At 55.0% G+C, this 69,708-nt stretch overlaps 2 protein-coding genes across 3 annotated transcripts; one reads left to right on the forward strand and one right to left on the reverse strand.

The window, feature by feature from the left end:
• The first annotated feature begins 3,582 nt into the window (after window positions 1-3,582).
• On the forward strand, window positions 3,583-8,513 carry LOC141974165 (olfactory receptor 14J1-like). Of its 2 annotated transcripts, none has more exons than XM_074933505.1 (2): window positions 3,583-3,599; window positions 5,414-6,380. In XM_074933505.1, exon 2 carries the CDS (start codon window positions 5,421-5,423, stop codon window positions 6,378-6,380), a length of 960 nt encoding a protein of 319 aa, XP_074789606.1. In that variant the 5' UTR covers window positions 3,583-3,599; window positions 5,414-5,420. The 2 variants fall into 2 exon arrangements, with proteins under 2 accessions (XP_074789606.1, XP_074789605.1); XM_074933504.1 differs by lacking the exon at window positions 3,583-3,599 and adding an exon at window positions 8,495-8,513 and having other exon boundaries at window positions 5,421-6,325.
• Window positions 8,514-15,127: 6,614 nt separating this feature from the next.
• Window positions 15,128-16,081, reverse strand: LOC141974179 (olfactory receptor 14J1-like). The gene has a single exon (XM_074933517.1). It carries the CDS (start codon window positions 16,079-16,081, stop codon window positions 15,128-15,130), a length of 954 nt encoding a protein of 317 aa, XP_074789618.1.
• Window positions 16,082-69,708: the final 53,627 nt, after the last annotated feature.

The raw sequence follows: 69,708 nt of genomic DNA on the forward strand, positions 1-69,708 counted from the left end.
GGTTTATATCTACCTTTTCCTATCTGCCAACCTCAACTCTTTCTCCTGAGATTACCCTTGTAGAAAGGCAGCCTCACTGGAGACAGCTTGTCCTTCTGGGAGAGGGATGTGGTTTGTTAGATATGAAACTTGATTATTTTTGACGTTTCCTTGCTTGAGAAAAGCAGAAATCCTTCTGCGCCCGTGTGCAGCCGGTTCTCTAAGGAGAGCAGGGGGGAGATTGTGCAAAGGAGCTGTAACCTCCCGCTGCAGAGATCCGAGGAGAAATCTGATGTAAGGAGAGATGATGCGAGTGCCAGGCGGCTGAGGAGAGCAATGCTGAGCCGGGAGGTGAGGACACAGGTTGTCCGTACGGTGTTGGACCCCAAGGGACTGTCCAGGAGACCTCCTGAGGAGATGCTCTGCACCAATACCAATCAGAGAGTGCTGCTATCGCCTCTTCTCTCAACTGTAAAGTAAAACAATGTGCTCTTTAAAGTACAGATTGATTTTTATTAGGTGCACTTTGAAATCGTCATTCTCAGCTACACTCTGGAATTAATTCAATTAGCTGTACAAGTCTTGAAGGCTTGAAGAAAATGACAGCAAGAGAAGTGACTCATGAGGGCGTTCTGTATTTTAATGAGCCCCGTGGTGCGTTTGGCCCCATGTCCATGATCCTCAGGGAGTGAGAGGAGACTGAGCAAACTACTCAGCAAGTCCCAGTCAGAAGCAATCCCAGAGTACCCTGAAGCCCTGACTGGCCCCACTGAGGGCCAGCACTGACAAAGCCTCTGCAGGGACTCGTTAGAGCAGATAATTGGAGGCTGTGATTGCAGGCAGGCAAAGGCCCCGTGCAGGGGGCTGTAGTGCTGCCAAACCCTTGGTTTGTTTGCTGCAGCAGAAAGTCCAAGCCCTGACCCTCAGCCCTGGGAATCCACACCAGTCTAGAGGTGGCCTCCCCAGCGCTGAGTCAAGGGCGATGATAACGCCCGGGTTTGCTTTGCCACGCTCCCTCTAACGCAGCCCTGTAGGCAGTTGTCCTTGCTCACGGTGACCGTGCACCACTGACTCCTATGGAATCCCTCTTCATGCCCAGGCCCTTCCTCTCCTGAGGGTCAGTCCCGGGCTGTTCAGGTCCCAACTGCCCTCATACCTGGGGTTCAAAATCTTTCATCTCTGTTGGTCAAACCCCTCTTCCCTCCCCAAATCTGACATCTCTCTTGTCCGAGTCCTGCAGGAGGCCTTTCCCCAGCACCTTCCCCGGGGCTGAGGTGAAGGTGGCCCGCCTGCAACTCTCCCAAACTCCTTTCTTGCCCTTCTCAGGTGAGGCTTGGTCCTTGCCTTTGCTGAGTACCATGGAACTTCCCTGCTTGCTCTGGCTTTTCTGAGATGATTGAGAGAGGAGGTCTCACAATAATGCCAGCCAGCTCCACCACCACCGCTCTGCCCTTTCCCACACCCAAAGCCTTCTAACTATCACATACTTCCAGAGGCATGCCCACAAAACAGCACACACTTGCCCTGGTCCTCTGGGCCTGTTCACAAGGGAACCAGAGAGGATTTCTTTGGCAGGCCCACAGCTCTGATGGGGTCTCTGTGCAGCTCAGAGCTTTCCGGAGAACTTTTCTCAGTGCCCTCCTTGTCCCCCACAACATCTCTGGCCCACAGGCTGTAGATGAGGGTATGGAGCAGTGGGCTGAGGATGGTGTAGGAAAAGGGGTTTGTCAGACTGCGTCAGGAGGGCTGTTCTGGGCATCGCACAGACAAGGATGAGGGTGTCACGGGGACAGTGACACTGGTGAGGGGAGAGGAGCAGCCGGACAAGACCTCCTGTCTGCCCACGCTGATGGCAGAGCTGCCCCAGGCCGGCAGCTCTGACGCACAGACAGGGTGCCCGTGTGAACAGGAAGGGCAGGCTGGCCCGAAGAAGAAGGTTATGGAAGCAAACACCATGAATGTCACGGTGCCACTGCAGGAGAGCTCCACTGAAATCACAGAAGAGGTGGCCCACCCCACTGGGGCCACAGAGCTCTGTCTGTGACAAGAATGAAATGAGTGCTGCCGATGACAGAAATACCCCCAGCTAAGGTACAGCTGCCTCCCCAGGACAGACCTTCCAGTCTGGGCATCTTGCAGAGAGAAGCGGGCGGCACACAGCCCGGTGCTGATCTTTGCGTGCGGCCGCCAGTGGGAAACACTCAGCACATGCAGAAGGTGCCCAAACTAGCACGCACACTGCTGTGAGCAGAGGGGATTCCAGCGAGGAAGAACATTTGTTTCTCTGTTGGTTGATGAAGCAAATCGGCAAGGAAGTTCAGAGAGGGGAAGGGTGAAGGTACGTGTGTCCCTGAGTGCATTCATTGCCCCTAGATGTGCTCTGCCCCTTCTGAAACCTGAGAGATGACTTCTTCTACAGGGCACTGTCCATCAGGCCCAGAAGGTCTGCCAGGGTGGGGCTGGGGATGTTCTACATGTGCCCTGTGTGGGGTGGCTGAGGGAGCTGGACACCGTTTGCCCAGCGGTGTGGAGGCTTCAGACACTCTAGAAGTAGCCTGAGAGGGAGCGAGGGGTGAGTTCAGAGATGGGGGAGTTCTCTTTGTAGGGAGATACAGCAGGAGCAAGAACTAATGCCACAGAGTGCAGGTGGGGAGGCCCAGAGCGGGCACAGAGCAATGTCCCTGGAAGGGCAGTGCTGTGGTGGAACAGGTCACCCCGAGGGAGACTGGAGCAGCCCCAGGCTTTGTGTTTCACGGAGCAGGCAGGGAGGACGGGGAGATCTCAGGAAAGGAAGGGAGATGCTGAGGTGAGAGCAAGGTGTGGCAGCCGGGTGGACATCTCCAGCCTGCAGAGAAAGAGGTGCAGGTGTGGGACACGGTGGGACACCTTGGGGTGGGGACAAGAGAGGGATGAGGAAACTCTGACAGTGCCCCAGCAGAGCTGAGCTCTCTCTGCCCTTGGCTCTGGCTGGTGTCTCTGCCACTGGTGGCCATGAGGAAGCCCCTTCCCCTCCCAGCACTGGGTCTCGTGGCCTCCCCTTCCCCAGCCGAGAGCCTGGGAGGTGCTGGACCATGGTCCTGCCCTTGGCATTGCCCGTCCCCACATGACACTGCCCCAGGAAGGGCCCTGAGCAATGGGGCAGGGACGGGATTCCCCCTCCCAGGGGCTGGGGTCAGGTCTTGGCCCTTGTGTTTAATGTAAGACATGGAGGGTCACTCAGAATCTGTTCCACCTTGCCATGGCCTTTGTTTACCTGTCAGCTCTGCCTGGCGCTCTCAGCTCTAAGCAGCCCTGGGGAGGCTTTGTCAGTAATGGTCCTCACGGGGACACATTAACACTGCCATGGCCTGGGGAGTTGGCATCAGAGTTTCACTTTCTGACAGGCACCCGCCTTGTTCTGCCACTGCCTGAGGTCCCTGGGCTCGGCACCAAACCCACCCGCGGGGTCCTTAAAATGCCTGGGGCTGGTCCTGTGCTGCGGAGCTGGGCCGGGCTCCTGGGCCGGAGGGAGCTGAGGGCAAGTGGTCAGCGCTGCAGAGAGCCAGCTCTGCCCAGGAGCAGCTCCTCTGCAAAGGGCAGCAGGGCCGAGGGCACTGCCTGCAGGCACCGAGGGCACAGGAGCCGGGCACAGCGAGGGCAGAGGCAGACGGCCCTGGGAGGGTGCTGAGAGCTCAGAGGAGGAGAAACCTTGCCAGCCCGTGACACCGTCGGTCTGTGGGTGCGGGGCAGGGCAGCTGCAGGTGGCGGAGGGATGTGGTGCAGCCGGCACAGCCCCAGGAATGTCCCTCCTGTCCAGAGGAGGAGGCCGTGCTCCCGAGCAGGGCTTCCCTGCTGCGCTGCCAGAGGGACAGGCCACGGCTCTGCCTTCTCCCGGGGACGGCTGCGGGGGGGTGCAGCCGCGGGTGCAGCCGCGGGTGCCCAGGGCTGTCCTTCCGAGCAGGGTCCCTGCACCCCCGGGGCTGCGTGCTGGGGCAGGGACTCTGCCGCCGGCCAGGGTCAGCACTCAGCCTGCCCGGGGAGCTGCCCGCGGCGCCGGGGGGAGCAGCTGTGGGGGGCAGGAGAGACCCCCGGCAGGGCAGGGTCCTGCCGCTGTGGAGAGAGAGGCTGCTGCGTGGGGCAGGGCTGCTCCCAGCCCCACATCACCCCCAGGACACGGGCAGAGGCAGCATTTCAAGAGGAAGCCCAAGGCAGGGATTACTACCAAGAGAAGGAGCTTGCTTATGGCTGGGTTTACAATCTCCTGCTTTTGCAGAATTTGGGGAGAGAAATGGAAAAGGAGTTCTCGCGCTTGCAGAAGGCACTGAGACACCGGAGCTGAAGCCCCGAGTGAGCAGCATCTCTGACAGCAGCTTCCTAAAGTGCCTTCAGCCACTCCCCCGCCTCTGGACAGCACCAGCATCACCCATCAGGGTTGCTCTGACCTGCCCTTTTCGACCTGGGAACAGGAATATGCGCCCAGGCAGTGCCCTGCCAACAGGCAGGTTTCTCTAGCGCCAAGGTGAGTGCACAGAGCTTGGGACGGGGTCTGTCCGTGCTGACAGGGAAAGACCTGGCACAGGGAAGCACCTTCCAGGGGGAAAAACTGCAGAGAGCGGGGCTACGGCCCGGCAATGAGAGGAAATGCAGACAGAAACGTGGGAGGGAGAGTTCAGAAATCTCCATCTCATCCCCTCCAGTGCAGAGCCCTTCCTCTGAGCAAGCCCCCCTGCCTCCTCCTCTCCCACCAGCGAAGCCTCTGCTCTCAGGGCAGTGGGGTCCAAGGCAGGACCCTCCTTCTCTCAGCCCGAGCTGCAGCAGAGCCGGGGTGCAGCTCTGCAGCCCCGTGCCCAGTGCCCTCTGCAGAGCTCCGGGGCTGGGAGCAGCCGCCCGGCAATGTTGGTGTCTGGGAGGAGGCAGCACAGCGGCGGAAGGGTAACGCTGTCCTGTTGCTCCTCCGGTCTCACAGCCATTGGCTCGGAGTGCCGCAGAAATTCTCAGGGTCTCTGGTTTCAGAGAACGCTCAGAGGGCATAATGGGGGAGGTAGGAATACAAGATTGCCTAAAATGACTTTCTGCCACCCATGTTCCTTTGCACTAGGAGTGTGGAATCTGATAAACCCTTCTAAATGCGGAGTGATTTCATCGGACTAATTCTGATATCAAACCTATCCCCTCCTCTCCTGGCACGTTCCCACGTCCCCACTGCCGTGGGGCAGGGCTGCCTTCTCAGGGACCCATGGGCAGAGGCCCTGCCCGTCACAGCATGAAATCACAGCGTTAGCTGCAGAAAATGAAGCTCAGGTCAGGAGGGTGAATGAAGGGTCTCCCAGAGGCAAAAAAAGAGTTGTGGGGGGGAAGGGGGAGGGTCTACAAAGAAATGGCACAGATTTTCCTCAGAGAATTGTCTTCACCCTTCCACTGCCTTTTCTTCCTGTAACACCCTCCAGATCCAGAGTGAACAGATGTCCAACGGCAGCTCCGTCACCGAGTTCCTCCTCCTGGCATTCGCAGACAGACGGGAGCTGCAGCTCCTGCACTTCTGGCTCTTCCTGGGCATCTCCCTGGCTGCCCTCCTGGGCAACGGCCTCATCATCACCGCCATCGCCTGTGACCACCGCCTGCACACCCCCATGTACTTCTTCCTCCTCAACCTCTCCCTCCTCGACCTGGGCTCCCTCTCCACCACTCTCCCCAAAGCCATGGACAACTCCCTCTGGCACAACAGGCACATCTCCTACCTCGGATGTGCTGCCCAGGTCTTTTTCTTGGTCTTCTTTTTTGGAGCAGAGTTTTCTCTCCTCACCATCATGGCCTACGACCGCTACGTTGCCATCTGCAACCCCCTGCACTACGGGACCCTCCTGGGCAGCAGAGCTTGTGCCCACATGGCAGCAGCTGCCTGGGGCTCTGGGTTTCTCTATGCTCTGCTGCACACAGCCAGCACATTTTCACTGCCACTCTGCAAAGGCAACACCCTGGGCCAGTTCTTCTGTGAAATCCCCCAGATCCTCAAGCTCTCCTGCTCACACTCCTACCTCAGGGAAGTTGGGCTTATCGTGGTTAGTGTCTGTTTAGTTTTTGGGTGTTTTGTTTTCATTGTGGTGTCCTATGTGCAGATCTTCAGGGCCGTGCTGAGGATCCCCTCTGAGCAGGGACGGCACAAAGCCTTTTCCACGTGCCTCCCTCACCTGGCCGTGGTCTCCCTGTTTCTCAGCACTTCATTTTTTGCCTACCTGAAGCCCCCCTCCATCTCCTCCCCATCTCTGGACCTGGTGGTGTCATTTCTGTACTCAGTTCTGCCTCCAGCTGTGAACCCCTTAATTTACAGCATGAGGAACCAGGAGCTCAGGGATGCCTTGAGGAAGGTGTTTTCATGGACATTTTGCAGCAGTGACAAGCAGCCCATCTCTCTCCACAAATGAATTCCAGTGGATCCCAAAGCAGGGCTGAGGGGTTTATTCTTTCCTGTGTTATTAGCAGTACTATAACTGCTTATGTTTTTACCATTATCACATCAACCACACCATTTTCATTAACCTTGACAAGGATAATGTTCCTACACAAACATTTTCATTCATCCCCATTCTGCTGAGGCATTAATCACTTCTATTTCACTTTGAATCCATGTAAATTTGTTTCTAACTCTCTCACAGCATCTCTGTAATAAAATGAGATCTCCCCAGTAGGGCACTTGAAGGCTGAGCTCTTCTTCCAGTGTGGATGTCAAGAACAGATCTGAGGAATTACATTCTGAAAAGAGATTTTTTATTGTGATTCTCCACGGCTCCTGGCGCAGAGAGCTCCCAGTCACCTTGTGACACATTGAGGCTGTCAGCCGGACTTGAGGCTCCTGTGCCAGCGCCTTGTGACAGTGAAGATGGTGAGTGGGCACTGAGGAACGTACTCAGGCCGGTCCCACGTGGGAGGTGGCAGGTGATGTCCTTCAGGAGGGGCACCTGGGGCTGGCTGGAGCGTGGGGGGGATCTCCAGGGTCAGTGTGTCTGGGGTGGGCAGGGAATGGAGCCCCACAGAGCGTGAGATTCTCTGAGGTCGAGTCACCCAACAGTAAAGTGTTCAGTCCCGGTTTCTGCAGGTGAACCAGGACTCTGCAACCCTGCGAGAGGACAAAGAGACCCAGCAGGCATAGGGAAGGGAGGCTGGAGAGTGATTCATGTCACCATTAGTAAGGTACAGCTGATGGAGCTGGAGCTGCCCCTGGTGCCTTTGGAAATGCTCCCCAGTGCCCCCAAGCACCGCTGCCAGGCCCTCAGGATTCCACCCACCCGCAGCCAGACAGGGCCCTTCCCTGCTCCCTGTGAGAGCTCCAGGAGCCAAGAGGCTCCAGGGGCGGCGGGGAGGGCAGGGCAGGGCCCAGCAGTCCCTCTGGTGCCAGAGCAGCTCCCAGTGGTCGGGATGGGACCCACTGAAATGTCCAGTGAGCTTGTGGGGAAATAAAATCTCCGTGCTAGTGATCTCCAGCTCAGCTGGAGAAAACACAGGCCAGCTGCATCTGGCTGTGAAACTGAACCTGCCCAGAGCAGACGGTGGTACTAGGCACGTCCACAAGTCCCTTCTGACCCAAATGAAAGGCTGTAAAGTAGAGCTGGGCACAGGGGACGCTGCTGTCAGTGGCTTTTGCTGACGTTGGTCAACCCTGTCCTCAGGATTTCACCTCCCAAGAGGGGACACTGTCCTGTGGGTGACAGAAGTCAAGCAGGTGTGGGGAAACTGCAGAAAAGTCCTCAGAAATGCTGCCGGGCGTGGCAGAATCCCAGACGAGGGTGAGGCTGGATGGGATTGCTGGAGACAGTCTAGTCCAACCGCCTGCCCAAGCAGGGCCAGCTGGAGCAGATTTCCAGCACCACGTCCTGTTGGGGTGTGAGTATCTCATGGGATGGTGCCTCCCCATCCTCTCTGGGAAACCTGGTCCAGTGGGCAGCAACCATGCTAGGAGACAAGTTTTTTTCTTCTGTTCAGCTACAATTTCCCATCTTTCAGTTTGTGACCGTTGCCTCCTGACGTGTCAAGAGCCGGGCTCCCTCTTCTTAACAGCTTTCTCGCAGAGATTTAGAAACAGTGACAAGCTCCCCCGGAACCTTCTCTTCTCCAGGTGGAACAGGCTCAGCACTCGCAGCCTTTCTCCCCATGAAAGGCACTTGTACCCCTTAGCTGCCTTTGTGACCCTTGGCTAGACTTGCTCCAGTATCTCTTCTGTAGGGAGGAGCCCAGCACTGGACACAATACTCCAGGTGTGGCCTCATCAGTACTGAGTACAGAGGAGGGATCCTCTTCCTCGGCCTTATAATAACTCTCTATTGCAACTCAGGAGCCCTCGGCCTTCTTTAACACAACGGTACGTTGCTGTCTGGTGGTCACCTTGGTGTTCACCAGGACCCCTGGGTCCTTCTCTGCAGAGCATCTTCCCAGCAAGGTGCCCCCAGCAGGTGCTGGTGCCCGGGGCTGTTTCTCCCCAGAGGCAGGGCTTCACAGATCTCTCCGTCAGACTTCACCAGGTTCCCTCAGCGCAGTTCTCCAGCCTCTCCCGGTGCCTCTGAATGACAGCACACCCGCCCTGTGTCTTACTCACTCCTCCCAGTTTGGCGTCATCTGCAGGCACACGGACTTGTGACCTTGGGGACTTGCTGCGAGGGCGCACTCTGCCGTGTTGTGCAGGTCAGTAGCGAGGAGGTTAAACAGGCCTGGACTCAGGATTGGGCCCTGGGGTTCACCACTGGTGCCGTGCTCCCAAGGGGACTTTGTGCCCTTGGCCGTGACCTTCTGGATCCGGCCATTCACCCTGTTTCCATCCCACCTCTCTCGTGTCTATCAGGGTGTGATGGGATGCAGCGTGAAAAGAATTGTTAATACTTGGTTAAACACCTTCCCCGCTCCCCCCTCACCCACCAGCCGAGGCAGCTTATTGCCGTGGTGGGTTAACCGTGGGTAATCACCAAACTGCCACCCAGCTGCTCGCTCACTGCCTCTCCCACCCCAGAGAATAGGAGGAACGGGGATGAGAAAGCTGCTGGGGGGGACAAGGACAGGGAGATCACTTCCCAGTTCCCACTGCGGGCAAGACTTGACCTGGGGAACGCAACTCAGTTTATTGTCAGTTAGAAAAGAAGAGTTAATTATGAATTCAGGTAGTAATGGAAACAAGACAAGCATGAAAACAAAACCTTTCCTCCTCCCTGCCCCAGGCTGAGCCTCACTCCTTCACTCCAGGCTCCTCTCCCCCGTCCCGAGCAGTGCAGGGGCGTTTGGGACTGGGGGTCACAACCAGCACACAACAGTTGGTCTGGCTCTGGGCAGCGGAATGGGATATTTACCCTCTGACACAGAGGTACCTCTCGGGCAGAGCAAAATACTAAGTGATTTTTTTTGGTGAATGTTCATTCTCGTTCTGATTTCATTCTGCCTGAACTCTTTCGTTGAATCCTGACTGTTCCCCGCAGCTGTCCATCACCCACTCTCATGTTTTGATGGCTCTTGTCACAGACAGCCTGGCAAAAAGTTGTTGGTTACTTTCCCTTTCCTCTTTTTCCCCTTTGAGAAGTCCCATGCCCTTTTTGCAGCTGTCCTGACTCTCCCCCCCTGTGCTCCCTGGGCAGCAGTGTGGCAGTGAGAGCTGCCCCCCGGGAGGAGGTGTGCTCTTCTGCCCAGGGGCTGGTGGGCAGCTCTCTGGTGACCAAACCCCGGAGAAAACAAGGGCCGTGGCTGTAGGGCCTCTTGTCCCTGAAGGAACCATCCTTTAGCCCGGGTGTCTTGGGACGCGTCTTCTGGGAGGGGGACACCAGGCCTCCAAACCCAGCAGTTTCTGCCAGCTCATTCTTTGGTCTGTTTCTGTTCTGCTTCTGGCCCTTAACCTGCAGCAGCAGTTTGGGGCTGCACAGGGGTTCAGGGCAGGGTCACCTCTTCCTCCAGGACAGGATCTGCGGATTCAGCTCGGTATTTTAAGCAAGATGGAAGCAAATGTATCGTCCTTGTCGCAGGAGCTGGTAGCCAGGGTGGACGAGCAGTTCATTCACAGTTACTTAAACACTGAAGGAAACTCGATTTGTGCATTTAAAATTTCTGTCTTAACCAGTGTTTGGCCTCTTGGGTTCTCAAGGGTTAAAATTCCTCCGGCACCTTGGATCGGTGTATGGGGATTTAAAAGTGCTCCAGATGAAGCAGCAAATGAGCCGAACTGCGTTTAGTTAATTCCCTGGCTGTCACTCATGCAGCCAACCCTGTGCTGAGGACATCTGGGGCTCGCCTGCTGTTCGTAGGGGAGGTGTCGGGCCCGTTCTCAGAGATGTCCCCGCTCTGTCAGGGACGGCTTTACTGACCAGAGGGCAGGAGGCACTTTGGGAGTGGCCCCTTCGGATGGAGGCTGGAGAGCTCTGCTCTTCTGGCCTGGCCGTCAGGCCGTGGCTTTCCCAGTGCTCCCGTCTCTCAGCTCAGCTCTGCTTTCTGTCCTTAGGACACAGCTTTGATTTGCCAGGGCTGAGGGAATTGGGACGTCCCCCACTGCCCATCTGCACGAGACACCCCCCTCTAGCAAGGGACAGGACAACCTCACACATACAGAAAGCGAAACCTCCCGCTAATTACTCCCTGGGAATGAGCCGGCAGAGCTTTTTGTCCAGACTGCGCCCGTGCTGCTGTCAGCTTCAGGAGCCCGGTGCTCCCAGCACGGCATCTTCCTCCCCGTTCCCCCTGCCCGGGGCAGATCTCTGCCTCAGGCCTGGCCCTGCTGTTTCATGAGCTGTGCCCTCTGGGCGCGGTTATCGAGTGTTAGGACCGACTGTGGGTGCTGCGCCGTGTTACACGGCGGTGGTTGTGTCAGTCAGAGGAGGATGAGTCCCAAGTGCAGATGTGCGGTGACAAGTGCCCGTTATCTGGCCCTGACTCCAGGAGAACTGAACCCCTTCAGCCTTCTCAGTCTGGGTGGAGATGAGGGATGGAGAGCAGCTGCAGACTGTCAAGGGGGCAGCGACAGGAGGATCCTTTGCTCTGCTCCCTCAGCTAAACTGCTCTGCTGGCAAGCAGCAGCTCTGGTTTCCCCTGATTTTTGCAGTGACCGCTTGTGGTGTCTGATCTGCTGCGCTGTTCTAAGCATCTCCCTGCGAGCAAGAAGCTTGGGAGTGGCTGAGCTGAGATTTCCAGGTTCCTGATCCGAGGAAAGGCTGTCCCAGCCAAATCGGAGTTGGGTCCCTGACTGCATCCAGACAGAAAAGATTGTTCATACAGTGGGGAAAAAAAAAAAAAAAAAAAAAAAGCCAAACCAGCGCTGCTGTTTTACTGAGTGTTTGACATCTCTTAGCTGAGCAAATCCTGGCGCTCAGTACGAGTTACAGCTCTGCTTTTCTGAGCCCATGAGCTGGGCTCACTCACAGCTGCCCTGACTCTCAGCAATGCTACCTGCTTCCTGACTTTCCCTGCCCCGTGGGGTTTGGGGGCTTTGGGAACCCTTTTCCTCTTTCCATCAGCCCCTTTCCCACATGCTCTACTCTCAGGTGGTTTGGGACTCTGGCCTCTCCTCAGTAGTTTCTGGCTGAAGCCCTTTGGTTTGCACCAGCCCCTGTCTGTCTGGATGTCCATCTCGGACTCGCTCTGTCTGTCCTCAGCTGACAGACCAGGACGTGGGACAGGCATCGGTGCTTCCCAGGTAACCCCCTGCTCCCCCTGCCGGGAGCTGCGGGGGGCGTTGGGGGACCAGACCTTCCCATCCCTACAGCGTAGGGACCCTGACCGAGCCTGGGACGTGCCCCTTCTGTGTTACTGCTCCAGCGACCACCTTGAGTTTCTCCAGGAAAGGGAAGCACAGAGAGATGTAGCACCAAAAAGATGAAACTCTTCCTCCTGTCTCTGTGACGAGAGGCAGTTCAGCCGGGATCACTGACATGCTGACCTCTCTCTCCCCTTCTGGCTGGCACAAGCCTGGCAGCCTGTGTCTCCAAGGGCTTCTTACTGAAAAGGCCCCGGGCAGGCGTTAGCCCTTCAGAGTACCTCATCTGCTCGGAGCAGACCGAGTCTGCACCCCTTGGCTGCAGTCACCCCTGTGTGAAGCAAGGGGTACCCGTTCACCTTGCAGCAGCAGCAGGGCTGAAGGAAGTGCCCTTTCAAAGATCACGGGAGCTGTGGGGCTTTGGGCGGGTGGTCCCCCAGCTTCCTCGTGTCAGTGAGAGAGCTGCCACCTTAGTGGGGACTCTGTGCGAGGGGTGAGGAGCGGCAAGGGTGCTGCTGGCCGGGGAGGGGTTTAGTGTGCCGGGACCTCTGCAAGACACCGAAATATCTGTCTTTTATGCTGCAGGCCTGACTATGACAGAAATGTTTGGAAAATGTCAGTAAAAATGGAACAAAGAAGAAATGAGGAAAGAAGACGATCAAAGAATAGTTTTTATTATCAGCTTTTTTTCCATTTTTCTGTGTTTGCTGTCCTTGTTTAGCTTTGCTTTGTTTTGCTATACCAATCTTTGAAGTACTTCATGAACATTTTTTTAATTATGATTTTAAGTACAAAAATATTTCCAGAAGCAGGGAGGGGTGTAGCTGCAGGACACCGCTGCCCTAAGTCGCAGGGAAGGAGATGCCCGGGGGCAGGGCAGGTGTCCTGGGCCCCTCTGCCCGGCCTCTCCCAGCAGCTCCCCAGGGGCTCTGCTCTCCTGCAGGAGACCTCCTGGCCTGGGTGACAGCAGCCAGTCCCAGGGAAATCCGCCAGATCCCCCGGGGCGTCTGCAAGGGGCACTCGATGTCCATGGTCAGGCAGCTGAGCTCTGCCTGCAAAGGGAAGAACTGCCTGACAGTTCTAAAAAAATTGTTAGCAACTTTTCCTCAGCTGAGGTGACTGAAAACTTGGAATACGGTGATGATGGTTTTCCACCGTGACCCAGTGGGAATGTCTAGGAAGTGCGTTAACAGAAACTGAAGCTCTGAGCTTCAGGGAGCTAAAGCCTGCCCTTGTCTCTCAGCAGTCTCATTCTCTCCTCAGCACCTCCTCCATGGGGTTCATGTCTCTCATGTCCCATGGATCTGTCTGAAACATTGCTAGTGAGGTTCTCCCCCGGGGATGGTGACCCGCAGTGGAGGCAGCTTCCCCTCAGCACACAGCTGAGCAGTGGCGGTTGGTGTTTAGTAAATAAACTTCCCCATGTTTTCCTTCTGTTTGTCTGCAAGGGAGAGAAATTCTGCTGTGCCCGTGTGCAGGCGGGTCTCTGAGGGAAGCCAGTGGGAGCTGGTGCAGAGGAGCTGTAACCTCCCGCTGCAGCTGGGCTGGAGAGGTCTGATGTCAGGAGAAGGGCTGCAAGTGCCAGGGGCCGGTGGGAGAAATGGCCGGGCTGGGGGGTGAGGAATCAGGTTGTCCATGGAGTGTCTGACCTGCAGGAGCAGCGGGTCCTACCCCTCCCGACAGCAGGAGGAGACCCCCTGCAGCAACATCAGTTAGAGAATGCTGCCATCGCTCCTGCTGTAAACTGAAAATACAAGAAACTAAACATAAAATCAAACATACTCCCGTATTAAATGCTCAGTGAGAAATTCAAGGTGTTCAAGGAAACCCCTCCCAGTGCCGCATTCAGGTGGTTTCCCAGGGGATGTTACCGTCAGTGTGAAGTGACCTCATGACACTGTTTGTCCCACACACCCCCACGGCAGCCCCGGGAACAGCTGCTGGTATTTGTGCTCCCTCACCTCACACACATGGTGTGCATGCTTACATCTCCTTGTACACCGCAAATGGGAACGTCTGACCTGTCATTTGTGTCCCTCTGCGGAGGGAGAAGGAACCTCCCCCGGCTGGGGTGAGCGGCCAGTGCTGCACATGGCAGCGGGAGGTGCTAGTCTGTGATGATCGCCCTGGGGCAGCGTCACGGTTTAACCCAGCCAGCACCCGAGCCCACACAGCCGCTCACTCACTGCCTGGGTGCGATGAGGGGGACAATCCAAGGCGTCAGGGTGAGGACACTCGTGGTATAGAGAAAGACAATTGGTTAGTAGGCAAAGAAAAAGCCACACATGTAAGCGAGGGAAAACACGGAATTTATGCCCTTCTTTCCGTTGGCAGGCAGGGCTTCAGCCATCTCCAGAACACCAGGGCTCCATCACACGTAACGGTGACTTGGGAAGACAAAAGCCACAGCTCTGAATGTGCCCACGTTCATCCTTCTTCCCCAGGTTTAGATAACTGAGCAGGATGCCGTAAGGTACAGAACATCCCTTTGGTCAGTCGGGGTCAGCTCTCGCAGCTCTGTCCCCTCCCAGATCCCTGTGCACCCCCGGCCTGCTCACTGGTGGGGAGGGTGAGGAGCAGGAATGGCCTTGACTCTGTGTAAGCCCTGCTCAGCAATAACGGAAACAGCCCTGCCTTACCAACACTGCTTAGAGCAGGAAAACAAACCACAGCCCCAGACCAGCTCCCAGGAAGGAAATTAACTCTGTCCCAGCCAGACCAGCACAGGCAGCTGCCCCAGTGTGTCCAGTGAAGACGGGCACCGGCCAGACCCTGGACCTTCAAGTCTGTCCCCGGAGGCCTGGCTGTGCGAGGACACTGCTGCGTGCCCCCACCCTGCAAATCACACCGGTCACCTGGTCACTGGGGTTGTCCTCTGCGGGCCAATTGCTTGGGCGTGATCTTGACACCAGGTTTGGAGGAAGAGCTCAGCCTTCAGGCACTGCCCTGAGCAGATCCTCTTTCATGACGGAACTGCTCTCGAGCAGCCTGGCTCTGTCACACAAGTGCCCAGTGCCTGTCCCTGCCTGCGTCACAGGACTGCCGTGCAGCAGGAGCGTGACCGAGGTGCCAGAGCCCTCAGGCCTGACACCGAACCCAAGGGGTCAGAAAGAGAGTATGGGAGTGAGAAGAGAACATCTCTGGAAGACCAAGCGCTCCCTGGCAGGGCAGCCACGCGGGAACTCTCTTCCCCTCCACCTCTCACACAGGAATTGTCCCTGCAGCTCCAAAAAATTCTCAGAGGAAGGAACTCAGAAGAAAAAACATCACTGCAAGCACTTTACTTTGTTAAAACACACACAGATCATGGCTCCTCATTTACGCAGCCACTCATTCAGAACAGAAAAGCAGACAGTGAATTAGGAAGGGGATGACAACATCATTACAAATAAAATACCACCAAAACCAACAGAAAAAGCAGACAGGCTGAGTTTATACAGAGTGATATTATAACGGCTATGAAGAAGATGAGCAGTTTATTGCTTCAGAATACCATCTGGCTACCAGTTTCCTCAGAGCATCCCTGATCTCCTGGTTCCTCATGCTGTAGATGAGGGGGTTCAGTGTTGGGGGCACCACCGAGTACAGAAATGACACCACCAGGTCCAGGGCTGGGGAAGAGATGGAGGGGGGCTTCAGGTGGGCAAATGTGCCTGTGCTGGCAAAGAGGGAGACCACGGCCAGGTGAGGGAGGCACGTGGAAAAGGCTTTGTGCCGTCCCTGCTCAGAGGGGATCCTCAGCACGGCCCTGAAGATCTGCACATAGGACACCACAATGAAAACAAAACACCCAAAAGCCAAACAGACACCAACCACGATAAGCCCAACTTCCCTGAGGTAGGAGTGTGAGCAGGAGAGCTTGAGGATCTGGGGGATTTCACAGAAGAACTGGCCCAGGGTGTTGCCTTTGCAGAGTGGCAGTGAAAATGTGCTGGCTGTGTGCAGGAGAGCATAGAGAAACCCAGAGCCCCAGGCAGCTGCTGCCATGTGGGCACAAGCTCTGCTGCCCAGGAGGGTCCCGTAGTGCAGGGGGTTGCAGATGGCAACGTAGCGGTCGTAGGCCATGATGGTGAGGAGAGAAAACTCTGCTCCAAAAAAGAAGACAAAGAAAAAGACCTGGGCAGCACATCCGAGGTAGGAGATGTGCCTGTTGTGCCAGAGGGAGTTGGCCATGGCTTTGGGGAGAGTGGTGGAGAGGGAGCCCAGGTCGAGGAGGGAGAGGTTGAGGAGGAAGAAGTACATGGGGGTGTGCAGGCGGTGGTCACAGGCGATGGCGGTGATGATGAGGCCGTTGCCCAGGAGGGCAGCCAGGGAGATGCCCAGGAAGAGCCAGAAGTGCAGGAGCTGCAGCTCCCGTCTGTCTGCGAATGCCAGGAGGAGGAACCCGGTGACGGAGCTGCCGTTGGACATCTGCTACCTCTGGACATGGGGACTGACCAAGGGGGAAACAACAGTGTTATTTACAGTGTGGTTAACAAGTTAGAGCAGACTTTTCTGAGCAAAACCAAAGCCCTTTCCCAACACCCCTGTCCCCACTGCACACCCACACATCTCATTTTTCCTTTTGTCGGGGAACTTCTGTCAGCTCCGTGCCTGGATCTCTAGCTGGTACTCTGTGCCGTGGGGAGCGGGGCCTCTGCCTGCTGGCTGCCCAGGAGCCAGCCCTGCTATGCAGCAGTGGAGTTGTGGGGATGGGGGGTAGGAGCCAGAGCTGGGGTCTGACTTTCTCAGATGCAATCCTTTGTAATGCAGAAGGGATGTCAGCACCTGCACTCCCAGGGCTAAGGAACGAGGAGGGTAGAAGGCAGTTTGAGAGGTCTGGGTGTTTTAGATCTCCCCCATCTGACCTGGGGAGTGTTCTTGGAGGTGAGAAACGCCCAGCATTTCTGCTGCACCCAGGGAGATCAGAGCAAGTCCTGCGAGGGAAGGAGCACAGCCTGCGGCTTAGCGCAGAGTGCGGGCAGCTGCTCTGTCCCACCAGCTTGTTCGGAGCTGCCCTGGGCTTGTCTTTGATGACAGGGAGGGCAATGACATTCTTACGTGACCCTGGAACACAACCAGACACTGCTGAGAGCAGAGGGATCCCGTGCAGAGCACTACATGTGTCACCCCCTCTCCAAGTCTCAGCACCCCAACTCTAGGCAAGGACACACACGGCTCGTAACACAGACAAGTGGGAGACAAGTGAAATGCAGTGAGGGTGCTGCTGAGAGCGGCCAGGGCAGGGCAGCCCCAGGACAGCGTTACCCTTCCGCCGCTGTGCTGCCTCCTCCCAGACACCAACATTGCCGGGCGGCTGCTCCCAGCCCCGGAGCTCTGCAGAGGGCACTGGGCACGGGGCTGCAGAGCTGCACCCCGGCTCTGCTGCAGCTCGGGCTGAGAGGAGGAGGGTCCTGCCTTGGACCCCACTGCCCTGAGAGCAGAGGCTTCGCTGGTGGGAGAGGAGGAGGCAGGGGGGCTTGCTCAGAGGAAGGGCTCTGCGCTGGAGGGGATGAGATGGAGATTTCTGAACTCTCCCTCCCACGTTTCTGTCTGCATTTCCTCTCATTGCCGGGCCGTAGCCCCGCTCTCTGCAGTTTTTCCCCCTGGAAGGTGCTTCCCTGTGCCAGGTCTTTCCCTGTCAGCACGGACAGACCCCGTCCCAAGCTCTGTGCACTCACCTTGGCGCTAGAGAAACCTGCCTGTTGGCAGGGCACTGCCTGGGCGCATATTCCTGTTCCCAGGTCGAAAAGGGCAGGTCAGAGCAACCCTGATGGGTGATGCTGGTGCTGTCCAGAGGCGGGGGAGTGGCTGAAGGCACTTTAGGAAGCTGCTGTCAGAGATGCTGCTCACTCGGGGCTTCAGCTCCGGTGTCTCAGTGCCTTCTGCAAGCGCGAGAACTCCTTTTCCATTTCTCTCCCCAAATTCTGCAAAAGCAGGAGATTGTAAACCCAGCCATAAGCAAGCTCCTTCTCTTGGTAGTAATCCCTGCCTTGGGCTTCCTCTTGAAATGCTGCCTCTGCCCGTGTCCTGGGGGTGATGTGGGGCTGGGAGCAGCCCTGCCCCACGCAGCAGCCTCTCTCTCCACAGCAGCAGGACCCTGCCCTGCCGGGGGTCTCTCCTGCCCCCCACAGCTGCTCCCCCCGGCGCCGCGGGCAGCTCCCCGGGCAGGCTGAGTGCTGACCCTGGCCGGCGGCAGAGTCCCTGCCCCAGCACGCAGCCCCGGGGGTGCAGGGACCCTGCTCGGAAGGACAGCCCTGGGCACCCGCGGCTGCACCCGCGGCTGCACCCCCCCGCAGCCGTCCCCGGGAGAAGGCAGAGCCGTGGCCTGTCCCTCTGGCAGCGCAGCAGGGAAGCCCTGCTCGGGAGCACGGCCTCCTCCTCTGGACAGGAGGGACATTCCTGGGGCTGTGCCGGCTGCACCACATCCCTCCGCCACCTGCAGCTGCCCTGCCCCGCACCCACAGACCGACGGTGTCACGGGCTGGCAAGGTTTCTCCTCCTCTGAGCTCTCAGCACCCTCCCAGGGCCGTCTGCCTCTGCCCTCGCTGTGCCCGGCTCCTGTGCCCTCGGTGCCTGCAGGCAGTGCCCTCGGCCCTGCTGCCCTTTGCAGAGGAGCTGCTCCTGGGCAGAGCTGGCTCTCTGCAGCGCTGACCACTTGCCCTCAGCTCCCTCCGGCCCAGGAGCCCGGCCCAGCTCCGCAGCACAGGACCAGCCCCAGGCATTTTAAGGACCCCGCGGGTGGGTTTGGTGCCGAGCCCAGGGACCTCAGGCAGTGGCAGAACAAGGCGGGTGCCTGTCAGAAAGTGAAACTCTGATGCCAACTCCCCAGGCCATGGCAGTGTTAATGTGTCCCCGTGAGGACCATTACTGACAAAGCCTCCCCAGGGCTGCTTAGAGCTGAGAGCGCCAGGCAGAGCTGACAGGTAAACAAAGGCCATGGCAAGGTGGAACAGATTCTGAGTGACCCTCCATGTCTTACATTAAACACAAGGGCCAAGACCTGACCCCAGCCCCTGGGAGGGGGAATCCCGTCCCTGCCCCATTGCTCAGGGCCCTTCCTGGGGCAGTGTCATGTGGGGACGGGCAATGCCAAGGGCAGGACCATGGTCCAGCACCTCCCAGGCTCTCGGCTGGGGAAGGGGAGGCCACGAGACCCAGTGCTGGGAGGGGAAGGGGCTTCCTCATGGCCACCAGTGGCAGAGACACCAGCCAGAGCCAAGGGCAGAGAGAGCTCAGCTCTGCTGGGGCACTGTCAGAGTTTCCTCATCCCTCTCTTGTCCCCACCCCAAGGTGTCCCACCGTGTCCCACACCTGCACCTCTTTCTCTGCAGGCTGGAGATGTCCACCCGGCTGCCACACCTTGCTCTCACCTCAGCATCTCCCTTCCTTTCCTGAGATCTCCCCGTCCTCCCTGCCTGCTCCGTGAAACACAAAGCCTGGGGCTGCTCCAGTCTCCCTCGGGGTGACCTGTTCCACCACAGCACTGCCCTTCCAGGGACATTGCTCTGTGCCCGCTCTGGGCCTCCCCACCTGCACTCTGTGGCATGAGTTCTTGCTCCTGCTGTATCTCCCTACAAAGAGAACTCCCCCATCTCTGAACTCACCCCTCGCTCCCTCTCAGGCTACTTCTAGAGTGTCTGAAGCCTCCACACCGCTGGGCAAACGGTGTCCAGCTCCCTCAGCCACCCCACACAGGGCACATGTAGAACATCCCCAGCCCCACCCTGGCAGACCTTCTGGGCCTGATGGACAGTGCCCTGTAGAAGAAGTCATCTCTCAGGTTTCAGAAGGGGCAGAGCACATCTAGGGGCAATGAATGCACTCAGGGACACACGTACCTTCACCCTTCCCCTCTCTGAACTTCCTTGCCGATTTGCTTCATCAACCAACAGAGAAACAAATGTTCTTCCTCGCTGGAATCCCCTCTGCTCACAGCAGTGTGCGTGCTAGTTTGGGCACCTTCTGCATGTGCTGAGTGTTTCCCACTGGCGGCCGCACGCAAAGATCAGCACCGGGCTGTGCGCCGCCCGCTTCTCTCTGCAAGATGCCCAGACTGGAAGGTCTGTCCTGGGGAGGCAGCTGTACCTTAGCTGGGGGTATTTCTGTCATCGGCAGCACTCATTTCATTCTTGTCACAGACAGAGCTCTGTGGCCCCAGTGGGGTGGGCCACCTCTTCCGTGATTTCAGTGGAGCTCTCCTGCAGTGGCACCGTGACATTCATGGTGTTTGCTTCCATAACCTTCTTCTTCGGGCCAGCCTGCCCTTCCTGTTCACACGGGCACCCTGTCTGTGCGTCAGAGCTGCCGGCCTGGGGCAGCTCTGCCATCAGCGTGGGCAGACAGGAGGTCTTGTCCGGCTGCTCCTCTCCCCTCACCAGTGTCACTGTCCCCGTGACACCCTCATCCTTGTCTGTGCGATGCCCAGAACAGCCCTCCTGACGCAGTCTGACAAACCCCTTTTCCTACACCATCCTCAGCCCACTGCTCGATACCCTCATCTACAGCCTGTGGGCCAGAGATGTTGTGGGGGACAAGGAGGGCACTGAGAAAAGTTCTCCGGAAAGCTCTGAGCTGCACAGAGACCCCATCAGAGCTGTGGGCCTGCCAAAGAAATCCTCTCTGGTTCCCTTGTGAACAGGCCCAGAGGACCAGGGCAAGTGTGTGCTGTTTTGTGGGCATGCCTCTGGAAGTATGTGATAGTTAGAAGGCTTTGGGTGTGGGAAAGGGCAGAGCGGTGGTGGTGGAGCTGGCTGGCATTATTGTGAGACCTCCTCTCTCAATCATCTCAGAAAAGCCAGAGCAAGCAGGGAAGTTCCATGGTACTCAGCAAAGGCAAGGACCAAGCCTCACCTGAGAAGGGCAAGAAAGGAGTTTGGGAGAGTTGCAGGCGGGCCACCTTCACCTCAGCCCCGGGGAAGGTGCTGGGGAAAGGCCTCCTGCAGGACTCGGACAAGAGAGATGTCAGATTTGGGGAGGGAAGAGGGGTTTGACCAACAGAGATGAAAGATTTTGAACCCCAGGTATGAGGGCAGTTGGGACCTGAACAGCCCAGGACTGACCCTCAGGGGAGGAAGGGCCTGGGCATGAAGAGGGATTCCATAGGAGTCAGTGGTGCACGGTCACCGTGAGCAAGGACAACTGCCTACAGGGCTGCGTTAGAGGGAGCGTGGCAAAGCAAACCCGGGCGTTATCATCGCCCTTGACTCAGCGCTGGGGAGGCCACCTCTAGACTGGTGTGGATTCCCAGGGCTGAGGGTCAGGGCTTGGACTTTCTGCTGCAGCAAACAAACCAAGGGTTTGGCAGCACTACAGCCCCCTGCACGGGGCCTTTGCCTGCCTGCAATCACAGCCTCCAATTATCTGCTCTAACGAGTCCCTGCAGAGGCTTTGTCAGTGCTGGCCCTCAGTGGGGCCAGTCAGGGCTTCAGGGTACTCTGGGATTGCTTCTGACTGGGACTTGCTGAGTAGTTTGCTCAGTCTCCTCTCACTCCCTGAGGATCATGGACATGGGGCCAAACGCACCACGGGGCTCATTAAAATACAGAACGCCCTCATGAGTCACTTCTCTTGCTGTCATTTTCTTCAAGCCTTCAAGACTTGTACAGCTAATTGAATTAATTCCAGAGTGTAGCTGAGAATGACGATTTCAAAGTGCACCTAATAAAAATCAATCTGTACTTTAAAGAGCACATTGTTTTACTTTACATTGAGAGAAGAGGCGATAGCAGCACTCTCTGATTGGTATTGGTGCAGAGCATCTCCTCAGGAGGTCTCCTGGACAGTCCCTTGGGGTCCAACACCGTACGGACAACCTGTGTCCTCACCTCCCGGCTCAGCATTGCTCTCCTCAGCCGCCTGGCACTCGCATCATCTCTCCTTACATCAGATTTCTCCTCTGATCTCTGCAGCGGGAGGTTACAGCTCCTTTGCACAATCTCCCACCTGCTCTCCTTAGAGAACCGGCTGCACACGGGCGCAGAAGGATTTCTGCTTTTCTCAAGCAAGGAAACGTCAAAAATAATCAAGTTTCATATCTAACAAACCACATCCCTCTCCCAGAAGGACAAGCTGTCTCCAGTGAGGCTGCCTTTCTACAAGGGTAATCTCAGGAGAAAGAGTTGAGGTTGGCAGATAGGAAAAGGTAGATATAAACCTAATGAAAGAGTTAGCGAAGGAGACAATCAGTCTCCTGAAAGACAGGCAAGCTTTTAACCACCTGAAGTTCAAAGCAGCAGCTCGCAAGCTGAGAGGAATCTGAATGAACCAAAAGGAAGGGCATGAGAACACTAAAGGGGAATGGAAAGGGCCTTTTTCTAGAGAGTTTGCATCTGAAAAGGTGACTTCAGAAAGGGTCATTCTATCGGAACAGGTGAAAAGACATAAAAGATTAAAGACATTAGATACCCCAGATAACAGTGGCAATGAAGTTTGTGGTGGTTTGACCTTGGCTAAATGCCAGGTACCCCCCAAGTCGCTCTGTCCCTTCCCCCCTTCGCCTTTCTTCCTCAACAGGGCAAAGAGGGGATAGAAAATAGGACAGGGGAAAAACACCCCAAAACACCCTTATGGGTAAAACAAAAGCAGTTTTAATAGAAGCAAAGCGAAGCAAAGGTCCGTGTGCGGAAGCAAAAAAAGGACCCAGATTTATTCTGTCCTTGCCACGGAGAGGCGCTGTGGGGCCGTCTCAGGAAGCGGGGCTCCCATACGCGTAGTGGTTGCCTCGGAGGAACAAGGGTGACCCCCCCTTCCCCCTTCCTCCCAGCTTTATACTGAGCAGACGTCACAGGGTCTGGAATGTCCCTTGGGTCAGCTGGGGTCAGCTGTCCTGGCTGTGTCCCCTCCCGAGATCTCGCCCACCCCGTCCCAGCGCAGCCCTGGTGCTGTGTAAGCACCACGCAGCAGTAGCCACCACACCAGGGTGCTGCCAACACCCTGCAGCTCCAGCAGAAACCACAGCACCGGGGGGCTTGTTTTGCTCAGCAGGGATACCAATTTAACTCAGACACCAGAGGGAAAAGAGCAGGCGTATTGTACTCAAAAGAACCACAGAAGGTAACAGAAGAAGACAGAAACCATACAGTAAGGAAAGACAGAACAGCGCGCGTAAACAAATAGGAAGGTACAGGGTAACGCATCAAACCATCCCTGCCTGAGAGAGAGAGAACGGTGATTCAGAAAGATCCATCCCCACTCACAGACGTTGCCATCCCCCATTCCCGCAGTCCCTGGCAGCCCCGGTTACACCGAGGGTTTGTTGAGCCTTTCCCTGCCAGGGGGAAATCCTACGCGGTGCCTCCACCCGTAGCTGAGGCCTCCAGAGTCGCTGGGAGCGGGTCCGGCCTTGCAGAGCCCAGAATCAGCAAGGCAGAAGAGCTGGCACCTTTGTTTGAAGCGGAAATATCTGCTTCCGTTCCCACGTTAGATTCTCCCAGAGCCGGGCCAGGGCTCAGGGGAGAAGCTCAGGGAGTTTCCCAGCTCATCGAATTGATTTATGGGCAAGGTCTCACGCCAGGTCACAGGGCCAGACAGCTGTCTCTGTGACCCTGTTACCTGGCCTGCACACAAGGGAAGATCAGGAGAGAGATAGGTATATATTTAGCATAAACACGTTCAGTCCAATCCCTACTAATCCAATGGCTGTCAGCTATAAAATAGACAGGATTGATCTAAGGATTGACTCTGGCTTGGGCCTATTGTCCAGGCCCGAGCACTTCCATCTGTTCTCTTGCCTATACGTAAGGAAAAATAAGGAGATCTATATATTCAGGACAAACATATTTAGTACAATAGCTGTTAGCACAATGGTTGTCAGCTGTCAAACACACAGGATCCATCTAGAGGCCACTCTGGCAGCGATGGCCTTTACAAAGGGCGCGTGGAGCGACCGCTCAGCTCAACACCCGCAGAGCAGCAACCGCAGCCCCGCGGCCGAGCCGCCCTCTGCGCTCGCCGACAGCCCCCGGTGCCGAGGGCCGGGCGGGGCAGGGGATGGAGAGGCCCCGGTCCCGGCCCCTCGGCGGCCCCGGCACGGTTCCGGCCCGCGGCCCTGACCGCGGCCCCTGACCTTGTCCGCCCAGAGTCGTGGCGGCGGGAGCAGAGCGACGGCCCCAGAGCGACCCGGGACGGTGCCGGGGCTGGGGCGGGGTCCCTCAGGCAGCCGTTCCCGCAGGAGGCAGCTCGCTCGGCCGCAGCAGGGCCAGGCTGCGGGGTGCTGTGAGCCCGCTACAGGCCCTGCCCCAGCCCTGCTGAGCGTGGGGCTGCTCAGCCCAAGGCCCTGCTCTGGGGAGGTTCCTCTCACCCTCTGGTTTATGGAGCCCTGCACCAGCCTTCCTGCTTGGCCCTGACTGTGCCTGAGGAGGGAGCGCTCTAGAAGAAAGTCTGTCCCTTTAACCCCCTCTCCAGGGGAAGGAATTCTTCCCCCCAGCCTTGATTCCAGTGTTGGGGCAGGGGCTGTGTCCCGGGGCCTGAAGACTTAAGAGCCTTCGTCCCCTTCAGCCCTGCGGCCTTGGAGAAATCCGCTCCCTTCTGCCCTGACCGGGGTCCTGTGCAGAAAAGGCCTGTGGGGGCCGAGGGGCTCCCGCCCCTTCTCAGGGGGATCCAGTGGCAGGACAGCAGACAACGGGCACAAATGGAACTAAAGGAACCTCTCTCGCGCTGAGTGCGGTGCAAAACTCGTCTTTATTTGGAGGGAGGGGAGGCCCTGGGACAGTTGCCCAGAGGGGTTCTGGAGGGTCCGTCCTGCGAGCTGCGAGCAGCAGCGGGGTGACTGTGCCACTGCCGCCGTCCACGTGCCGCACAACCGCCCCCTCGAGGCCTTCTGCGTCCCCGGGCTGGTTGCGCTGCCCCGGCAGCTCCCGCTCAGGGGCTCAGCGCTGCGTGTCCCCCCTTGGCAGGTTGGGCTACCAGCCCCTACGCCCGGCAGCGCTGCGGGACCTGCGCCGGGACCGGCTCCTTGCCGCTCACCGTCGTCCAGAGGAATTGCGGGTTCTCAGCTGGCGACGGGATCTTCTCCCAGCAGCAGCTGGGGTTTTCCCGTTGCGCCTTAGAGCTTGGCCCTCTTCCATGTCCATGCTCCTTCGGCGCTCCCGCTGCTCTGAGCCCCAGGTGCCGCGGGACTGGCTCCTTGTGGAGCAGCTGCTGCTGCTGCTGCCCCTGCTCCCGCTCCTCTGCCTGGCCGTGGAGTCACGGGCCGCGGTGCCTGGTTGCCCAGTGGGGACCTCCCGGTCCTGCCTGGGAGACCTGCTCCGGACACTGTCCCTGCCACCGGGATGCTCCCTGTCCGCCCGCCGCCGATGTCTGCGCGGGGCCCACGGAGACGCCCAGTGAACGTGGCGCTCGGTGCTGCGGGACCGGCTCCTGCTCCTGGGGGTGTCGTAGCCCCGGGCGTGCTGCGTCTCCTGGCTCAGCTGCGGGAAGACCTGCCGGAAGACGTGGCGGCACTTGGGGCAGGTGATGTGGCTGCGGGCCCACTCCTGTATGCAGGACAGCAAGGAGAGGCAGGGCCCGCACACGCTCCCGCAGGCCTGGGGCGCCTGCCTGGTGCTGCCAGCACAGCACGAGGGGCCCTGTTCTGCCAAGTGCTTCTCCCCCGATGGCATCTTGCACTGCAAACGAGAGACAAAGCTCGTCACCTTCAGCAGAACTGCTCAAGAGGCGCCTGCTCTGCCCGGGGGCTGTGCCGGTGCTGCCACCAATGCCAGGGACTGTCCTGGGGCAGACGAGTGACACCGGGGGCATCTCTGTGTGCTCCTGCTCTGCGGGCAGGGCAGTGACCTCTCCGCCATGAGCAGGCAGGAGCTGGGAAGGCAGGAAAGCGGTTCCTGGCCTCGCCTCGATGGCGGCACGAGGGTGGGGGTGTGGCAGGTCGGGAGCGGTGTCCCCCTCCGGCAGATCCCCCTCTGCGATGGGGGTCCCATCCGGTGCCCCCACCTGCTCTGATGCTGCTCTAGCGGGGTCACAGTGACTCCCTGGACATCGCAGGGCTCTTGGGCACCAAAGTGGGAAAAAAAAGCCCCATTTGGCAAGTCTGCTGTGCCCAGCGCTGGGCTGCCCAGTACGGGACAGACGTGGACATACTGGAGTCCAGCACAGGGCCACAGCGATGCCGAAGGGACGGGAGCATCTCTCCGGAGAGGAAGGGCGGAGAGAGCTGATGCTCAGGGGGGGTTACGTGCCTTGGCCGCACGCAGGACAAAACCTCCAGGGAGTTTTTCTCAACTCTCTCCATTGCCGGGCAGATCCAGAACCGACTCGAATCAAATCGAATGGTGCCGTTGGAAAGGGCCCACAATGCCCATCGAGTGCCACAGCCTGTGCCCGTCAGGGCTGACTGAAAGTCCAAACTACTCACCTTGCCCCGACGGCTCCTCTCCTTCCTCTGGCTTCTCGAGCGCCCGGTCAAAGCGCTGCCCTCCTCGGGGCAGGGCAGTGCCTGAGCTCTGCGACACGTGCAGGCAGGAGCTGGGAAGGCAGGAACGCGGTTCCTGGCCTGGCCGCGATGGCAGCCCCAGCCGGTGCGCAGCAGCCTGCCTGAAGCTGTGGAGCTCCTGCCCTGGGCGGCTGCTTTTATACTGGGGACCAGCGGCGAGGGGGCGTGATGCGGGGCCAGGGGCTGTGACCTCACAGAGGTGTCCCCGCCGCGGGGCTGTGACCTCACAGAGGTGTCACTGTGACGCACGTGCCACCACCCCGCGTGTCTCTGTGTGGGTGCCGGACTCTGCGCCGCGAGCGACAGCGGCCATCTCCTCGGCCTCGGGCTCCTGGGACCGCCCGGCTCAGCACCCTCCAGCGCTGAGAGGAACGGGGCTGCTCGGGGCTGGGGGGGCCGCTCGGGGCCGGCGGTGGCAGGGCCCCCCCAGGCAGGTCCCTGTGCTCCGCGGTTCTGGAGATGGTGGCAGCGAGTGGCAGCACCGGAGCCACCTCAGGCCGCTGCACGGAAGCCCCGGGCCCCGGCGGGACCTGGGCACCTCCCGACAATAGAAATAAAAGATTAAAATAATCAGGCGAGCTGTGTGCCAGGTTCCCATCGTGCTTTATCAGAAACGCTTGGCCTCAGCTGGGACGTGGGAGCCTGAATTTGGGCCCCAGGGCCTGTGCTCTGACGGTCCCCATCTGTGCTGGGTTGCATTTGATTTGGAACCAAAGACCCCAAAACGTGGCGGGAGGAGCTCCCTGAGAGGAGCAGGGAGCTGCACGCTGTGCTGCTCCGCGGTTATTGCGGGCTGGAGCTCCACGGCATGGGATTCACAGGCCGAAAAGAGGGGGGAAAGGAGCAGTGCTGATCCTCAGGAGGCGTCTTCTGGCAGAAAGCACCGAAAGACACCTGAGATTAAGCAAACAAACAAACAAGTCTCGCTGACTCTTCGTTTGGAACAAACGGCAAACCTGGCGGAGCCAGCAGGGTCCCCCCAGCCCTTTGGTCTCCCCCCACCTCTGGGTGGGCGCTGTCTTCAGGCAGGATGCAGAGGGGCGGGCGGGCCAGCGCAGGGGGCACCTTATTGCCCCCAGTTACCCTTGGGGGGCACATTCGCTCCCCGCATTTCCTACCTCATCTGCAGGGAGAAATTCATCCTCTACGGTGCAAGCGGTTGGATCCGTGGGGCTGAGCCACAAGTCCTTCATCCAATGAACAGCAAAGCAAGCAGAAGAAAAAAAAGAATTATCTATCTCGCCTTGGGCAGAGAGATTACCAAATGGCCATGTCCTGACCCAGCACTGGCAGCTACCAAGGTGCAATCAGGGCTGACACAGCGGATTTGTTCCCAACTAGGTGTGAAAGCCGGGGCCAGCGGCTGGCAGGTGAGATCCACCGGGGTGTTGGGGTCTCACCAAAGCAACAAACTCCTCTGCTGCTGGCAAAGACATTTAATGACGTTTCCCCCTGTGCCCCCAGCTGTAAGACTCGCTCTCCCCTTTTATTGCCCTAAAGGGCACATCCCTGGCAAAAATGCCTCCCACTCTTTAAACAGACCTTGAACGTCAATCTGCAGGTTTCACCCTGCTCTAGACACCAGCTGGGCAAACCATAACTCAACAGCTCCCTCAGCAAAAGGGAAGGCGACACACGTGACAATTGCTCCCCTCACTTCTACAGGCCTTGCAGGTACCGGCCCCGTGGCTGCAGAGCCACCAAGTAGAAAGCCACAAAAAAGGGACGTTAATTTTGCAGCAAAAATACTGCTGAGGGCGTGCAGCGATCGGGGCGCTGGGGCAGAGCGCAGGAGGTTGGGGGTAGCGAGAAGAGGACCGTGATTTTCAGCCTCAGCCTCCCCCAGTAGCGCCTGAAGGGCTTCTGGGAGTGTTTGTCACAGGAGGGACGGCGTCCTCCTCGGCGGGGCACGGGGGCACGTACCCAGGCGTCGCAGCAGAGCCAGGGCGCCGTGCCGAAGGCCAGCACGGGGAGGAAGGTCACGATCTGCAGCACCGCACGGACAGCTCCGGGTCCCCTGGGCTGTCACCGGCCAGGCTCCCTCCTGCCGGGGGCAAGGACCCGAGTGAAGCTGCTCGGGGGCGTCTCACGGCGGGACAGTCCCAGCGACCCGCTCTCCCTGCGGGCAGGACACCTCACCCCACGGCCGGAGGAGCTGAACCCTCCCCACCGGGTTTTGATTCCTCGAGTGCCATCAGCAAACGTGGCTCAGACACCCGCCCCTGGCCCTGGCAGGACCAGATGTGCTGGGGATGACGTCTCAGGAGGTTCTCAATTTTAGCAGAACCTGCTCAAAAGGGATTTGTCTCCTGCAAAGCAAAGCACAGCACTGGGAAAATGCTGGACTTTCTGCCACCTCGATGTGCAAAGGTGAAGCGTCACGGGAAAATACTCCTGGAATTTGCATCCCTTCCAACGCACCGTGAAAAGTGGGGGAGAAGTGGATTATTGCTAACGAATCCATCCAAACAGGGAGTGGAAGGGGATTCCAGTTCCCTCTGAAACACCAGAGAGGGGCTTGGGAAGGACAGGAGAGGGTGGCATGGGACAGGCCAAGGGAAACAAAGCCCCCGGGGCTGGAGCGTCCTCAGGAGCCCTTGCTCAAAATGCGGCGCAGCTTCCCCCAGAAATGGCACAAGAACCCCAATGCCGAGGGCTCCCCCAGACCAACCCCCCATAACCCCCATATCCCCTCAGACCCCCATATCACCCCCAAAATTACTATACCCCCAAACCTCCTCGATATCCCCCAAATCACCCCAAAACCTCCCCATATTACCCCAAACCCTCCCATATGCCCCCAAATCCCCCCTAAACCCTCCATAGCTCCCCAAATCCCCACAAATCACCTCAAACCCCCCCCTATAATCCCCAAACACCCATATCCTTTCAAAATACCGCTTATATCCCCGATAATCCCCAAAGCACATTTCCCCTAAACCAACCCATTACCCCAAATCACTCCAAACCCCCATATTCCCCCAAATCACGCTAAAACACAACCATATCCCCCATATTATCCCAAAACCACACGTATCCTGCCAAACCACCCCAAAACGCCCACATCCCCTAAATCACCCCCAAACCTCCCCACAACCACCAAACCTCCCTATAGCACCCCAATCCCACTGATCCCCTCCAAACATCCTCTATATCCCACAAACCATCCCAAACCCCCATCCCCTGAATCACCCCAAAATCCCTCCCCATATCCCCCAAAATCTCCCATATCACCCCAAATACTCCCAAATCTCCTGAAAACCTGCCCCTATCCCCGCAACGCCCCATATTCCCACAAATCACCCCAAAATCCCCATATCTGTTAAACCCTCCATATCCCACCAAACCACACCAAACCCCCCCATATTCCCCAAAATCACCCCCCATCTCCCCCATACCCCCCAAAAACCCCCAAATCAACCCCCATAATCACCCAAATCACACCAAAAATTCCCCATATACCCCCATATCCCCATATCACCCCAAAGCACATAATAACCCCCAAAATGCCCCAAAACACCCCCATATTCCCTCACACCCCCCATATCACCCCCAAACCTCCTCATATCTCTGCAAATCCCCCCTAAATCTCCCATATCACCCCAAATACTCCCAAATCACCTCAAAACCCGCCCATATTGTCCCAAACCCCACATATCCCCCAATAGCACCACATCCCGTTAACCCTCCATATCCCACCAAACCACACCAAACCCCCCCATATTCCCCAAAATCACCCCCCCATCTCCCCAACACCCCCAATATCCATCCAAATCACACCAAAATCCCCCACATGCCCCAAATCACCCCCAAAATTCTCCACATCCCCATATCACCCCAAAACACATAATAACCCCTATATCTCCCCAAAACACCCCCATATTCCCTCACACCCCCCCATATCACCCCAAACCTCCTCTATATCCCCCAAATATCCTCAAAACCTACCCATATCCCCCAAACCCCCGTATCCCCCTAAATCCTCCCTAAACCACATACATCTCCCCAAATCACCTCAAACCCTCCCCCTATCCCTGCCAACCCCCCCGATCCTGTTGGGGAGTGAAGTTCCAATACCCCGGCGGTGCCACTGTCCTGGGCACTTGCCCGTGCTGTCCCACACCCCCAGCCTCTCAGAATTCTCCAGCCTTGGGGTAGATCTCTGGGTGATTCTCTTCAATAGCTGCTTAACCCTGAACACAGCCTGAACCCTGCAGGAACACGCGGGCTCCCAGCAGGAAGATGACAGTGTCAGGCTCAGCATTCCGAGGGTGTTCACAACTCCCCAAATTCTCAAACACAACTGTGAGTAGCCTCAGGACCGACGACTTCATCGCGCCATCAATCAGTGTGACGCAGTTCAGCCAAACGAAAAATCCTAATCCGACTCCCACGGGTGGTCAACAGCAGCACGGGGACTACATACAGCAAGTGAGGAGAGGGAATTTTAAGGCGCCAAGCGACGGACATTGTGCCCAGCAATTGATCAGCCAATGTAATGAATGCTTCTAGCAAAGGGCTATGACACCCTGACCCGATCTGCCGTTATCTCGACCCTGCGAGCCCCTCGCTGGGCCCCAAAATAAAACAGTAACAGAAAGTACCAACGGGTGATGCCCAAGGCGACTGCTCAGCACCCACCGACCGATACCCAGCACGCTCCCGGCCAGCGACCCCGACAGAACGCAGACCCTGCCACTGCAAAGCTGGAAGCAGGAGAGAACGCACCTGCTGTATATCCTGAGCATAACGTCACGGGAGGGGGAACACTCCAATGGCCACTCTGGGCCTGGCACTCCGGCTCTGCCCCTCCCAGCTCGAGAACAGTAACTCTATCCCAGCTGAAACCAGGACACTCTTGTAGCAGATTAAAGCTCCTCTCTGAGTGCGGGAGAGAACTGGACACGGGCGAGCAAGCGCCTCAGGTGACCGCCAGGGAGAGACGGGGCAGGCTGGAGTGTTTCTGTCGGGACCAAAGCAGAAGGCCCGGGGGCTGTGCCGGGGTGTGTGAACCCTCTGGGACGAGCCTGAGGGTACAGGAAGGTCCTGAGGGGACATGATGGGGGCTGGGGGCACTCCGAGAGCAGCCATGGCCCATGGTCCCCACCCCCCGCAGCGGAACCCTGCCCCACCCGGCCTGGGTGACGGGTCACTATGTGACCCCCCTTGGTGACACGTCTCCGTGTCACCCCCGGCACCGTATCTGAGCAGCGCAGCCCCGCAGGGTCTGACAAGACGGGGAAGGGACAGGGCGGGAGCGCAGTGAGGACACTCCTGAGCACAGACCACGTCTTCCCCACCGCCCCCGGCGTTTAAGCTGAACCCCTCCACGGTCCCTCAACCACTTTCCTCCATTTGTGAGGATGGCAGAGGATGGCCCCCCAGTGCCCTCCAGTCCCCTCCCAGCACCCTTCTGGTGACCCCCATCCCCCTCCCAGTTCCTCCCAGTACTCCCAAGACCACCTGGAGTGCCTCCCTGTTGGAGAACGGCTTGCAGAGAGCAAGGCCGTGGGTCTGTGCAGGAGCTGGTCACAGCCGCCTGAGGTAAACAGAGGAAAAACCCCGGGTACAGTTATGCTGACAACAGACTGTTATGTTAACAGAGAGAGAAACTGAGGTACACAACGGCCTTGATGGTAAAAACAACCTTGGGAAAGGAGGCAGGCCAGAAGAGGGAAGATGTTGTGACATGTCTGAGATGCCACAAGGGGCTGGGATTTTATAATGTGGCCTTTTACATGTACCCAATAGATCTGTGAGTAGTGTGCATGGTTAGTGTAGAGCGCTTATATAAGGGGTGATTTCTCTCAATAAAGTTGAAGCTTGCTCTATCGTTCACGTTGAATCGGCTGCTTGCTTCCTCCGCCCGCCGCACCTCCCAGCACTGCTACTGGAGTTAGTCAGGGCTGACACGCTCAGGGTACACCTGAGGCAGCAGCATCTGCTGAGGGGGCACACATCGAGGCGGGGGTACCCCTGGGGTACCCCTGGGACCCTCAGGGACCCCAAATCACCCCTGTGGCCTCTCCAAACACCATTTACACCCTCCCCCCCTGCCCTGGTCCCTCCAAAACCCCCTTACCCCCCGCCCAGATCCCACTGGCCCCCATTTTTCCCCCAAGAACCTACCGGCCTCCCCTTCTCCCCCTCCTCCTCCAGGCCGTGGGGCACCTGATGGGGAACGGCTGCGCCTCCTCCTCTGCCCCTCGGCGTCAGGAGCTGAACACCAGCTGGGTCCCCGCTGCCCGCGCAGCCTCTGCACCCGCTCACAGCCGTGATGCTCCTCCTGCTCGGAGCGCAGGAGGGATCTGCCCCAAGGAAATACCCAAGAAATGGGCTTGTTTTAAGAAATCCCGTGGCCGTGAGTGTCTGGGCAGCACGGTGTTGGGGAACGTCACCCCTTGGCTCCAGCTCCGCTCTGCAACAAACAGATGAAGTTTGTGGTTGAACTGACGTTTGCAGGGGTTACACTCAGAGCTTTAGTGCCTCCTCCCCTTCTCCCTCTTCTCCCGGTGGTCCCCACACCCCTCCTCCCCGGCTCCTTTCCCACGGCCCCGACCACCTCTGTCCCTGCTCCAAAGGCCGCCGCTGAAATCAGCTGTTCCATCCCCGGGTCGGGCTTTTCCTGGCGGGGATCAACCCACCACAGCCGGGCGCCTTCTCTCCCCGGGGAAGGCACAAACCAAAGCAATCCTACCGGGAACGACCAGAGCACCAGGAGGAAAGGGTCTCTGAAATTCAGTGACGTCTGAAAATCTCGACGACGTCTCTGTCCCCAAAATGAACAGCCATGGCCCATGGTCCCCACCCCCTGCAGCGGAACCCTGCCCCACCTGGCCTGGGTGACGGGTCACTATGTGACCCCCCTTGGTGACACGTCTCCGTGTCACCCCCGGCACCGTATCTGAGCAGCGCAGCCCCGCAGGGTCTGACAAGACGGGGAAGGGACAGGGCTCAGGGAGTTTCCCAGCTCATCGAATTGATTTATGGGCAAGGTCTCACGCCAGGTCACAGGGCCAGACAGCTGTCTCTGTGACCCTGTTACCTGGCCTGCACACAAGGGAAGATCAGGAGAGAGATAGGTATATATTTAGCATAAACACGTTCAGTCCAATCCCTACTAATCCAATGGCTGTCAGCTATAAAATAGACAGGATTGATCTAAGGATTGACTCTGGCTTGGGCCTATTGTCCAGGCCCGAGCACTTCCATCTGTTCTCTTGCCTATACGTAAGGAAAAATAAGGAGATCTATATATTCAGGACAAACATATTTAGTACAATAGCTGTTAGCACAATGGTTGTCAGCTGTCAAACACACAGGATCCATCTAGAGGCCACTCTGGCAGCGATGGCCTTTACAAAGGGCGCGTGGAGCGACCGCTCAGCTCAACACCCGCAGAGCAGCAACCGCAGCCCCGCGGCCGAGCCGCCCTCTGCGCTCGCCGACAGCCCCCGGTGCCGAGGGCCGGGCGGGGCAGGGGATGGAGAGGCCCCGGTCCCGGCCCCTCGGCGGCCCCGGCACGGTTCCGGCCCGCGGCCCCGGCCTCCTGCTCCGACGCCTTCTCGCTGAGCCCCAACAGGCCGCGGCGGCCCGGCTCCGGCAGCTCCTCACCCAGCGCCATCGCGGCGCCGCCCGCCGGCCCCGCTGCCCCCGGCCCCGCCGGGAAATGGCGGCTGCCCCCGCCCGCCGCCACCGCCCGCCCCAGGGCGCCCCCCCGCTCCCAGGGGCCGCCGCGGCGCGCGGGGCACGCTGGGAATTGTAGTTCCGGGGCGGCCGCAGCCGGCGGCGGGGGCGGCCCGGGGACTACAACTCCCGCCGGGCCTCGTCCGCCCAGAGTCGTGGCGGCGGGAGCGGAGCGACGGCCCCGAGCGACCCGGGACGGGGCCGGGGCGGGGTCCCTCAGGCCGCCGTTCCCGGAGGAAATGGGGCTGCCGGCCCCGCCGCTCCGCTCAGGCCGGTCCCCGCGGCGGAGGCGGCGGCGGCAGCCGCGGAGGTTCCCGCCGGGGCCGGCGCCGGCGGGGGGGGTCGCGGGCAGCGGCGGCGGCGGGGGGACGCAGGACGCTGAGCCCCGGGCGCCGGCGGGGGAGCGGGGCGGGGCGGGTCTCTCGGTGCCGGCGGCGGCGAACCGGCCGCCTTTGCCGGGCGGAAGCCGCGTCCCGGCCCCGCGCCGAGAACCGCCCCCCGCCGGCCCCGCAGCCCCGGCGCCGGGAGGGGGGAGCGGAGAAACCGCCCCCCCCGCGCCCGGCGCCCTCGGCGGGAGCGAAGCGCCGCTCCGTCCTGCCCCCCCCGGCCCCCCCGCGGGCACCCCCGGGAGGAGGGCGCCTCGCCCGGCCGCTGCGCGGGAGCAGCCGCTCGGGGTGAGTACAGCGGGACCCCGGAGCGGCGGGAGCTTCGGGCGGGAAACGGGAAAAAAAAGAGAAAAGCGGCTTCCCCCCCCCCCCGCGGCCCCGCGGCCTGTCCGGGCTCTCGTGGTGCTGAATGCCCGGGGAGCTGAAGCGGGGGGAGCGGCGGTTCGGGGCGGGAAGGCACCGTCCTTCAGCCCGCCCGGGGGAGCAGCGGCCCCGGCGGATGGGGCCGGGTTAATCCCGTTCTGCCTCTCGCTGCAGATCCGAGCCCTGAGGGATCTCCAGCGGGGCCGTTAGTGACAAAGGGCTTCGGGTGGGTCCCGGCGTGAGCCCGGGGCTGCCGGGACAGCCCTAACGTCAGCTGCTCTGCTGCCAGAGGGCCGGGGCACCGGGAGCAGCTCCCCGTCCCCACCCCGGCACGGGCTGGACAGCTGCGGGGGGAAGAAGCCGTTTGGTGGGTGAATCCCATCGCTAAGGGCAGACAGAGCCCGAGAGACAAACTGCCTGGGCTGCTGCTCCTGCCGCAGCTTGGGGCAGAGTTTGTCTAATTTTTTACGGCATCGCAAAACGTTTATGGCATCAGAGTCTAAGTAAGAGCTTGAATTTACTTCTAGAATTTAAAAGCCCAGAGGACAGGAATAACAAAATCCCTGCCGATGTCGCTGTGACAGCGGGATATATCTTTTCCCGTTGGTGATCCAAAACACCACCACGAGAGTATTTCACTCTGGTCAAAAGTGCAAATGGCTCTGTGCTCCGTCCCTGCGCAGCAGAGCTCCGTTCCCAGCTTGGGGAGGGACAGACGCTCCCTCTCAAGGCCCCAGGGTCAGACGCAGCCCTGCCTGGCTGGGTGCTGGGCGTATCGCTGCCCAGGCTTCAGCCGCTCACGGACCGAGGCTCAACTTGCACTTCAGACCCTAAAAACCAGGCACTTCTGAAGCTTCCAGCGAAGGCGAAGCTCAGAACGTGGTGTCTGTCCACAAGCTCGGCAGCATTTGTGCCCCAGACAAGTGAATTTAGCAGCGTACTCCCCTAGTACGCATCACTTGGGCCGTGTAGGGTTTTCTAAAAATGTTCTCCTTCGTGTTTGTGAGCACACAGAGGGGTTTTGGGGGGGAATTTGCCGTGTCTGACAGACTTCTCATTAAGCCTACAGCTGTGTTAATTGTGTGTGAGTCTCTGGCTGGAAGGAGCCAAGGGAAAACAATTCAGACAACAGCAGTTTTATCGATTATTTGCAGAGTGTCCTGTTACCATTTCCAGTTCCAGACAGCTGAGGTCCAGAGGGAGTGGAAAACACCATCCACAGGAGTTGGCAGGTGTTTGTGTTCTGAAAGGCTCAGTCCACCTTAAAACCAGTTTCATTTCCAACAAAACTGAGGGAAGGAGAAGCCACAGGGGATATTGCAAACAGGCGTGTGACCTCACAGAGAAGCTCCGGGAAGCGTTTGGAGCTTGACAGCAAGGTTAGCGGCAGAGCAGGAAAAGCAGAATGCCTGTGAATAAACAGTTATGCAGGGGACCCCCTATTTTGTCGATTTTTGTTTTGCACTGGCTGTGTCAAGGCTGGAGAGCCGTTAGCAGGGTCTCCTGAGATTCCCTTCCCTTCCTGAGGTGTCTGGCAGGAGGAGAGGCTGTGGCAGGGCACATGCTCTGGTTATTTTCTCCTGCTGCATGGAATCTTTCAGGTCATTGCTAAGTCTTGGCAGGATCCTTTAGTCGAGGCTCACTCTTCCCCTCCAATCTCGCAGGCTTTTGTGTGGTTGCTGCTGTTGCTCTCATTTTCTATACATGGTTCTGAGATGAATCTTGTTCAGAATGTCACCTGAGCTGCCTTTCTCGGCAGACGTCAGTTAGCCACACAGTTTCATGAGGACTTAAAATCTTAAATGCTGAAGTCCACGCTGTGTATCGCCGATGCAAGAGATCAGGAGGAGTATTAGGCAGCCGACAAATAACCCTCCTGGCACTTCTGTCACGCAGCTTGTACAGAAGCTTGATGTATGTGTCAGCTGTGCAATAACACATGAAAAGCTGACAGTGAGTGAGCCTGTCATTCATTCTGTCTTATCGTGGCACAGAGAAATAACCATCAATTGTAGAAGATCCTTGCTGTATGAGACCGACATACTACATACTTTTTTTTTTTTTTTTTTTTAGAGGACTGAGTGTGGGAGGAGAGGCCACAGCTCAGACATGTCCTGGGGAAAACAAAAACTGTTTTAGGGAACCCAAAACCTGGAGGTTTTTCATCAGTCAACCACTTTCTCCCTCTCGTTGCTTGAGCACCCGACTCCTGAGTCCCTGGCGTTGCTTCCCTGTCCAACAGCAGATGGTTCCAGAGTTCCTGGGTGAATTCCTTCCTTGCTCTTGCAGACCTGCTCGGGGCTGCACGCTGGGCAGGACTTTGCCCGTTTGACTTGTCCCTTGTGCTGCCCCGAGGTTGGGGGCATCTGTTGGATCTGCAGACTCTGGCCCCTGGGGAGAGGCGGTGGGTGCAGGCACTGCCAGGGCCCCCAGCCTGCGGGGGGGCTGCCTGCTGTGGCCCTGCTTTGGCAGAGGTGGGAGAAGAGCCCTGAGACCATCTCCCCAGCCTGACTCGCCGTGTTTAACATCGTGGTTCAGGTCACCAGCTGTAGCTGTCTGACTGCAGGGCAGCCCTCAGCGCTGTTTTGGGCATTAGAAGATGCGAGGTCAGTTCGGGGCAGTGTGGATCTGCTAGGCTAGGCATAGTTTTAAATTGAATGAAAGTGCCTCTGCACTTTTTCTTGAGTTTTTTTTTTTTCCTCCCCGTTGAGCTTTGCTGCACTCTCTCTCTGCTCTGTCACTGGGAACACTGCTGAGTGATAAAATGCCTCTTGCCTTTGAGGTCAGGTCTAATAACACCAATTTTTAAACCGGTTTGAACTCTTTAGTGGCCGAAGATAGGACAGTGATACGGCAATCGCTAGTTTCTTGTTTCCCCCTAATCTGGTAGAATGTGTCTTGTTATGGCCTTTGATAACTGTAACCACAGCAGCAACTAGTGCTGGGAATATTGCGTGAGGATCTTCCATCTCAGTAACCCTGTTCTGCTTCCAGGCACCTTACAGGTCACAAAGTAAATTATCATCCAAGGGCGGTACATCAGGATGGGGCAGAAAATTCCCTCCTCCCTTTCCGAGAGGTGATGCAGGCTGTTGGGGACCTTGGAGCAGGAGCTGACTTTCCCAAAGTCCAGCAGTACCCCAAGCTGAGCGTTCCTGAGCAGGCTGCTGTGTAAGGGTTGATGAACTTGTCTGCCCGGAGGAGTTGGAGGGGCCGCACCGGGATCAGCAGGTGGAATGAAATCCAGTCTGTACCAGCCGAAGAGTGGGAGAGTGACTGAGGGGAACGGGGGGTGCTGGAGCTTTGGTAGCAGGGCTCTCCCTGTTGCGGGGTGGAGGTTTTCTGAATCCAGAAGCCTTTTAAATTTAAAGATGTTTCTATGAGCAGTATTTCTTTGCTGCTGGTTTTCATTCCAAACTGGGGCATAGGAGCCAAACAGCACGGGGTGGCCTTTGGAGAGTAGTGATGGTGCGGGCAGGGAGGTGAGTGTAACACTGGTGTGCCCTGGAATCAGAGGGAGGCGTGCGGGTGCGAGAGGTCTGCGGGGAGTGTAAAAGCAGTTGTGATTGCGGAGGAAGTGGAAACGTCCAGCTCTTGTTCCCAGCACCTTGTAGGAACGGCTGAAAAGAGCAGCAGAAGTGGTGCGCTGGATGCAGCGCAGAACAGCTGCCCCCGATCTGAAGAACAGACGTCATCGCTCCTTCTTTGGAGGGTGGTTTAAATTACTTTTGGCCTCTCTGAAATGGGGAAGGTAAGCGTGTCCAGTTGCCTTTCCCCTTTGCTGCGTGCATAAACACCTTTAGAAAAGTGGATCCCAGCCCCAGGATGTGCTGAGATGAGTATGAGAGCGCGTGGGACAGATTGCTTCTGAGGAGTGCCTGTCGCTCCCGAGAGAAGTTAAAAAGACATGTCAGCTTTCACATGTCTAAAGTCAGGAGAGATCTCAGTCTTTGGGGAGATTTTGTAAAGCATTTAAGAGGGTGAAACAGAGGAGTGGTTAAACTGATGGGTGAGTTACCTCCTCAAATGGCAGCTGTGTGTGTTGTTACATCTCCTGGGCACTGCAGAAGGAAGCTGCCCCCCCGTCCGAGCAGACTAACGAGATAGCGGTAATTGCTTCTCAAACACCAGTTGCCCCTGAACAGAACTTGATTGATTTAGGGTCGGGAAACTGGACGTGCCATCCCCAGTAAGTGAGCCGGGGGATGGCGGGTGAGTCCACTCAAGGAGGCTCACAGAGAATACTAAAGGGGAGTTGTGGATTACTCTTCTGCTCGTCCCCCTTAAAACTCCAGTTACATTTCTAGTAGATACGGGTGCTCAGGTCTCAGCACTCCAAACCGACGTTGCCAAGCGGAACGGCATAATTGCTGGCAAAAAGCAGATTTGGGTTAGAGATGTTTTCAGGGACTCTAAGCCACAGCTGACTGCTCGGGTTACCTGGGAAGGAAACTGCAGCAGAAACTATTATGATTCTGGGAAATTTTCTCACAAATATCCTGGGACTTGACCTATTGAAGGGACAAGCCCGGGTAGATTCAAAAGGAAGAAAATGGAAATTTGGGTCCCCAACTGCCTCTATAAGACTTTTACAGCAAGCGCCTGCACTTCCTCCTTCTAAAATTGTTAATGTGAAAAGGAGAGTAAAGACTCTGCAAACCCGCTCCATTATCCTGGACAAGCTGTTCTAGTAGACTTGCCCACTGTGGGGCAGGTACCCCTAACCCTAAAAACTCCCACCAGTCCCTGTTCATGGGTGGCTGCTGATGCCCATGGGAAAGAATACCGTATCGATACCGGGGGGGTGTCCCTTCTCTCTAACCATCGTTGTTTTGTTACGCGTGTATTTGTTTTACAGGCTATTGATCCTGGACGACCAGAGACCTCTGTTACTTTTAGTGCTTTCAATAGTTATAGGCATCATCGGCTAGTTATTAGTTGCAATCTGCTTACATCGTTATGTAATTTGTGGAATCGTGCCTGCTGAGTGTGGAGAGTCCACTTATTGGAAGGGTAACCTGGAGTTGTGCCTTGAGTTACCTTATTGGGAATCACCTCCAAAACTAAGGCAGCCTGTGAGTCACCTGTGACTGCACACTGGTGCTTCCAAATATCATACAACCAACAGCAAGACGAAATAATCAGACTAGCTGAAGGGGTCTGGTCCCACAAATGAAGCATTAACAAATTGTACCTGAACATTAAATTGTATTCTCATTTAAATCCTCGTTGACCTTCTAATGTGATTGTGTAACCTCAAATAGTTTTAGAAACTTTACCTTAGCATTTGTATGTACTAACAAGGTATGCCTTTAAGGAATTAAAGGTGCAGACCCACCCAAGCATCCAGGATGGCGTTGCAGAATCCAGCTGGCATTGCTGAAGGAACAGGGACTGTGCGGGGTGCTGAGTCTGACTGAGGGAGAACGCTGCATCCCCACCCACAGTGCACCTCTACAGCACCTCTGCAGAGGAGACCCGTGCCGAGATGAGGGAGATTGCCGACAGGAACAGAGAACTTTTCTGGCCAGTGAACTGGTGTGATGGATGGAACCCTGGGTCATGAGCAACATCACCGGGATCCTCAGGACTCACGGGGTGGGGAGGACGGCTTGTAAATATTAGTATTGTAATATTGTGCAAAGTTTTGCTTTTCATAGTATGCCTTGCAGCAGTTAGAGATATACTCTCTTACCTTCTGTCTTCTTTTTCCCTATACCCTTTGAGATCACAATGGTCAAAGAAGAACTTGGAGTGTTTGAGTCACGGGGTGGGATGTGAGAGACGAGAAACCAGGCCTGTGAGAAACTGAGACCAACAGCCTGGGAAAGGAAAAGTTGAGGCTGAGTGAAGAAATGCCTCAAACGCTCCCAGGACCAAACTCTGAGTCCCAGGGTGCGTTCTGTGGAGGCCGAAGCTGATAACGCTGCCCCGTGCAGCTGGGGGAGAGAGCCCTGTGGGGACAGGACGGCTCTGCCCTGGGGCACCTGGGCACATCGCAAGGGCCACGTGTCCGGTGAATGAACTTTGCTTCATTATCCACAAAATGCATATTAAAGCTGACGCCCCTCACTATGCTAACGAGGGCTGTCATGATCATGCTAATGACATCACCCCATGAAACACCTTACCCCTCCCCGTACGTGGGATACGTAGGTCTGTGGGTCGACCTAGGGGACGGACCCAAGGAAAGTGGGTATAATTCAAAGGGGAGAAGAAGGGGCTCTCTCTCTCTCTGCCCCTCTCCCTGCCCCCCCCGGCCCTCTGGAGAGAGCAGTGAAGCGAAGAAGACGGATGCCAGCAAAAAAGACGGCCGCCTCCTGGAACCCTCGCCGGCGGGATCAGCGCAGGAACCCAGACCGGTGATCTGTATTCCCCCGTTCCCTCTATCTCCCTCTTTTCCTTTTTCTATTAAGAAATGCAAAGCGTATTATATTGCTCGCCACAACTTGCTCTGTACTTGGCCAATTATCACGTGTTCAATTAGTGCATTGTAGGGAGTTAATAAATGCTTGAACTTGGAGACTTGTTGTCCGCTCCAGTTGGGGATTTGCGAATCGAGTCACTCGTCCCCCTCGTCTGAGCGGGACGTGACATACGGCTGACCTGGAGCCGAGATCTCCCCCCTTTTTCTTTTTGCAAAAGCGCTTTCAAGTTTTGGCGTGCTCTTTCTACGATGGCTTGTCCGTGGGGGAAGTGCAGTATCCTTGCGATGCATGTCTGTCTGCGATGGTGTTAGCTATGCGGTGAGGATCTTGTTTTGCCTTCTCTGTGAGTGCTTCGGGTGATGTCAGTGAAGGATCTTTCCAGAAAATATCAGATAAGCTGTGCAGATCATCATGAGTTAGGCCCACGACGGCTGTATCCAATTTATGGTTCCCAACAGTGTCTGTAAATCTTTTAAAGTCTTAATAGCAGTTTTAAGTTGTCGCAGGACAATACACACAGGTGATTCGGTTCACAAGGTGAGTGTCAGGGGGGTTTCAGGGTGGGTCGTGCTGCAGCGGTGATTAAGACAAATTTGACCCAATTTGAGTTCCTCATTGAGTCATACAGTCATGACCCCAAAATGCAATAGGGGTTTCCAATAGAAATGGATGAATATTTGCTACCCGGTTTTCTGGGCCCCTCACATGAATGAGAGCCTTGCTTTGAATTGCTGCAGCATGACACCAACCCTGAACAGCATTTGAGGTACCGGAGCCAACAGCCAGTCTGCTCACAGATATTATGGTCACATCTGCACCAGCATCTAAATGCCTGTCAGCTCCACAGATTTATTTTTTTTAGTTTTAATGTGAGTACATTTTACCAGAAGTTAACCTTGTGTCATGTTTAAATCCAAAAATATTTAAGGGGTACCTGCTGATCCAAATCCTGAGTAATTGCGGCTTCTTGGTATACTATTAGGGGGAGCCGCAGTAAAATAAGCAAGCTAAATAATTTTTTTTGATCCTTTTGTTACAGAACACAGGGGTACAGACCATAATATTGATTTTTCTCTTCATAACCAGCATCTACGACCCCTGGTAAAACAAACAACCCCCGTCAGGTTGCAGATGACCTTTTGCCAACATTTCCCTTAGGCAGATGGTTCAGAGGGGCACTCTCCCCGCAGAGCGTGCACCTAAATTCCAAACAACAACCAACACGGAATGACTGCCTCCCGTTAGAGGAGGTGTTTTACCTGTGACACTGAGAACACGGCGCCCAAACCAACCGCAGCACCGATGCCCCAGCGGGCGGCACTAGGACCCTGCAGTTCCTCGGCGGCCGCTTCCCTGGGCGGAGAACTGCGCAGCTGCAGCGGCCGCGTCACACACACACACACACACACACACACACACACACACACACACACACACACAGTCACACACACACACACTCACACACACACACTCACACACACACAGAGTCACACTCACACTCACACTCACACTCACTCACTCTCACACTCACTCACTCTCACACTCACTCACTCTCACACTCACTCACTCTCACACTCACTCTCACACTCACTCTCACACTCACTCTCACACTCACTCTCACACTCACTCTCTCACACACACTCTCACACTCTCACACACACTCTCACTCTCACTCTCACTCTCACTCTCACTCTCACTCACACTCTCACTCACACTCACACTCACACAGCAGCTCCTGACACTCACACTCGCAGCAGGAAGTGACAAATATCGCCCAGACGAGGACTCCACTGAGAACATCTCCAGCCTGTGCTGCACAGCCCTGCCGCTTGTGGCGGGGGGTGCCGAGAGCGCGGCGCCGGGCTCAGCCGCAGGCGGCCGCTCCGCGGGGGGGTCGGGGAGGCCCCGGGCCGCCGCCGCCAGCTCCGAACGCCGAGCACGGGGATCCACACGCTCGGTTTTCCTGACAGAGCGCTGTGCCGGCGGGAATGCCGTTTATTTCTGAAAAGTGCTAGCTAATTTTATGGGGCCAATCGATATCCCTGAGCCATCGCCTCCAGTACAGCTGGTGTAGTCTGAGGATTTGCAGCCCGTTCTTATTAATGCTTTTCTCTAAATCTTTAATAACAGAAAAATGCCGTTCCTCCCAACGTGGCTGATGACTCGGCTCATAGCTTACAGGAGTAAGAATTTTTCTTGCCATGTCCATGTTCCCTTGCGCCAAAGTTTTTTCACCTCAGTTTTATCTATGGATCATCCCCAATTAAAGGAGGACACCGACCAGGCAGTCCAGATTCTTTTTCAGGATTTACAGCATCAGGGTCTAAAAGATTATCACACCATTCTGATCCGTCAAACAATAAATTTGGCTCTTTAAAGTGTCCCTTAGCCTTGCCCAGACCAATCAGCGCAGCTAAGTCTTTTATCAGAATTATTCCCCGCTTTTCTAAAAAGCAAAAAATTTTAGGACTACTTCTCGTTCAAATATTCCTGCCCGGGCGAAAATTCCTTAAATTCCTTAAAATGCTGGACCGTGTAGCTTAACAACCTTCTTTAACATCTGATCTAGTAGCCAACGACCAGGTTCCTAATTCCTTAATTCCTTAATTCCTTGGCCTTTCCTGGGTAAGTCCCTACTGCGGCTTTCCGGGGTCGCCCTTCTCGGAGTGAACACCTGCAGCTGGCGCTGAGGAGGTGGCAGCGTTGCCTTCCTACTCCGAGTCCATCCGCCGCTTCCCGGGTTCCGTCCGGTGGAAAAGCAGGGATCGGGTAACCCTGCTCAGGGCGCCACTTGCGGCGGGCGGAGGAAGCAAGCAGCCGACTCAATGTGAACGATAGAGCAAGCTTCAACTTTATTGAGAGAAATCACCCCTTATATAAGCGCTCTACACTAACCATGCACACTACTCACACATCTATTGGGTACATGTAAAAGGCCACATTATAATGTCCCAGCCCCTTGTGGCATTTCAGACATGTCACAACATCTTCCCTCTTCTGAACCTGTTTTTCTCCCAGGGCCGTTCCTTTATCACACACAAGGCCGTTGTGTACCTCAGTTTCTCTCTCTGTTAACATAACAGTCTGTTGTCAGCATAACTGTACCCGGGGTTTTTTCCTCTGTTTACCTCAGATGGCTGCAATCAGCTCCTGCAGAGACCCAGGGCCTTGCTCTCTGCAAGCCGTTCTCCAACAGGTGACCCCAGCCCCTTCCTCCTTTCTCCCAGCTTTACACTGAGCAGACGTCACATGGTCTGGAATATCCCTTGGGTCGGTTCGGGTCAGCTGTCCTGGCTGTGTCCCCTCCCAAGATCTTGCCCACCCCGTCCCACTGGGAGAAATATCAGAAAGAGCCTTGGTGCTGTGTAAGCCCTGCTCAGCAGCAGCCACCACACCAGGGTGCTGCCAACACCCTGCAGCTCCCAGCACAAACCACAGCACCGTGGGGCTGCTATAGGGGAAAACCGATTCCAGCTCAGCCAGACCCAGTACAGTCTCCACCCCTTATTCCATACCATTTACGTTATGCCCAGGGCCCACATAATATTCATTTCTCCATTCCATCAGCTTTCTTCACTCCTTCAGATGTTCAGTGACTTGGCTTCCATCTGTCAAGACAGATGCTCAGGACAGAAGTATGCTTGACCGTTGGACTCCAGCACCGGCTGGGTTTGGGTCGTCATTGCACGTATCTGGTTCACTCTTCATCGTTCCTACTTCCTCCATCACTTCCTGCAACATACAACTCATCCCACAGATTACTTTCCCCCCAAGGTTAAATGTCCTTGAGGCACACACTGAGTAGCCCCATCCTCCCGCATTACCCACCAAGTACATCCAGTCCCTGAGCAAAGACAATCCCACGAGTGGGCTTGCCTTTTCCCAAGGGAGGAGCAATCCACACTGCCTTCCCCAGCCCTTTCCCTGTGTGTGCTACAGGGACCTTATCTCCTCCCACAGGATGAAGGGGGTTTGTTTGGGCAGGCCCAGGACGGGTAACAGATCCTCTGGTGTTAATTAGCCAAGTGGCTTCTGCTAAATTTATATCCCAGTGCTTCCATCCCCCATTGTCCAATGCTCTCAACAGAGTCTTCAACAGTCCATTATATCTTTCAATCTTTCCAGATGCTTGTGGGTAATAAGGGATGTGACACACCCACTCAATGCCATGTTTCTTTGCCCAGGAGTTTATAAGATTATTTTGAAAATGGGTCCCGTTGTCTGACTCGATTCTTTCAGGAGTACCATGTCGCCATACAATTTGCCTTTCAAGACCCAGGATGGTATTTCGGGCAGTGCCATGATTTACAGGGTACGTTTCTAGCCAACCCGTAGTTGCTTCTACCATGGTGAGTATGTAGCGCTTGCCTTGGCGTGTTCGTGGCAGTGGTCCAATAGAGTCGATCTGCCAGGCCTCACCGTATTGAAAACTCAGCCATCGCCCTCTGTTCCAGGGAGACTTTACTCGTGTGGCTCGCTTGATTGCAGCACATGTGTCACATTCGTGAGTGACCTGTGAGATGGCCTCCATGGTCAGGTCCACCCCTCGATCACGAGCCCATCTGTACGTTGCATCTCTGCCAAGATGCCCTGATGTTTCATGGGCCCATCGAGCTACAAACAGCTCACCCTTACGCTCCCAGTCCAGGTCCAGCCGAGCTACTTCAATTTTGGCAGCTTTGTCTGCTTGCTCATTGTTTTGATGTTCTTCAGTGGCACGCCTTTTGGGCACATGAGCATCTACATGACGTACCTTTAGAGCCACGTTTTCCACTCGGGCAGCGATGTCCTGCCACAATGCAGCAGCCCAGATGGGTTTACCTCTGCGCTGCCAATTGGTCTTCTTCCACTCCTGTAGCCACCCCCACAGGGCGTTAGCCACCATCCAGGAGTCCGTGTAGAGATATAATACTGGCCACTTCTCCCGTTCAGCAATCTTTAGGGCGAGTTGGATCGCTTTTACTTCTGCGAACTGACTTGACTCTCCTTCTCCTTCAGTGGCCTCAACGACTTGTCTTGTGGGACTCCACACAGCAGCTTTCCACTTCCGATGGCTTCCTACCACACGACAGGATCCATCAGTAAAGAGAGCATAACGCCTCTCATCTTCTGGTAACTCGTTATATGGCGGTGCCTCTTGGGCACGAGCCACCTCCTCAGGCCGCACTCCAAAATCTCTACCTTCTGGCCAGTCCATGATCTCTTCCAGGATCCCTGGATGGTTGGGTTTCCCCAGTCGAGCCCGTTGCGTGATTAACGCGACCCATTTACTCCAGGTAGCCCTGGTTGCATGGTGTGTGGAAGGGATGTTTCCTTTGAACATCCAATGGAATACAGGCAGCCGTGGTGCCAAGAGGAGCTGTGCTTCTGTACCAACAACTTCTGAAGCAGCTCGAATCCCCTCATATGCTGCCAGTATCTCCTTTTCAGTCGGAGTGTAGTGGGCTTCTGATCCTCGATATCCCCGGCTCCAAAATCCTAATGGTCGACCTCGAGTTTCACCTGGTATCTTCTGCCAGAGGCTCCATGTGAGTCCGTGCTCCCCAGGTGATATGTAAAGTATATTTTGCACAGCTGGTCCTGTCCGAACAGGCCCAAGAGCTACCGCCCGAGCGATCTCCTGTTTGATGTGCTCAAAGGCTTGTTGCTGCTCAGGACCCCACTGAAAATTGTTCTTCTTTCGGGTCACTTGATAGAGAGGGCTCGCAAGCTGTCTGTAACCTGGAATATGCATCCTCCAAAATCCCACAAGTCCTAGGAAAGCTTGTGTTTCCTTCTTGTTGGTCGGTAGAGGCATAGTTGCTATCTTGTTGACAACATCCAATGGCACATGATGGCGTCCATCTTGCCATTTTATTCCCAAGAACTGAATTTCTCGTGCTGGTCCCTTGACCTTGCTTTTCTTTATGGCAAACCCAGCTCTCAGAAGAATCTCAATTACTCTTTGCCCTTTCTTGAACACTTCTGCCTCATTGCCCCACACAATGATGTCATCAACGTATTGTAGATGTTCAGGGGCATCACCCTTTTCCAGTGCAGTTTGAATTAGTCCATGACAAATAGCGGGGCTGTGCTGCCACCCCTGGGGCAGTCGATTCCAGGTATACTGGACACCCCTCCACGTGAAAGCAAACTGTGGCCTGCACTCTTCTGCCAAAGGAATTGAAAAGAATGCATTGGCAATATCGATTGTGGCGTACCACTTGGCTGCCTTTGACTCCAGTTCATACTGGAGCTCTAACATATCTGGTACAGCAGCACTCGGTGGTGGCGTCACTTCATTCAGGCCACGATAGTCTACTGTTAACCTCCACCCTCCGTCAGACTTTCGCACCGGCCATATTGGGCTATTAAAAGGCGAATGTGTCTTACTGATGACACCTTGGTTCTCCAGTTGACGAATCAATTCTTGGATGGGAGCCAGAGAGTCTCGGTTTGTACGATACTGCCGTCGGTGCACGGTCCTCATAGCAATTGGCACCTGTTGTTCTTCAACTCCCAACAGTCCCACAACAAAAGGATCTTCTGAGAGGCCAGGCAGATTAGACAACTGTTTTACCTTTTCTGTATTCACACTGGCCACACCAAAAGCCCATCGGTATCCTTTTGGGTCTTTGAAGTATCCCCTCTTGAGATAGTCAATGCCCAAGATGCAAGGGGCTTCTGGGCCAGTTACAATGGGATGTTTTTCCCACTTGTCCCCAGTCAAGCTAACCTCGGCCTCCAATACTGATAGTTCTTGACAGCCCCCTGTCACTCCTGAGATCCAGATAGGTTCTGCCCCTCTATAACTTGACGGCATTAGTGTACGTTGTGCCCCGGTGTCAATTAAAGCCTGGTACTTCTGTGGATTTGATGTGCCAGGCCATCGAATCCACACTGTCCAATACACCCGATCATCCCTTTCCTCCTCCTGGCTGGAGGCAGGGGCCCTCTATTCCTGTTCTTGGTCGGAGTACTCACTGTCTGACTCTTGCCGTGCCAGGCCGGAGGTTCCTTCTTCAGGATCAAGGGAGGTGATCTCAGTCTTTCTGTATCTGGGAGATCGCTGGTTACTTCCTTGTGGTTTTACACCAGCTACATTAGCAACCTTCTTAGATGTCTTCTTGTTGGCAGGGGTCTTTCCTCGCAATTCATGTACACGTGCTTCCAACTTAAAGGTGGGTTGACCATCCCACTTCCTCATGTCCTCCCCCTGGTCGCGCAGGAAGAACCAGAGTTCGCCACGTGTCATGCGCCTTGGCTTTCCTTTCCCCCTGACTGGGACAGAAGAGAAATGATTTCTTGGGGAGCTCCTAACATCCAGGGCACTCGCCCGTAGAGATGAGGAGGTACCAAGACTCTCTTCAAAGTTCTGAAGCCAGGAAGAGACTGCCTCCACAGTTGGCGGCCATCTTAGTCCTTCTCCTGCATCCATTTCTGGGTAGTACATCGCGGCCAAGCCGGCAGAATACGAGGATGGCGCACCTTTAATCACCTTCCTCCACATGGCCCGTGTGCATGGGACATCCTCTGGATTTTTAGGGGCTTCATCATTATCTGGATCACCACAGATGACTTCCATCACTGCTAATTCTCTCAGGTACTGGACACCTTCATCTGCAGTAGCCCACTTCCCTGGGGTGTGGTCCATAAGATCTTCCTTAAAAGGAAACCTTGCTTTAACACTTGAAAGGAGCCGTCTCCACAGACTGCAAATTGCTGTCTCTTTCCCAATTCCCCTTTCAATTCCTCGATTTCTAGCAAGGGAACCCAGCTGTTGGGCTTCCTTCCCTTCCAGCTGTTGAGCATCTGCCCCGTTATCCCAGCATCGCAGCAGCCAGGCAGCGATCCGCTCACCCGGCTGGCGGCAGTAGTCTTGCCGCAGATCTCGCAGTTCTGATGACGTCAGGGACCGGGTAGTTTCCGCCTCCTGTTTCAGTTCTGTTATTCCCTCTTCTGACACCTTTGCTGAAGGACCAGCTTCTTCCTCCTCTTTCTCCTCCCTTATTAATCGAGGGTATGGGCCTGTTGTTCTCCTTGTCCATTGTTTCTTTTTCACTACTGGGGCAATCTCTGTTGTTGTTATTGTTTGAGTTCCCATGCCAACCACAGCCCTTTGAGAGTGCTGAACTGCAGCTCGGTAAGCACAGGCCAGGCCCCAGTACAGCGCTAGAAGTTGCTGATTCTCACTGGGATGGGCAAGACACCCCTCTATCAGGGGATGTGTTAGTTTTGTGGGGTTGCTTGCCTGTTCAGGGGTGAGATCCCAGGCTACAGGAGGTGATAACCGTCCTAGGAATCTGCCCAACTCCTTCCACTCTCCCTGCCACCCAGGAACAGGCCGCCTCAGAGCACATTTTGGCACAGATTCACGCAAAATTTGCGTTCTCTTACACCAAGAGCATACCGAGCTCCACACAACCCACAACAGGCGAGCAGCATTAACAAAGAGTATCAGTGAACTAACATAAGGATGACTAAGTACCTCGGGAGCCTGCAAAATAAAACCGCTCATGATGTTCCCGATTCCTTGCAGCATGTTCCCGAGCTTAACAAAATAAAGATAAGCAGCGCAATAAACAAGCCCGTGACCAGCACAAGAGCTTGTTGCTTAATAACTACGATAGCTACAGCACATTTAATATAAAACTGCCGTTGTTTTGCCCCACGTTGGGCGCCAGAATAGACTGTGATGGTTTGACTCTGGCTAAATGCCAGGTATCCACCAAGTCGCTCTATCACTTCCCCCCCCCCCTTCCCTTTGTTTTCTCAACAGGGTAAAGAGGGGAGAGAAGATAAACGAACCCTTGTGGGTGAAACAAAAGCAGTTTTAATATAAGCAAAGCAAAGCAAAAGTCCGCGCGCGGAAGCAAAAGCAAACAGATTTATTCTCTACTTCCCATGAAGAGGCGATGTCGGGCCTTCTCGGGAAGCGGGGCTCCAATACGCGTCGTAGTTGCCTCGGAGGACCAAGGGTGACCCCAGCCCCTTCCTCCTTTCTCCCAGCTTTACACTGAGCAGACGTCACATGGTCTGGAATATCCCTTGGGTCGGTTCGGGTCAGCTGTCCTGGCTGTGTCCCCTCCCAAGATCTTGCCCACCCCGTCCCACTGGGGGAAATGTCAGAAAGAGCCTTGGTGCTGTGTGAGCCCTGCTCAGCAGCAGCCACCACACCAGGGTGCTGCCAACACCCTGCAGCTCCCAGCATAAACCACAGCACCGTGAGGGCTGCTATAGGGGAAACCGATTCCAGCTCAGCCAGACCCAGTACAGGGGGAAAAGGCAGGAAGATTTTGAGGGGAAAATCGCAGTTTTCAAGGGGGAAAAGGCAGGCAGGTTTTGAGGGGGAAAATGCAGGCAGGTTTTGAGGGGGAAAAAACCCGATTTGCAAGTCTTGGGAGTGAAAGGGTTCAGGTTGGGGGGTGGTAATGGAAGTTGTGAGGTAAAAGAGGCAGATTTCGGGGTGAAATGGGGCGGATTTGGGGGTGGAGGGCGCATAGTGTCGCAGTGGAGGCAGTTTTTGACGGGAAAAATGCAGTTAGGTTTTGAGGGGAAAAATACAGGCAGGTTTTGAGGGGAAAAGGCAGGTAGGTTTTGAGGGTAATAAGGCAGGCAGGTTTTGAGGGGGAAAATGCAGGCTTTTTTTGAGGGGGAAATTGCAGTTTTTGAGGGGAAAAAGGCAGGCAGGTTTTGAGGGGGAAAAGGCAGGCAGGTTTTGAGGGGGAAGACTGCAGGCAGGTTTTGAGGGAGAAATGCAGGCAGGTTTTAGGGGGAAAATGGAGGGAGGTTTTTGAGGGGGAAAATGCAGGCAGGTTTTGAGGGGGAAAATGCTGGCAGGTTTTGAGGGAGAAATGCAGGCAGGTTTTGAGGGGGAAAAGGCAGGCAGGTTTTGAAGGGGAAAATGCAGTCAGTTTTTGAGGGGGAAATTGCAGGCAGTTTTTGAAGGGGGAAAATGGAGGCAGGTTTTGAGGGTGAAAATGGAGGCAGGTTTTATGGGGGAAAAGGTAGGCAGTTTTTGAGAGGGAAAAATGCAGGCAGGTTTTGATGGGGAAAATGCAGGCAGGTTTTGAGGGGGAAAATGCAGGCAGGTTTTGAAAGGGCAAATGCAGGCAGGATTTTGAGGGGGCAAATGCAGGCAGGATTTTGAGGGGGCAAATGCAGGCAGTTTTTGAGGGGGAAATGGCAGGCAGTTTTTGAAGGGGAAAATGCAGGCAGGTTTTGGGGGGAAAATGGAGGCAGGTTTTATGGGGGAAAATTGAGGCAGGTTTTAAGGGGAAAAATGCAGGCAAGTTTTGAGGGGAAAAATGCAGTTTTTGAGGGGAAAAATGGAGGCAGGTTTTATGGGGGAAAAGGTAGGCAGTTTTTGAGGGGAAAATGGCAGGTTTTGATGGGGAAAAATGCAGGCAGGTTTTGAGGGGGAAATTGCAGGCAGGTTTTGAAGGGGCAAATGGCAGGCAGGTTTTGAGGGGGCAAATGTCAGGCAGGTTTTGAGGGGACAAATGTCAGGCAGGTTTTGAGGGGGACATTGCAGTTTTTGAGGGGGAATAGGCAGGCCGATTTGAGAGGGAAATTTCAGGCAGGTTTTGAGGGGGAAATTTCAGGTGGTTTTTGAGGGGGAAAATGGCAGGCAGGTTTTGAGGGGGAAATTGCAGTTTTTGAGGGGGAAAATGCAGGCAGGTTTTCATGGGGTAAAATGCAGGCAGGTTTTGATGGGGAAAGAGGCAGGCAGTTTTTGAGGGGGAAATTGCAGTTTTTGTAGGGGGAAAATGCAGGCAGGTTTTTGAGAGGGAAAATGCAGGCAGGTTTTTGAGGTGAAAATGGAGGCAGGTTTTGTGGGGGGAAATGGCAGGCAGGTTTTGAGGGGGAAAATGGCAGGCAGGTTTTGAGGGGGAAAATGCAGGCAGGTTTTGAGGGGAAAATGGCAGGCAGGTTTTGAGGGGGAAAATGGAGGCAGGTTTTGAGGGGGAAAATGGCAGGCAGGTTTTGAGGGGGAAAAGGCAGGCAGGTTTTTTGGGGGAAAATGGAGGCAGTTTTTGAGGGGGCAAATGCAGGCAGGTTTTGAGGGGGCAAATGCAGGCAGGTTTTGAGGGGGCAAATGGCAGGCAGGTTTTGAGGGGTAAATGGCAGGCAGGTTTAGAGGGGTAAATGGCAGGCAGGTTTAGAGGGGGCAATTTCCCCCTCAGAAGTGCTATTTCCCCCTCTAAAAACTGCTATTTCCCCTTCAAAAACTGCTATTTCCCCCTCAAAAACTGCTATTTCCCCTCAAAAACTGCTATTTCCCCTCAAAATCTGCCTGCCTTTTCCCCCTCAAAACCTGCCTGCATTTTCCCCCTCAAAACCTGCCTCCATTTTCCCCCTCAAAACCTGCCTCCATTTTCCCCTCAAAACCTGCCTGCATTTTCCCCCTCAAAATCTGCCGCCATTTTCCCCCTCAAAACCTGCCTGCCATTTTCCCCCTCAAAACCTGCCTGCCATTTTCCCCCTCAAAACCTGCCTGCCTTTTCCCCCTCAAAACCTCCCTGCCTTTACCCCTCAAAAACTGAAATTTCGCCCTCAGATACTGAAATTTCCCCCTCAAAAAATGCCTGCATTTTCCCCATCAAAACCTGCCTGCAATTTCCCCTCACAACCTGCCTGCCTTTTCCCCCTCAAAACCTGCCTACATTTTTCCCCTCAAAAACAGCAATTTCCCCCTCAAAAACTGCAATTGCCCCCTCAAAAACTGCATTTTCCCCCTCAAAACCTGCCTCCATTTACCCCTCAAAACCTGCCTGCCTTTTCCCCTCAAAACCTACCTGCCTTTTCCCCCTCAAAACCTGCCTGCCTTTTCCCCCTCAAAACCTGCCTCCATTTTCCCCCTCAAAACCTGCCTCCATTTTCCCCCTCAAAACCTGCCTCCATTTTCCCCCTCAAAACCTGCCTCCATTTTCCCCCTCAAAACCTGCCTGCATTTTCCCCCTCAAAACCTGCCTCCATTTTCCCCTCAAAAACCTGCCTCCATTTTCCCCTCAAAACCTGCCTGCATTTTCCCCCTCAAAATCTGCCGCCATTTTCCCCCTCAAAACCTGCCTGCCATTTTCCCCCTCAAAACCTGCCTGCCATTTTCCCCCTCAAAACCTGCCTGCCATTTTCCCCCTCAAAACCTGCCTGCATTTGCCCCCTCAAAATCCTGCCTGCATTTGCCCCCTGAAAAACCTGCCTGCATTTGCCCCTCAAAACCTACCCGCATTTGCCCCCTCAAAAGCTGCCTGCATTTGCCCCCTCAAAACCTGCCTGCATTTTTCCCCCTAAAATCCTGCTTGCCTTTTTCACCCTAAAAACTTGCCTGCCTTTTCCCCCTAAAAACCTGCCTGCACTCTTCCCATAAAAACCTGCCTGCACTCTTCCCCCTCAAAACCAGCCTGCCATTTTCCCCCTCAAAACCTGCCTGCATTTTCCCCCTCAAAATCTGCCTGCCTTTTCCCCCTCAAAACCTGCCTGCCTTTTCCCCCTCAAAGCCTGCCTGCATTTTCCACATCAAAGCCTGCCTGCATTTTCCGTCTCAAAAACTGCCATTTCCCCCTCAAAAACTGAAATTTCCCCCTCAAAACCTGCCTGCATTTGCCCCCTCAATACTGGCCTGCCTTTTCCCCCGTCAAAACCTAACTGCAATGTCACCCTCAAAAACTGCAATTTTCCCCCCCAAAACCTGCCTGCCTCTTTCCCCTCAAAACCTAACTGTATTTTCCCCCTCAAAAACTGCCATTTCCCCCTCAAAACTTGCCTGCATTTTTCCCCATCAAAACCTGCCTGCATTCTTCCCTATCAAAAACCTCCATTTTCCCCTCAAAAACTTCCTACCTTTTCCACCATAAAACCTGCCTCCATTTTCCCCCTCAAAACCTGCCTGCATTTTCCCCATCAAAACCTGCCTGCATTTTCCCTCTCAAAAAGTGCCATTTCCCCCTCAAAAACTGAAATTTCCCCCTGAGATAGGGAATTTAAAGAATTTGAGTTTGATGGTGCAGAGCTTGCGCCAAGATGAGGGGGCTATACGTGAAGACATACCAGGGGCTGACACTGTTGCTAAGATATTATCTTCTGGCTCAAACAGAAGCTTCCTATTGTCCTTGAAGCAGTACAAATCAGCAATAGATCACCTCAAATCCTAACTCTAATTGGCCTTGCGGTTTAGCTAGGAGCCAGGGAACAACTGAGGCTGCGCAGAAGAATGAGGTAAAAAGTTCATCAGCGAGGAAGAGGAGATACTTCATCTGTACGACCCTCGCCCAGGAATTTGCGACCACCAAAGGAGCTCAACGCGCAGACGCAAGAGGAGGAGACCTAATTACCATGAGAAGCGAGGGGAGGCGGGGAAATATTATGTTTCTGTATAAGCATTCTATGAATATGCATTATTTGGTAATATATAAGCAGGACGAGAGCTGCAAGGGGTGCGCATGCTTGTGGAGGAACGATCCCCCATGCGCCCGGCGCTGAATAAACATACCTACTTTACAACTTAACAGTTGTGGAGTTAGTTTTTCCGCAAGTCAGGGGGAAATTGCAGGCAGGTTTTGAGGGGGAAAATGGAGGCAGGTTTTGAGGGGGCAAATGCAGGCAGGTTTTTGAGGGAAAATGGCAGTTTTTGAGAGGGAAAATGCAGGCAGGTTTTTGAGGGGGCAAATGCAGGCAGGTTTTTGAGGGGGCAAATGCAGGCAGGTTTTGAGGGGGAAATGGCAGGCAGGTTTTGAGGGGGAAAAAGGCAGGCAGGTTTTGAGGGGAAAATGGCAGTTTTTGAGGGGGAAATAGCAGTTTTTGAGGGGGAAATAGCAGTTTTTGAGGGGGAAATAGCAGTATTTGAGGGGGAAAATGCAGGCAGGTTTTGAGGGGAACAATGCAGGCAGGTTTTGAGGGGAAAAATGCAGTTTTTGAGGGTAAAAATGGAGGCAGGTTTTATGGGGGAAAAGGTAGGCAGTTTTTGAGGGGAAAATGGCAGTTTTTGAGAGGGAAAAAGGCAGGCAGGTTTTGATGGGGAAAAAGGCAGGCAGGTTTTGAGGGAGAAAATGCAGGCAGGTTTTGAGGGAGAAAATGCAGGCAGGTTTTGAGGGGGAAATAGCAGTTTTTGAGGGTAAATAGCAGTTTTTAGAGGGGGAAATTTCAGTTTTTTAGGGGGAAAATGCAGGCAGATTTTGAGGGGGAAAATGCAGGCAGATTTTGAGGGGGTAAATGCAGGCAGATTTTGAGGGGGAAAATGCAGGCAGATTTTGAGGGGGAAAATGCAGGCAGATTTTGAGGGGGAAAATGTAGGCAGGTTTTGAGGGGGAAAATGCAGTTAGGTTTTGAGGGGAAAGAGGCAGGCAGTTTTTGAGGGGGGAAAATTCAGGCAATTTTTGTGGGGCAAATTCAGGCAGGTTTTGAGGGGGCAAATGCAGGCAGGTTTTGAGGGGGAAATTGAGGTTTTGAGGGGGACACTGTAGGCAGCTTTTGAGGGGGAACAGGCAGGCCGGTTTTGAGGGGGAAAAGGCAGGGAGGTTATGAGGGGGAAATTGCAGGCAGGTTTTGAGGGGGGAAAAATGCAGGCAGGTTTTGAGGGGAAAAAACCCGATTTGCGAGTCTTGGGAGTGAAAGGGTTCAGGATGGGGGGTGGTGGGTGAAGTTGTGAGGTAAAAGGGGCAGATTTCGGGGTGAAAAGGGGCGGATTTGGGGGTGGAGGACGCATAGTGAAGGAGTAGAGGCAGTTTTTCAGGGGAAAAATGCAGTTTTTGAGGGGGAAAAGGCAGGCAGGTTTTGAGGGGGAAGAATACAGGCAGGTTTTGAGGGGGAAAAGTGCAGGCAGGTTTTGAGGGTGCAGACTGCCGGCAGGTTTTGAGGGGGCAAATGCAGGCAGGTTTTGAGGGGGAAAAGGCAGGCAGGTTTTGAGGGGGAAAAGGCAGGGAGGTTATGAGGGGGAAATTGCAGGCAGGTTTTGATGGGGAAAATGCAGGCATTTTTTGAGGGGGAAATATCAGTTTTTGAGGGGGAAATTTCAGTTTTTGACGGGTAAAGGCAGGCAGGTTTTGAGGGGGAAAAGGCAGGCAGGTTTTGAGGGGGAAAATGGCGGCAGGTTTTGAGGGCGAAATTTCAGTTTTTGAGGGGGAAAGTGCAGGCAGGTTTTGAGGGGGAAAAGACGGACAGGTTTTGAGGGGGAAAAGGTGGACAGGTTTTGAGGGGGAAATTGCAGTTTTTGAGGGGAAAAATGCAGGCAGGTTTTGATGGGGTAAATGCAGGCAGGTTTTGAGGGGGAAAATGCAGACAGTTTTTGAGGGGGAAAAAGCAGGCAGTTTTTGTGGGGAAAAATGGAGGCAGGTTTTGAGGGGGAAAATGGAGGCAGTTTTTGAGGGGAAAAAAGCAGGCAGTTTTTGTGGGGAAAAATGGAGGCAGGTTTTGAGGGGGAAAATGGAGGCAGGTTTTGAGGGGGAAAATGCAGGCAAGTTTTGAGGGGAAAAATGCAGTTTTTGAGGGGAAAAATGGAGGCAGGTTTTATGGGGGAAAAGGTAGGCAGTTTTTGAGGGTGAAATTGCAGGCTTTTTTTGAGGGGGAAATTCAGGCAGGTTTTGAGGGGGAGAATGGAGGCAGGTTTTGAGGGGGAAAATGGCAGGCAGGTTTTTGAGGTGAAAATGCAGGCAGGTTTTTGAGGGGAAAATGCAGGCAGGTTTTATGGGGGAAAACGGAGGCAGGTTTTGAGGGGAAAAATGCAGTTAGTTTTTGAGGGGAAAAATGGAGACAGGTTTTGAGGGGGAAAATGCAGGCAGGTTTTGGGGGGAAAATGCAGGCAGGTTTGAGAGGGAAAATGCAGGCAGGTTTTGAGGGGGAAAATGGCAGGCAGGTTTTGAGGGGGAAATGGCAGGCAGGTTTTGAGGGGGCAAATGCAGGCAGGTTTTGAGGGGGTAAATTCAGGCAGGTTTTGAGGGGGAGAATGGAGGCAGGTTTTGAGGGGGAAAATGGCAGGCAGGTTTTTGAGGTGAAAATTGAGGCAAGTTTTTGAGGGGAAAATGGAGGCAGGTTTTGAGGGGGAAATGGCATTTTCTGAGAGGGAAAATGCAGGCACGTTTTGATGGGGAAAAATGCAGGCAGGTTTTGAGGGGGAAAATGGCAGGCAGGTTTTGAGCGGGAAAATGAAGGCAGGTTTTGAGGGGGAAAAGTGCAGGCAGGTTTTGAGGGGGCAAATGCAGGCAGGTTTTGAGGGGGAAAAGGCAGGCAGGTTTTGAGGGGGAAATTGAGGTTTTGAGGGGGACATTGCAGGCAGGTTTTGATGGGGAAAATGCAGGCATTTTTTGAGGGCGAAATTTCAGTTTTTGAGGGGGAAATTTCAGTTTTTGAGGGGGAAAGTGCAGGCAGGTTTTGAGGGGGAAAAGGCGGACAGGTTTTGAGGGGGAAAAGGTGGACAGGATTTGAGGGGGAAATTGCAGTTTTTGAGGGGAAAAGGCAGGCAGTTTATGAGTGGAAAAATGCAGGCAGGTTTTGATGGGGTAAATGCAGGCAGGTTTTGAGGGGGAAAATGCAGACAGTTTTTGAGGGGGAAAAAGCAGGCAGTTTTTGTGGGGAAAAATGGAGGCAGGTTTTTGATGGGAAAATAGAGGCAGGTTTTATGGGTGAAAAGGTAGGCAGTTTTTGAGGGGAAAATGGCAGTTTTTGAGAGGGAAAATTCAGGCAGATTTTGATGGGGAAAATGCAGGCAGGTTTTGAGGGGAAAAATGGAGGCAGGTTTTGAGGGGGAAAATGCAGGCAGGTTTTGAGAGGGAAAATGCAGGCAGGTTTTGAGGGGAAAAAGGCAGTTTTTGAGGGGAAAAATGGAGGCAGGTTTTGAGGGGGAAAATGCAGGCAGGTTTTGAGGTGAAAATGCAGGCAGGTTTTGAGGGGGAAAAGGCAGGCAGGTTTCGAGGGGGAAAAGGGCAGGCAGGTTTTGAGGGCTGTGATAGGTAGTAAATCGTCTGTTCATCAAATCCAGTAAGAAGACAATAGAAAAGCAAACTGTCATATGAACTATTGTATGTTGTGCAAGACTAACAGCAAATGTTTCATTGAATTAACATGATAGTGTGAATTGTGACAGGAAGAAAGGGGGGGGAACAACAAGAGAAGAAGCATCTGCACTTCAAAAGGTGTGAAGGGTTGCAGATGCCCAATTAAGCAAACAAGAGAGTGTTCAGACCATAAATCTCCTTATTCAAAGAGACTGCTGGGCCTAGGCTGATAAGGACGCTGCAGACTTAGTGGATCATCCCATTCCAGGCAAAAGGTGAAAAGTACACTGTGAGGAGGACCTACGGCCTTCATCCCAAACGACCACCACCCATAATTTGGAGACCCTTACCCGTATTTTTAACAGCTTCTGCGCAAGCGTAACAGACTGATAAGCTAATTACCATACGAAGCGGGAATAGGCGGGTCCAAGTAATGTATATGCATAAGTGTATAATGACTATGTAACACTTTATAGTGTAAGATTGAAACAAAATGCCCTGGGGTTGCGGGCCCTTGTTGGAGCAGGAGACTCCCCGGCCGCCCAGCGCTGTTTTGCTTGTTGCCGCTTGCTAAATAAAACTCTGACTCAGCCAAATTTAAGAAGTCAGTTTATACCACCCCTCAAAAACTGCCTGAAATTTCCCCCTCAAAAACTGCCTGAATTTCCCCCTCAAAAACTGCCTGAATTTCCCCCTCAAAAACTGCCTGAATTTCCCCCTCAAAAACTGCCTGAAATTTCCCCCTCAAAAACTGCCTGAAATTTCCCCCTCAAAAACCTGCCTGCATTTTTCCCCCTCAAAAACCTGCCTGCATTTTTCCCCCTCAAAAACCTGCCTGCATTTGCCCCCTCAAAAAGCTGACTGCCATTTGCCCCCTCAAAACCTGACTGCCATTTTCCCCCTCAAAACCTGCCGCCATTTTCCCCCTCAAAACCTGCCGCCATTTTCCCCCTCAAAACCTGCCTGCCTTTGCCCCCTCAAAACCTGCCTGCCTTTGCCCCCTCAAAACCTGCCTGCGCCTTTGCCCCCTCAAAACCTGCCTGCACTTTTCCCCCTAAAAACCTGCCTGCACTTTTCCCCCTAAAAACCTGCCTGCACTTTTCCCCCCTAAAAACCTGCCTGCACTTTTCCCCCCTAAAAACCTGCCTGCACTTTTCCCCCCTAAAAACCTGCCTGCACTTTTCCCCCCTAAAAACCTGCCTGCACTTTTACCCCCTCAAAACCTGCCTGCACTTTTACCCCCTCAAAACCTGCCTGCATTTTTCCCCCTCAAAACCTGCCTGCATTTTTCCCCCTCAAAACCTAACTGCATTTTTCCCCTCAAAAACTGCCTCCACCCCATCACTATCCACCCCCACCCCCAAATCTGCCCCTTTTACCTGAAAACTTCCCCCGTCCACTCTCCAACCTGACCCCTTTCACCCCCAAGACGCTCAAATCGGGTTTTATCCCCCTCGAAACCTGCCTGCCCTTTTCCCCCTCGAAACCTGCCTTCACCCCATCACTATGCGCCCCCCACCCCCAAAGCCACCCCTTTTCACCCCAAAATCTGTCCCTTTTATCTCACAACTTGCCCCCCACACCCTCCAACCTGACCACCTTCACCCCCAAGACTCACAAATCAGGTTTTTTCCCCCTCAAAACCTGCCTGCATTTTCCCCCTCAAAACCTAACTGCATTTTTCCCCTCAAAAACTGCCTCCACCCCATCACTATCCACACCCCACCCCCAAATCCGCCACTTTTTACCCCCAAATCTGCCCCTTTTACCTCACAACTTCTCCCCCCAACCCGACCCCTTTCACCCCAAAGACTCGTAAATCGTGGTTTTTTCCCCTCAAAAAGTGCCTTTTCCTCCTCGAAACCTACCTTTTTTCCTCAAAATCCGACTTCGCCCCGTCACTATCCGCCCCGCACACCCCGAATCCGCCCTTTTTCACCCCAAAATCCGCCGCTCCCCGCCTTCCCCCCACCTGGTCGCGGTGAGCTGGGCGAGGCGCTCGGGAAGGGGAGGGCGTGGCCAGACGTGCTGTAACGTCCGTGCCCCCTCCACAGGGCGGGGACTTAAAAGGGCAACGCGTGCATAGTCCCGGTGGGGCCCACCTGACTTTTGGGGGTGTCCGGGGGGGGGGGGGTTTAGGGCTCTCAGAAGGATTTTGGGGGTCTGGGGGGGGTTTGAAGCCACTTTGAGCGTTTTGGGGTGCAGGAGGGGAGGGCCCCGGGGCAGGGTTGGGGTTCACAAGGGATTTTGGGGTGCGGGGGGGAGTGCAGTAAAGTGTCCGGGGGGGTGTTGGGGTGCAGGGGCAGTATTGGGGTGCTGGGGGGGGGTACAAGCCCGGGGGGGGTCAGTTTTGGGGTGCTGGGGGGAGCTGTCCCAACACCAGGGTGGGGGTTTTGGGGTGCAGCCTGGGGGCGGGGGGGGATGTGTGTGTGTGCCCCCCCCCCCAAAAAAAAAAACCAAAAACCAACCCAAAACTCTCCTTTGGGTGTCCAGGGGCGGCGCTTGGGGTGGGGGGTGCACAGGGGGGACCCCAACTCCACAGGCCACCCAGTCCTGGGTCCCCAGGAGGACATTTTGGGTGGCCAGGGTTCTCCAAATGGGGGTCATGGGCCCCTCAACCCCCGGGCAGATGTGGGGTGTCCGTGGGCCCCTCAACCCCTGGGGTCCCCAGAAGACCTTCTGAGGTACCCATGGGTCCTCCCCCTCCCCCTCTCTCCCCTCCCCCGCAGTTCCAGCGCCAACACACGACTCTCCACAAGCTCAACGCGGTGGCTTTGCTGGTGACCTTCTTCCTCTGCCGCGTCCTCCTCTTCCCCTACTTGTACTGGGCCTACGGGCGCCACCGGGGGCTGCCCCTCTTGGGGGTCCCGGCCGCTCTGCCCCCCACCTACAACGCCGCCGCCGCCGCCCTCTTGGCCCCCCAACTTTACTGGTTCGCCCTCATCTGCCGGGGGGCCTGGCGCCTCTTCCGACCCCCCGCCGCCCCCCGACAGCCCCCTTGAGCGACCCCCGACTCCCTTCCCCCCCCCGCCCTCCCGCCCCAACTAGCGCCTGGGGAGGGGGGAAAAGGGGGGGGGGTGGATCTAGGAGGGGGGTGGGAGGGGGGGATCTATGGGGAATCTGTGGGGCAGCCTGGGGGGATTTATGGGGCAGGCTTGGGAGGGGGTCCTGGGCTCCTATGGGGTACCTTGGGGTCCATATGGGGCAGCCTGGGGGGTCCTGGGGTCCTTTGTGGGCACCCTTGGGTCCCTATGGGGCACCTTGGGGGATTTATGGGTCACTCTGGAGTCCCTATGGGGCAGCCTGGGGGTACCTGGTGTCCCTATGGGGCACCATCAGGTCCCTGGGGGGCACTTTGGGGGATCTATGGGTCACCCTGGGGTCCCTATGGGGCACCCTTGGGGGTCCTGGGGTACCTTGGGGGATCTATGGGGCTCCTCAGGGTCCCTATAGGGCAGCCTGGGGGGTCCTGGTGTCCCTATGGGGCACCCTGTGGGATCTATAGGTCACTCTGGTGTCCCTATGAGGCACCCTGTGGGGTCCTGGGGTACCCTGGGGGATCTATGGGGCACCCTGGGGTCCCTATGGGGCACCCTTCGGTCCCTATGGGTCCCTATGGGGCACCCTTTGGGGTCCTGGGCTACCCTGGGGTCCCTATGGGGCAGCCTGGGGGTACTTGAGGTGCCTATGGGGCACACTGGAAGATCTGTGGGTCACTCTGGGGTCCCTATGGGGGGTCCTGGGGTACCTTGGGGGATCTATGGGGCACCCTTGGGTCCCTATGGGGCCCCTTGGGGGATCTATGGGTCACCCTGGGGTCCCTATGGGGCAGCCTGGGGGGTCCTGGTGTACCCTGGGGGATCTATGGGGCACCCTGGGGTCCCTCTGGGGCCCCTTGGGGGATCTGTGGGTCACTCCGGGGGGCCCCGTCCCCTCCCCCCCAGGCGCAGCGGCTGGACCCACATTAAAGGACTTTGGGGACGTCCCGGCCTCCTCCTTGGGGGGGGGGGGGGGGAGCGCCGGGACCCCCATCAGCTCCCAGTATGGACTGGGACAGCTCCCAGTACAGACTGGGTCCCCCGACACCCTCCCAGTACAGACTGGGCCTGTCCCAGTATAAAGTGAAGCCTCTGATCCCCATCCCAGTCCAGACTGGGCCCTTCCCAGTACAAACTGCTCTCCTTGGTCCAGTCCCAGTACAGACTGGGCCACTTCCCAGTCAGAACTGGATTCCCTCCCAGTACAGACTGGGCCCATTCCCAGTACCAAGTGGAACCTCTGAACCCCTCCCAGTTCAGAATGTGGCCTGTCCCAGTGCAAACTGTTCTCCTTGGTCCCGTCCCAGTACAGACTGGGCCACTTCCCAGTATGAAATGGATCTCCCAGTGCTTCCCAGTACAAACTGGGTCCCCTGTGCATTCCCAGTACAGACTGGGCCCATTCCCAGTACAAACTGCTCTCCTCGGTCCAGTCCCAGTACAGACTGGGCCACTTCCCAGTCAGAACTGGTTCCCTGGACCCCTTCCAATACAGACTGGGCCCCATCCCAGTACAAACTGGACTCCCAGTGCCCTCCCAGTACAGAATGACCTCATCCCACTACAAACTGCATCCATCTAACCCCTCCCAGTACAGCTGGGCCCCTTCCCAGTATAAAGTGGACCCTCTGATCCTCTCCCAGTACAGACTGGGCCACTCCCCAGTCAGAACTTGATCCCAGTAGAGCCTGGGATCTGTCCCAGTACAAACTGGGTCCCTCTGACCCCTCCCAGTACAGAGCAGGCCCCTTCCCTGTCCAAACTGGATGCCCTGATCTCCTCCCAGTCCAGAATGTGGTGGGTCCCAGTCCACCCTGATCCCCTCCCAGTACAGACTGGGCCCTGTCCCAGTACAAGCTGGATCCCTTTAACACCTCCCAGTACAGACTGAGCCCAATCCCAGTACAAACTGCTCTCCTTGGTCCACTCCCAGTATAGACTGGGCCCTTCCCAGTACAAAGTGCTCCCCTTGGTCCAGTCCCAGTACAGACTGGGCCCTTCCCAGTACAAACTGCTCCCCTTGGTCCAGTCCCAGTACAGACTGGGCCACTTCCCAGTCAGAACTGGACCCCTTTATCCCCTCCCAGTACAGACTGGGCTGCCTCCCAGGAGAAACCGGATTTCCAGTGCCCTCCCAGTACAGACTTTTCCCCGTCCCACTACAAGCTGCTTTCCTTGGGCCAGTTCCACTACAGACTGGGCCACTTCCTGACCACAACTGGATGCCCCAGCCCTCTCCCAGTATAGACTGGGCCTTGTCCCAGTACAGACTGGATCCCTTTAAATCCTCCCAGGAGAGACTGGCTGGCTTCCCAGTCCAAACTGGATGCCCACATCTCCTCCCAATCCGGAACGCGGTGGGTCCCAGTACAGACTGGGCGTCCTCCCAGTCCCAAGAGGATCCTTGGATCTCATCCCAGTCCAGGCTTGGCCCATCCCAGTACAACCTGGATCATCCTCCTTCCCCCCCCACCTCCCAGTACAGACCAGGCTTCTTCCCAGTACTAACTGGTTCTCCTGGTCCCTTCCAGTACAGGCTGGGCCCTCTCCCAGTACAAACTGGATGCCCTAGTGCCTCCCAGTCCAAACTGGAGTCAGCCCCTGTACCCCCGGCCTCCCAGTACGACCATCTTGGAAACCCAGTTGAAGGTTGAAAGGGAATTTATGGGCAATATCCTCAGATTTTACTATTTTGGGAATAAATAACGATAATTGTTGGTCCCAGTTGGATTTAGTAAAGGAGTTGTAGAGAAATCGGAGATATTTCACCTCCTTTCCGCCTCATTATTTTACAGTTTTCCCTCATTTTGCCTCAAAGCAGGGAAAAAAAAAAAAAAAACAAACACCACAACAACAAAAAAACAGCCAAAGGACTCAAATCAGGAGCTACTTGAGTAAAATTAAAGATGACTGCTCAAAATGAACGAGAATTATGAATTTTTTTATTTCTGGGAGGGTGGATGTGTGACGGGTTCGTTAGAGCAAGAAAAAAGTAACTTTGAGACGAAAAATGAGGATTTTCACAGAGAATTGGTGGGTTTGGACCCTAAAAATGGGGGATTTAAAGAGAAAAATGAGGATTTTCACAGAAAATTGGTGGGTTGGACCCTAAAAATGGGGGGTCAGAGGAGAAAAATGAGGATTTTGACACGGAGAAGGTGGGTTTTGGGTTTGTGACCTAAATGTGAGGGATTGTCTGTGAAAAATGCTTGGAGTCTAAAAATGAGATTTTTTGGACCCTAAAAATGAGGGTTTAGCGTAGAAAAATGAGGATTTTTCACCCAGAATTGGTGACTGGGTTTGTGCGGCAGAGCTGAGCACGCACACGACCAATGGGATCGGGCAACGCCCGTTTATTCCAACTGATTCAGCCCTTTTATAACGTTCTCCCACGCGCGTGAGCGACACGCGGTACAAGTCCTCGGGATTGGACGGTTAACTCAGCCCGCGCTTTAAACCTTCTTCTGATTGGATAAAAAGTGCCACATCAGCCGTGCCAGGCTTCTGCCTTGTGGAACATCCTCTTCCGTCCCAACCCCTGCCGGGGGTTGTTTGTCCCGTCGAGTTTCTCCCCCCTCACTCAGGGTCACGTCCTTATCGCGTTCTTGCTCGGCGGAGGCTCTTATCGCTCTTGTTCTCACGCGGGATTGCTGACGCGGCCGTTCTCTCGCAGAAAGCCTCCAGAACCCCAACAGATCCCTCTTTTTGGTTTTGAGCAACCCGGATTTCTTGCGGGCCCTTTTGTACCGAATGTCTCACACGGGAAACCAAGCACGGCAAAATGACAGCAAGCACGATAACAAGAATTTTAATTCCCCTTTGTAACGACTCTTCCAACCATCCTGCGATTCCCGATGAAGCAAACCGTTCTGATAGGGGTGATGTTACAGCCGTTAACTTCTGCGTGTCATCCTTCCGTTTTCTCCGATTCTCACCGATAGATACCGACGGGTCGGATAAATTCATACAGCGCATTCCTTCAAACTCTTCACACCCTTGGGCTAAAAGCAGAAAATCAACGGCAGCCCTGTCCCGCAGTACAGCACGCCCAAGGCTCTCCACGCCCGTGGCCAAAGCACCGATTACATTCGATGTCAAGTTCATTTGTTTAGCCGTCCAACATGCAAAACGAGTGACGAGTTGTAATCCCTTTTTGGTCCCAGCTGGAGACACTTGCCAAAAGGCTGCGGTGCCCACGCGCCGCTCTCCTGCTAACAAACATCTTGTTTTCAACAGCTCAGCTTCTTTATCTCCTTGCTACGCACGCCGTTTCTCAGCCCCTTGGCCGTGCAGGTGTTCCTCACCCCAGCTCCAGCCTGTTGTTACAGCGAGGCCACACGGGCTGGATCGCTCACGACACGTCCGTTGTTTTCGAACCGTTCCACCAATCCCTCTTTTTGTTTTTGGGGCCATCCAGACCCCTTTTATTGTTCGGTCCATCGTTTTCACAAAACGCTTCCACACGGAGCTCAACATCATCAAAAGGTTACAATGACCATCGAAACGGTTATTCAATATAAAACCAAATCCTTGAACCATCTAGTGACGTTTTAGCCCAATCACTATTAAATACTCTTCCTTCTTCAAGACGTAAACCCGTCGCGTGAGCATCGCTACAAAACCAAGTGTCATTTCCTGGTGCTGCTGAAGGAGTCTCGACTGTCTGATTACACCAGCCATGTGTCAGAGTTGTGTGAGGCCGATGCCTCCCAGATCTCCCATTTCTTTGTTTCTTGCGGCGCCTGCAAGACTTGTTGGAGAGCTGTATCAGTCAGGGCTGAGACAAACTTTAAAACATAACGTACGTAGAATAGTTCTACAGAAGGTTAAAAGAATACAGCCCTTATAATTACTAGTTAAAAAGAGTAGGTTAATTTGACTCCCCAAAATTAAGGGATATAACTAAATACTACAAAAATAAACAGTGAGGAAAATACGGAGCAGCACACTTAATTAATAGAAGTACTAATGCTCAGATCCGCAATTGTTGGGGAACCCTGGGTGCAGCGAGAATTCAGAGTGCCCTTCCTCGCGAACCGGAAACCCTACGCGATGCGTCCATCCGTAGGGGAGGCATCCAACGTCGCTGCAAGCAGGTCCGGCCTCTAAATCAACAGGGCAAAATAACTGGCAATTTTTTTTATTTTTTTTTTGAGAGGAAACATCTGATTCCATCCTCCTGTTGGGTTCCACCCTGAGCCTGGCCAGTACTCCAGGGGGAAAACCAAGGGAGTTTCTAATAAGGTTAAACACTTGAGCTCTTAATTCTTAATATTGCTAAACAAAGAAAGTGGAATACATACATTCTTACAGCATCTTATCCTTATTAATAACCGTATTTTATCTAAACTACATTTTGCACAAGTGACTAGTAAGCCTAGATATTTCATTAAGGAGTTACAATTACTGTTAGCATTTTCTCCCAAAAGAATTGGCAGCTGTAGTGTAGTTTGTCCTGTTGCAGTAGCAAACATTACCCAGACATTCTGCTGAAATGATCAGTCGAAGAGACCGCAAACTGTCGGCACAGGGGCACCCACAGCACCCACAGCTGGATCCTGAGTGCTGGCTGCCTCTCACCCTCAGCTGTGGTTGCACACACCCTGTCAGTGACCATCGGAGATGAGACCTGTGCAGACACCAGCATCACCTCTTCCCCAGGGTATTAAAGGAACTGGTCCTTCCCAGTTCCCCCTTTCTAGGGTTTTGTTAACACTTGAGCTTTGCTCTGGACTTCTTGTCGATCTGGTATCTGTGATGAGAAGTGACACAATACTGGTGGCACCTGCGAGACAGGGCAATGTTTAAAAGGTTTGAAGAGATGGAGTCTGTCTGGTATTCAGGGCAAGTTGCAGGGATGTTTTTAGCTGGATGCCTTGATAAAGAAAACTGGTTTTGTGTTGCGCTGACATTCTGGTGGAAGAAATGCATGCGTTTTACAGCAGAGCAAATGGTTGACCTGGAGCCAAGCTCTCTCCCCCCTTTTGTTTTTGCAAAAGCACTTTCAAGGTCTGGCGCGCTCTTTCTACGATGGTTTGTCCTGTGGGGGAATGCAGTGTACTTGTGATGCTTGTTAGCTCTACGGTGAGGATCTTGTTTTGCCTTCTCTGTGAGTGCTTCGGGTGATGTCAGTGAAGGATCTTTCCAGAAAATATCAGATAAGCTGTGCAGATCATCATGAGTTAGGCCCACGACGGCTGTATCCAATTTATGGTTCCCAACAGTGTCTGTAAATCTTTTAAAGTCTTAATAGCAGTTTTAAGTTGTCGCAGGACAATACACACAGGTGATTCGGTTCACAAGGTGAGTGTCAGGGGGGTTCAGGGTGGGTCGTGCTGCAGCGGTGATTCAGACAAATTTGACCCAATTTGAGTTCCTCATTGAGTCATACAGTCATGACCCCAAAATGCAATAGGGGTTTCCAATAGAAATGGATGAATATTTGCTACCCGGTTTTCTGGGCCCCTCACATGAATGAGAGCCTTGCTTTGAATTGCTGCAGCATGACACCAACCCTGAACAGCATTTGAGGTACCGGAGCCAACAGCCAATCTGCTCACAGATATTATGGTCACATCTGCACCAGCATCTAAATGCCTGTCAGCTCCACAGATTTTTTAGCTTTAACGAGAGTACATTTTACCAGAAGTTAACCTTGTGTTACTGTTTTAGTCCAAAAATATTTAAGGGGTACCTGCTGATCCAAATCCTGAGTAATTGCAGCTTCTTTAACAAGCTGAACAATTTTTTACTTTTTTTTTTTTTTTTTTTTTGTTGTTACTGAACACAGGGGTACAGACCATAATTTTGATTTTTCTCTTCATAACCAGCACCTACGACCCCTGGTAAAACAAACAACCCCCGTCAGGTTGCAGATGACCTTTTGCCAACATTTCCCTTAGGCAGATGGTTCAGAGGGGCACTCTCCCCGCAGAGCGTGCACCTAAATTCCAAACAACAACCAACACGGAATGACTGCCTCCCGTTAGAGGAGGTGTTTTACCTGTGACACTGAGAACACGGCGCCCAAACCAACCGCAGCACCGATGCCCCAGCGGGCGGCACTAGGACACACACTCACACACACACACACACAGAAAGGAGCTCCTGACACTCATCACTCACAACATAAAATGACAAATATTACAAATACGAAGATTCCATTAAGAACATCTCCAGCCTGGGCCGCATCCCCCTGCCGCTTTTGGCGGGGGGTGCCGAGAGCGCGGTGCCGGGCTCAGCCGCAGGCGGCCGCTCCGCGGGGGGGGGTCGGGGAGGCTCCGGGCCGCCGCCGCCAGCTCCGAACGCCGAGCACGGGGATCCACACGCTCGTTGTTTCAGATAGAGCACTGTGCCGGTGTGAATGCCGGTTTTTCTTCTTAAAAGCGTTAGCCAATTTCTAGGGGGCCAATCGATATCCCTGAGCCATCGCCTCCAGTACAGCTGGTGTAGTCTGAGGATTTGCAGCCCGTTCTTATTAATGCTTTTCTCTAAATCTTTAATAACAGAAAAATGCCGTTCCTCCCAACGTGGCTGATGACTCGGCTCATAGCTTACAGGAGTAAGAATTTTTCTTGCCATGTCCATGTTCCCTTGCGCCAAAATTTTTTCGCCTCACTTTTACAGTTTTTTCGCCTCAGTTTTATCTATGGATCATCCCCAATTAAAGGAGGACACAGACCAGGCAGTCCAGATTCTTTTTCAGGATTTACAGCATCAGGGTCTAAAAGATTATCACACCATTCTGCTTCTTCAAACAATAAATTTGGCTCTTTAAAGTGTCCCTTAGCCTTGCCCAGACCAATCAGCGCGGCTAAGTCTTTTAACGGACCTACTCCCCGCTTTTCTAAAAAGCGCTGTAAAACTTGAATGGCTACCTCTCGTTCCACGTTCCTGCCCGGGCAGCAATTCCTCAAATTCCACAAATTCCTGGTGCAGCTCGACGACCTTCCTCAAAGTCCGATCAAGTAGCCAGACACCAGTGAAGGCTTTTCCCGGGTAACAAATCCCTGTTCAGCCTTTAATTCCTCTGGCCTTTCCTGGGTATTATCCCTATGCGGCCAATTCCGGGGTAGCCCTCCTCGGATACCAAAATCTTCTGAAGCCGGACCAGCTGCCCCGATGTCAGACTTACGAATCCCGACGCTTTAGGAGATGGCACACGTCTACTGCCGTCGGCAGCGACCTTATCGCCTTCCAGCTCCGAAAATCCGTCCCGCCGCTTCCCGGGTTCCGTCCGGTGGAAAAGCAGGGATCGGGTAACCCTGCTCAGGGCGCCACTTGCGGCGGGCGGAGGAAGCAAGCAGCCGATTCAGTGTGAACGATAGAGCAAGCTTCAACTTTATTGAGAGAAATCACCCCTTATATAAGCGCTCTACACTAACCATGCACACTACTCACAGATCTATTGGGTACATGTAAAAGGCCACATTATAAAATCCCAGCCCCTTGTGGCATCTCAGACATGTCACAACATCTTCCCTCTTCTGGCCTGCCTCCTTTCCCAAGGTTGTTTTTACCATCAAGGCCGTTGTGTACCTCAGTTTCTCTCTCTGTTAACATAACAGTCTGTTGTCAGCATAACTGTACCCGGGGTTTTTCCTCTGTTTACCTCAGGCGGCTGTGACCAGCTCCTGCACAGACCCACGGCCTTGCTCTCTGCAAGCCGTTCTCCAACAGGGGACCCCAGGGGTTGAGGGGCCCACGGACACCCCACATCTGCCCGGGGGTTGAGGGGCCCATGACCCCCATTTGGAGAA

This window comes from Athene noctua, unplaced genomic scaffold (assembly GCF_965140245.1).
Source record: "Athene noctua unplaced genomic scaffold, bAthNoc1.hap1.1 HAP1_HAP1_scaffold_34, whole genome shotgun sequence".
In the NCBI taxonomy this organism is placed as follows: Eukaryota; Metazoa; Chordata; class Aves; order Strigiformes; family Strigidae; genus Athene; species Athene noctua.

Coding starts and splice junctions, on each gene's coding strand:
- LOC141974165 (XM_074933505.1), top strand. CDS start 5,421: ATGTCCAACGGCAGCTCCGTCACCGAGTTCCTCCTCCTGGCATTCGCA.
- LOC141974179 (XM_074933517.1), bottom strand. CDS start 16,081: ATGTCCAACGGCAGCTCCGTCACCGGGTTCCTCCTCCTGGCATTCGCA.